We start from the raw sequence: 70,544 nt of genomic DNA, 5'->3' as shown, positions 1-70,544 counted from the left end.
CTTCAATAAATTCATGACAGTTGGCTATAGAACCTTTGTTGACTCCAAGCAATTAAAGATTTAAAGTTACCAACTTTATTGGTTTCAATAATCAATCTTGGTCGTGGGATGAAGATGGATTGGACGGTTGGGATTGATGATTGACATCAGATAAGAATATACTGGCCTCCAGATCCAAAACTATATTGGCCACACTAACATGTAAATATTTGCCACTCTCCAGGTTTTTACAAGCACCCATTCATTTGTTGACGCGTGGCATTTTGATCCAAAATAGAAGGCTTTGGTCAGATTATTTGACGGTCCAGATTGAGTGTCATCAAAGAAGCCTGTACCTACAGCATATGATTTACTTTCTGGTTACCATGTTTGGATAAGAATAAGATTCTCTTTCAGTTGACGGTAGCATAAACGTCAACGCAATGTAGCTATTGGTGTCTATCAAAGTGGGCCCACCAACTAAAGAACAACAGCTGTCAGGGTAGACTCTATGGCCGACATCAGGGACTATAATTTGTACAGTATAAGTTAAACTTTTTATGAAATAGGGTCTATCACTCTAGCCCACCTCTTGTGAGCAAAACACATCATCAACTTAATCTGATTGACGATTTTTAACCGTTGATTAGATCATCTTCATCATGGGCTTGCAACATACTTTAAGCCCATGTTGGACAATAATTGGGCTTACTTAAAAGCATGCAAGTCTTCTACTAGGTTGCTTAGTATCACTATCTCAATTTCTCAGTTTTGTTCCCTTGTGCATATATATATATATATATATATATATATATATATATATATATATATATATATATATATAATTTAAGCAGGCAAATTGAAAGTACAACCTATAATGTCAAAATATTTTTAAGATTTTAAATTGAGAAAAAAAAATAAAAATAGAAGAGATTCTCTTTTGTATATTTCAAATGAAGAAGAAAGATTAAGATGGAAACTCAAAATTTTTAAAAGAAATATATATATATATTATATCTTCACTATTTGATTTTCTAATCCGACAACAAAATTCAATGAATTAAAATGGCCAGATTCACAAATTTGATCTGATTATTTTCTAAAACATAAGATATCGGACTGATTACAATATAGGGTTCCTTCCCTTTTCATAACATTAGTTAATTAAGATCTTGATTATGAACTTATTTCTTAAAAAGAAAAATTATATATATTCCTTACAAAATAGTAATGGGAGAATGAATCTCTTAAAAAAAAAAAAAAAATGGATCCCAATGATTGATTGCATCTGGGGATGCTAATAATAAAGTTGGTTTTTAGATTTGAGGTTGCGGGCAATCATAAGGGAATAACTTTAGGCGGGGAGCAACATTTTCTCACCCAATGAAAAGAAAATTATTTTTCAAAAATGCTCCTTTGACAAGAAAATGCACAATTACATATACTAAATTCACATTTTTTCAAGAAAATGTTTTTTATTTTAATTTTTTTTACCATTCATAGACATTCTTGGGGGTTTTATGATTGCACACGAATAATGAATGGAAAAATGATTTAAAAAAAAAAAAAAAACAATTTGATTTGAAAGAGAATGATCATGCATTCTTCTTACCTTGCACGGGAAAAAAAATTTCCCACTCCAACTCTAGAAAAATGATTTTTTTAAAGATCCTAATCCTTTCCTATTCTCAAACTATAAATCAATTCTCGTTTTTGGTATTTTTATCCTACAAAATTCAATTCTTTGATGAAATTCATTTCCTGATATATTCATATTTTTCTTATTAACTGTTTGAAAAGTAGTGTCCAACAATTGTTGGACACTTAACTGCTAAACTTTATTTCCAGAAAGTATAAAAAGACAAAACAAACATAGAAAACATGACACATGGTATGAATTAAGTGAGTCCTACTTTGCTCATATGGGGGAGATAGTTGTCTTAGGACCTATTTGGTCCACCCATCTGTCAATCTTTTCTTTGGTTCTCTGTGGTGTTCAGTGTGACCAAGTCACGCACAGCTACCAAAAATTCATGTCATCAAACTATTAATTCCCCAGCTTCCAACTCCAAATCCTATACTTCAGGAAGTTGGATAAGTAACTAACTCCCTTACCTTCACTTCGAATTTCATTTGGCAAATTCTTTCCAACCTTTTGACTCTTTAATGGACTACATTACAAGACAAAGATAACACTGCCTATGAGTCAATTTCTTAGTCATGTTGAAATGTATGATCGAAAAATAAAATACATATTTCTGTGATCACCAATGCTCCAATGTTACTCTTGTAAAATAACCATAGATGTGTTTTCTCACGATATGAGTAAAAATCATCTATGATTATGTACGCATCTCCACGTTAGATTTGTGAAAATCGCAGTAAATACTGTGTCACCCAACCAAGACTCTACATATAATTGATTAGTTCTTGACCCCACAGTGATGAAAGATTCTAACCAATCAGGTGAAGTGCCATGTGTCGTACCAAGAATAGATGACGTTGGTTAGCTACCCAACTCCTTAAACTTTAATATCCTTCTACAAGTTCATCCGTCTCTCTCAATTTTTCTTCACTTTCGCCAACCACCAGCTTCCAACCATCGACTCACTCGCCACGTTCTTTGAATGCTCTCTCTCTCTCTCTCTCGCTCTCTGTTTTCCCCTTTTAAATACAAACACTCTCTTCGATTCTCTTGCAACCCCTAAACCACTTCTCTCTCTCTCTCTCGCTCTCTCTTATGGCTCCAGCATCTCTCCATCAGACCTCAAAGAGGGTCTGTGTGATGGACGCGTCAGGACGTCTAGGCTCGAGCCTGGTCGTGCGGCTCATGCAGAAGGGCTACACCGTCCACGCTGCAATCCACAACCATGGTTAGCCAGCCCACATAAGCACTTTTTTTTAACAGTCTTTTCTGTCATTAATTTTTCTCACACTTTTATGGGTTTATGTCCTTTCTAGCTGATTTGCAGACATTCAAGGGACTTAGTTGTGATAACAAGAATTTGAGGGTTTTTCGTTCAGATCCCTTCGACTATCAAAGTATCATAGACGCCTTAAGGGGATGTTCGGCCTTGTTCTACTCTTTTGAGCCTTCTCAAGAACAAGACACCTTCGATGTACGTTACCTCCCACCTACCATTATTGTCTACACGACCACTCCAGGTTTTAAATTTTAAAATAGGTTGATCATGACTAATGTTAATAATAATAATAATAATAATAATATATATATATATATATATATATATATATTATTATTATTATTAACCCTTGATTTTTTTTCTCCCAAAATCATGCATCTTCAACCACAGGGGCGGAGACAGGATTTTGTATTCGTGGGGGCAAATTACAAATAGAAAAATTTTCTGATTTTCTATGGGGGCAAAGTAGTAGAATGTTAAAATTTTGTGGGGGCAAATTACAAATAAAAAAATTTTCAAAACTTTTGTGGGGGCAAAGCAGTAGAATGTTAAAAAAAAATTTAAATTTATTAATACTTCCCTATGGATTGTAGAAATTCTTGTGGGGGCAATTGCCCCCACTGCCCCCACTGTAAATCCGCCCCTGTTCAACCATTTGAGTAAATTTGTTAACTGTACAACTTAACCCTGAAGTGAGGTTGAAAATGATGTATTGAAGATGATGTTCAATTGATAATTCAAAATTTGAGAAAGAAAAAAAAAAATCAAAGTTTTTTTTTACTTACAGCTTAAAGATGAGGATGACTAAGTCATTTTTATTAGTCTATCATTAAAGACTGAGGTCAAAGGACAAGTAAAGTCAAATAATTGGCGAGAAAGCACATGAACCACTTGATGGTTAGGAGGGGAGCGTAGTGCGCGTACTCTAGTCCTTGCTAATTATTAATGTTGTTTGGGTTTGGTTGCAGGAATTTATGACGGAGGTTGAAGTGAGAGCAGCACACAACGTATTGGAAGCGTGCGCACAGACGGATACGATAGAGAAAGTGGTGTACACGTCATCAGCGACGGCCGTTATCTGGAGAGAGGACCGTAAGTTAACGGAAGACTTCCAAGAGAAAAATTGGAGCGACGTTAATTTCTGTCGAAAATTTAAGGTATCAATTACTTTAAATAGTTATTAATTGGAATTAACTACCCTTAGAAATAACCAAAATTCCAGCTCCCAACGTGTTATAAGTAAAATTGGTGTGCTAATAGTAGAAGCTCAAAAAAATAAAGGCCAAATATTTTAGAATTATCCACTCAACCCGAGTTGGATTTCGGATATGTTACACTTTATTAGTAGGATCCGGGTTCCAGATAAGTATAAAAAAAATATTAGAGAGATTCTATTGTCTCACCAATTTTTACCAAGAACACCCTCAATACCTGTGCTAATTCTTCCTTAATATTGTATGACTTGGAGTGTTCTTAGTAAAAGTTGGTGTCACAATAGACTCGCTCTGTTTTAGTTTTATGCCCCACTCGTACCTCAATCGTGGACTTACAACCTCGTTGGACTCTAGAAAATGTCGACTTTTAATTTTTAAAGTACGCATAATTACAAAAACACCCATGATAGAACCTAAATTTACCAAATAACCTTCGTGGGCAGTTATGGCACGCGCTATCGAAGACACTGGCGGAGAAGACAGCGTGGGCCCTAGCAATGGACAGAGACTTAAACATGGTTTCCATCAACGCTGGACTCTTGTTGGGCCCAGATCTTTCTATCAAGAATCCCTATTTGAAAGGTGCGGCTGAGATGTACGAAGATGGTGTGTTGGTGACGGTGGACCTTAAATTTTTGGTTGACGCTCACATCCACGTCTTCGAAGATATGTCGACATACGGACGTTATCTTTGCTTCAACCACGTTATAAACCGTCCCGAAGACGCCGTTAAGCTCGCTCAATTGTTAACGCCTTCAACCGCTACGTCACTTACTTTAAGGTTAGTTCGAATGTTTGATAAGGGTGTTTCTGTCTTTTCCTCTCTGCATTACTAAATAGTTTGATAGCTGTCGTTTTCTGAGGCAATACTTCCAGTAGAAATTGATTTTAAGGGATAAGTACAATCATCTTCAATTGATGTTATTGCATCTCTTTCGTCCACGTGGCGAATTTTCCCTCATTAATGATTTTCTCTCTATTTTCAGCTGTGAAGATACGAGAATATTTCAACAAAGGATCAGTAACAAGAAGTTGACCAAGTTGATGGTGGATATTAAAAGTTAAAAATACACGTGGAGTGAATCTTCACCATAGAAATCTACGGTATTGGAAGTGCACACGTCAATACTTTTACTCACTTTAAAGAATTGTCGAGAAAAAGTTATAGTGTACTACACGTCAGCCCACATGTTTGTAATAATATTCTGTAAATTTCATAAGGTTAAAGATGCCTTTGGAAGTAATATTTATTGAGATCTCACGTGTAACCATAAGAGTTAAACACGTGGCTATATGATGAAATCGACTTGTTTGTCGAGATGGAGTTTTAATGTTGTTGGTTATATCACAGCTGGTGAGGAGTTTTGAAGTGTGAAACCATTAAAACTCTAAAAGGAGGAGGAAATATTCTTTATTCTTAGTCTAAATAAAGAAAAAGATAACTTCTGTTTGCCACACCAACTTTTAGTTACAAACACCAATTTTCCAATTGAAGCATTTGTTTGTTTGCTTAAGAGAGGTTTTCTCACTAATAGAATTGGGTGAATTACCATTTCGTGTTCTGAAAATGAGTTATTTACTATTTTGACTAATTGTTCATTTTAATTATAAAAACGTGAATGATCTTTGTTTTCATTAACTTTTTTTTAGAACAGTACACAAATTCCATGGTTTTAAAGTGACTTTTTTTTAAAGGTTTAAAGGGATTGTTTCTTATTAGTCACTTTAAATCTACACAATAGTCACTTTAAAACCTTCGAATTTGTGATCAATTAAAATGAACAGTGAGCCATGAGCCAAAATCACAAATTCTTCAGAAGTTGAGCATTTATTTGTAAATATTTCATATTTAAAGATTTTTTAAAAATTACCCTAATCCTAGAAGGAAGATTATGGAATATAAAAGAGGTACTTGGTGGCTATTTTTACTTATGACATGATGATTAACTTGATGCATTATAAGTTAAATAAATTGGTGTAATTATAAAAAGAGGTGGTTTAATAATTGTGATAACATCACAATAATTTTTGTCTTATATGAGTTAGAAGTTTTAGAATGAGTTGATTTCTAACCCCATCAAAAGTGATTCACAAAAAGAATTGATGATCCACAATTCTTCCAACTTATAAATTAGAGTTAAAAATTTTGTAATGGACTGATTTTTAGTGAGGATGATCTCCTCATCATAGAAATCGTTCTCACAAAAAATCAGTCCATTTTAAAACTTTAACCCCATCAAAAGTGATTTACAAAAAATCGTTGTCATGAATGTTGTCACAATTGTTATCCCTTGAATCGTCTCTTAATAAAAATTCTCATCAAACAAACACAATGCGAGGTAAGCACATATGTTTGCACAGTTAATTAATTTTTTTTGTGGGGTGTGTTTGGTGTGGGGCAGAAAATAATAGTCAAAACCCAAAATTATATATATATATATATGGGGCGGTTCAAGGGCCATATGTAAAAACATATGAAAAAACTTTCGTTTTTCAAAAATAAGGGTTAGAGGTTTTGGATTGAGCTGATTTTTTGCAAGGATGGTCACTATGATGAGAAGATCATCCTCACAAAAAATCAGCTCAATCAGACACTTCTAAATCCATCAAAAGTGATTTACAAATTAGTGATAAAAATTGATAAAAAATCAACGATCCACATTCTAAATCACTTTTAATGGGGTTAGAAGTTTCAGATTGGGCTGATTTTTTTTTTTTTTGGATGATCTTCCCGTCATAGAGATCATCCTCACAAAAAATCATCTCAATCCAAAATTTCTAACCCATATTTTAAAATTTTATTAAAAACGAAAGTTTTCTCATATGTTTTCTCATATGGCCCTTAACCTGACCCATATCCCTAGAAAATTATATTAAAGGAAAATGCCTTAATGAGACCTGTGGAAGCAACTTCTTTTTAAATGTACCCTGACTTTTGAGTGATAGTTTAATAACTCAGTAATATATTTCTAACTTAATACCCACTCAACCCTATCAAACATATTGTTTGAATAGTCAATCTTAATAATTTATGTACTCAACTGTCAAAATAGTATAATTTATAATCTGAACTCAATGGCAATAAAAGGTTGACCTCAAAGATTAGATCAAAAGTCGATCTCAATGATTTGAATCATTGTTCATTGAATCTTAACAAATGAGGTCAGAAAAGTGCATTTTGGAAGATTTGTGGTACCGGCTGAGATAATCATTCATCCATTTATTTGAAATTTCAAAAATATCTTATTAATTTAATTATAAAGACAATTCAAACTTCATATAAATACTAACTTTTGTAAATCATATGTAATCATTCATATAAAAAATAAATTTGATTGGTGATATACAATCAGGATCAACTAGTAACATACCACACCACTATTGCCTGTTGCATCTCAACATTAAAAAAAAACCTCTTTTTTTTTATACACTTCATTATGGTAATGGGTGATCTGCAACTAACTGCTCCATATATAATAAATATATTGAAATTAATATTGTGATTAGTAAGGTAAGACAATATATATAAGGTCTCGCTCTATAAAACTTTCAGAATAGGCTGATTTTTTGTGAGGATGATCTCTGTGGTGAAGAGATCATCCTCACAAAAAGTCAGTCCAATTTGAAATTTTTAATCCCATCAAAAATGATTTACAAGACAAATTTTATTTCTCAATGTTGTCTGTCAAACACTAGGGTCGGGCTCAAGAACCAATAAGATAGTCAAATTGTGTTGTCTTATATGAGTTACAAGTTTTGAAATGAGCTAATTTTTTGTAAGGATGATATCTATGGTGAGGAGATCATCCTCACAAAACATCAGCCCATTCTGAAATTTCTTACCCCAATTTACAAGTTGAAGAATCATGAACCATCAATTTTTAGAATTAACTTATAAATCACTTTTGATGGGTTGGAAATTTTAGAATATGCTGATTTTTTGTGTGACGATAATTTTCTCACCACAGAAATCATCCTCACAAAAAAATAATTTATTCTGAAACTTCTAGTCATATAGGACACATATTAGATTTTTCAATAGTGATTTCGATCATTTTCAATGATTTTTAATTGTGATTACAACGAATTAAAATTGTACACATCACTCACCTGTATCCGATAGTGTTTAGTAAATGACATATAAATGTCCTAACTGTCAAGGCCAATATGTGGAGATATGCTACTTGACACGTGATGGCTTTTAAGAAGCTAATTGAGATAGATGGCATTTGGACCTCCAACCACCTTCTAGACAATGCTGCCGTTCATTAATATGGATAGATGGCATTTTCTATCCTGAAAAGGCGTTTTGAGGCTCTTATTTCATAACTAGTTGATATAATCTGAAAACAACATATTTTCTTTCGAGGATGGATAGAGAGTTGTAAGAAAATAAAAAATAATAAAATCTAGAGAATAATCCCAATAAACAAGAATTCTTCCATCCACAATTTTCAATAGATCGAATCAAACCCTAAATTTGATCTGATAACTTTAGGTCTGATTGAGAATATCGATTCTAATAAGGTTTAAATCTAATATCTTATTTGATTAGTTATGAATCATCCATGTTCCATTAACATAAGGATACAATTAAATGAAGTGGAGAAAGCTTATGAGTATGTTATATATTTTACTTAATAAATGAAGATTGTTTAGATTTTATATATCAAATTGGGTTTGATCCTATCCAACGGTTATTGGATCCTACTATTGTGATTTTTATAAAACTTGTTCTGATAAGAGTCCGATCCGAATCTTACCCATAACTTATGTAATTGGCAACCAAACTTTTTAACAAAACTATAGTGATCTCCAATGAGCACAATTGATATTTTTGGATACTTATCAACAAATGAGTCATGTTTTCAAGAGCATCAAAATTATATAATCACTTGTGTATTCCTTCTTCAAAAGAACATATGATTATGAGAGAATATTGTAACATTAGATTAGGTTGTATTGTATTATGTTGCACATTAATTACCTAATCATCTTCTTGATATAATAAATACCTTACATTGATTTGGGATATATAGGAGAAAAAGCTATCAGATATTGAAGTTCATAGCATGATACAATGAGGTAGATATTATGTCAAATTCAAGTTGACAAAATTTAAAAATGGAGACATGGATTATAGTTTATACATTTAAATAAAATATATAATGTAAATTATATACTTTCTAGCATATTTTTGGTTGACATTTTTTAGTGATTGGGACATGATTCATCAATTTCAAATCCTCAAAGGATGGCTGCCAAACTTTCCACATAACTCGCCCAAACTTAAAATTGAAATTCAGCTGTGAAAAATATTTATTTTTTTTTTAATTTTGATTTTCAAAGTTCATAAAATTTTTTCCTCTATACCTTAAAGCATCAGATCATGTTTTTTAGATGCAACAAGTTAAGGGTGAAATCCTTACTAATTTAGTAAGGCTAGTCAGGCTCTATCCCGAAATACCCTCGGTTCCCTGCTACAGCTGGACTCTCCTTCAACATCAAGGTTCCAACAAGTTAGAATTGTACACGTTACCCACCTGTATCCAACAGTGTTACATAAATGACATATAAATGTTCAACTGTCAGAAGGTTAAGATGTGAAATAATCTTTACTTGACACGTGGCAGTGTTTAAGAAGTCAATGGAGATATCTTATAGAATATATTATCCATGAAATATCAATTTTATTCTTCTTTAATAATGAAAGAGGTATTTGAATTTGAACTTTCGGCCACCTTCTAGAAACACTTCTTTATCATTCATTGAAGAATAATAGATAGATGGCATCTACTATCCTCGAAAGGCGTTTTAAGGCCTTCAATAGACGGTTGACATATACTATGAAAAACACATTTTTCCTAAAAGTAATATTAATTGGGTAAAAGTAATATTAGTTTGGCATAATTTCATTTTGACCACCTAAAATTTTGATAATTGCAAATACCTCCCTTATAGACTTATAGTTATCTAAGGGGTTCACTTATTCACATTAGTCAAATTGTCCTCAACTTTAACAGTTAAATTTCTTTTATAAAGATTATTTTATCCTTTTTAAAATGTTAATCTTTTTATAAACAAAAATATATCTTTATAAAAACGACTTCAATGGGCTACAGAGGATCTGTTCCCCTATAACAATACCAAACTACGTGTAAACTAACTTTCTAGATGGGCCAGGGCCCAAGTATATGGATTTATGAACTCTATTGTCTAAGAGACTAAAATAGGTCGATTGGTTCATATTTTGACATATTGATGTGTTGATTGTCACATGATTCACTATCATCATTCGGGACTGATGATGAACAACGAATGTCCTGATAAGTGGTTAGTATTTTTGGAAAAAATAAAATGAAGATAAAAGTGACAAACTTGTCAACAATAAGTAAGATTTAGGAGAAAGCAAGTTTTAAACCGAGGTCAAGTTATCAACATTGGTAGACATTGACCAACTTAAGAACTTAGGACCTTGGATTTTGGTTTACTTGGCATGTGTTGAGGTGTGGGAGGAGGGTTTCAATCCTTCACCCTGAGTGCATGGCATCCCGAGTCTTTCTAATTTATGTTGGATACTTGAATTATTCGTTAGAGTTCATTAGTATGATAATTTCGCCAAGAGTCGTGATAATCTGACACTCTTTTTTCAGATGTCTCATGTATGACAATAGATTCTTTCCTTCGAGATGCACAAGAAAAAGATTTATGATTATGTAATTGCCAGGTCAGGGAGCATATGGAGGGGTGTCCCAAAAAGAGTCTCAGATTCAAGATAAATGGATGAATGTAACACTTGTACGTGCAAATTCTCTGGGTAAGTGAATTATTCAGTAATTACTCACCATGATCCGGATTCCAAACCCAAAATTATCGGATTGAATTGGATATCGGGTCCGATCCGATCCATTGACTATCTTATCTTTTTAAAAAAATAAAAATAAAAACAACCAAACAAATGTATGCGTTACAGAGAAGGAACGTTGGATGCTCTCTACGTACCTTGTTAATGGGTACGAATTCGGAGTTCTCTGTCTCCCCCTGTTTAGGGTTTCATCGTTTCTTCTTCTAAATATCAAATCGAAACAATTACAGCTCTATCTCTATATACATACTTCTGTAAGTGACGAGGAATCTCTTTTGCTTCGATTTGATCATGAAATTCGTCTTCTTTCCTTGTTTTTATTTTATTTTGAGTTCTCTGAAATTGCCAAGTTTTTTCATTTATGGTGCAATTATGACGTTATAGGTTGAATTCGAGCATAAATTTGCAGTCATTTTGTGGAATCTGTTGAGGGTGATCTAGGGTTCTTAATTTATTGGATATGCTGTTGTTGTTTTAATGGGGATCGATTATTGTTCCTTTGTTGGGAAATTTCATGGTTTAGGTTCGTTACTGATACTCGTGATCGATTGATAAAGGACCCATTTGGGATTTTAATAGTATGAGACTTTAAGCTGGGGTGCTTGTTGGGTTGACAAGTACACATTAGAATTTTCTCGAATCGATTAGATTCTAGGGTTTATAGTTACTAAATTCTTGGTTTTATCTTTCGATTTACCATATTTCAGTGTTTTGGGTTTGTGGCTTTGTTGTATAATCCACTTATTCAGTATAATCCACTTATTCAGGCCCAAACGCCTGAATTCTAGGGTTTATGAGATTCTAGAGTTTCAAATTCAGGTTTATTTTAATGGATTATGGTGGAGAATCCAGGTATTCTGGTGGAAATGTTGGGCAGATAATCCCAGAAATCGTTGGTGGTGGTAATGTTGACAATTGGATTCCAGGATTAAGTGATCAAGCCATTTGGGCAACGGAGGATGATTACAACATTTGGAATGGAGAAGCCTCTATGGACACTCCGTCCAATTCAAATTACGATGGAAGACAATCCCAAACTCGATCCGGGAGTGAACCTCCCAACAAGAAATTGCGGAACACCCAAGGTGGAGATTCACAAGTGAGCGGGTTCAGTAGAGACCGTGATTCGAATTCCTCCAGTAATCGATCTAGATTGATTGGTAAGATGTTTTTCAAAACCAAATTGTGCTGCAAATTCCGCAATGGGACTTGCCCTTACATCACTAATTGTAACTTTGCACATGGAATCGAAGAGCTCCGCAGACCGCCTCCCAATTGGCAAGACATTGTGGCAGCCCAAGATGAGGATGGAGGCGTGTCGTTTGAGCCAAGGGAGGAGCACCAAATACCATCTCTTAGTTCTTCCAGTGTGGTTGGGGAGACTCAAAGGTCTTATAAAGGGCGACACTGCAAGAAATTTTATACAGATGAGGGATGCCCTTATGGAGATAATTGTACTTTTCTTCATGATGAGCAGTCAAAAGCTCGGGAAAGTGTGGCAATAAGTTTGGGTCCCACTATTGGTAGTGGGTATGGAAACAATGGGAATGGATCAAATTCAAATCAGAATCAAAAGCCTTCAAATTGGAAGACTAGGATTTGTAACAAGTGGGAGATGACAGGGTATTGCCCATTTGGGAACAAGTGTCATTTTGCTCATGGATTAGGAGGTAAACTTATCCCCTTTGTTCTTTCTAATTTGGAATTTTGTATTCTTTTTTAATAAGAAAACTGTTAAGTTTGAGTCTTCTACTAAAAATCATGTTGTGTTGAGACTTACATTTATCAAGGGAAGTTATATTGCATGCATGGTTTATATAACTAGACCAATTAAATGCATTATAAGCTAATTCAGTGATTGTTACTAAATGAAATGTTTTGAAATATGAAAATTTAGTGTGCATTATGCTACTGGAAACAATTGCAATTTTCAGTTTAAAACTTGTTACATGATGCAATTGAAGTGAAGATCATTGGGTTGCCTTAATCTTGGTGTATAATTCATCCAAAAAGGGCTCACCCACTGAATGGGAAAAAACTTTGAAGTGGGCAGCCCGTTTCAAAATTTCAGAAGAACCCTCTTCTTTGGATTACATGTGGCATATCCAACGAGGTATCCTAAATATTGCTGAAAAAGTAGAGGGGTGAAATAAATTCAAAATGCCATGTGTCATTTTGCGAAGAGGGTCCTACCAAAATTTTGAAGCGAGCTGTCTGCTTCAAAGTTGGCTCTACTGAACGCCCCTGGTTGATTAGTTGTGGGCAATCTATGGTGTATAGTGTTGGCACCACTTGGATATGTGGTACAAATGCCATCGGTATATGCCAACTTGTTCAAAATGCTTTCGAGTCTTTCAACTATTAGAGTATGTTTAGGTTTGACCTTTTGTTAGATGGGTCCATACTAGAGTCCAGCTTTTTTGTTGGGGTGTCAAGTTTTAATGCACTTAAAAGTCGTTTTAACATCGGAATATCTCTGGCAACAGAGCTACATAGATATGGTGGAGGGCTCGTGGACATGGCAGATGCTTCTACAGCTCCTCCTGACCCAAAGCAGGTCGGAGTTTCCTCAAAGACGCCCATGGATGCTCTTGTTTCGTCTACCACCTCAGCTCCTCATATGGATGTTTATCACATGGGAGTGCCCTCACAGAGGCCTTCAGGTATAACCCAGAGGCCAGGACAGAGGCCACTTCAGAAATGGAAAGGCCCTGACAAGATCAGTAGGATATATGGTGATTGGATTGATGAAGACGAATGGGAGCCACCTCGATAATTGGGTTGGGGGCTTTACAAGGAGACTTAGAGAATACTGGGGAATTACGCAGTAGTTCAACTTTGGAGCTTTGGTTTTGGTGTTAAGGGAATTTCCTTTTTGTTGTAGCATATTGTATCTGTAGACATCTTGCTCATTCAAGTTGGAGCTTTTATCAATGCTTCAGTTTCAGAACTTTCAGAGCTTGAGTTGCTTTTGTAATCTTTTTATCTTTGTTTCTCGAACCTAAATACAGGATGTACCTTCTACACCACACGAATATCACTATCCTTGTACTATTGTCTATGGTTCAAGAAGATCTCCTACTCTTTTTCCAACGTTTGTTGTGGTTATGGGAGTAAGGTTTGTATTGTTTTGACATGGATGCATTTAGAGTTTGCACCTGAATCCAACTGCCTTTCATTTTGTAGTTGATCCACAGTTTTCACAATAAGAATGAAACAAATGTGCTAATTAAAGGTGGGAAACATCAGGTGGTTTCTAGGAAGCTGGAACCTCTCCCAACTTGGCATGTTGGAAGGTATGTTGGGTTTCTGTTCTCTCCCTTGACTTAGGCCTACCTTCGATATGGAATCATACAAATTAAGTGCATTCTTATATCCAAATTTATCAATAGTTGTTATGAATTTCAGTGGATACTATCCTCTGTACCTATGTTAACCAATTCGTTGGTACCCACAAATCTGTACAAACTGAACCAGTTTGTGGTATGGTTCGTAAAACTAAAGCAAACCACGAACCCACCAAATGTTGATTGGCGCCCCCCCCCCCCCCCCCCCCCCCCCCCCCGCGCTCCTATGCCCCCATCACAGAACCGTAGATCAATTGCCTCAGGATACATAAGGAAAGGATTTATGATTAGGCGTATCCCAAGGCAACTGATCTATGGTTCTGTGATGGGGGCGTGTCAGAAAATCATTATACTTTTTTCATTGTTTACATTAGAATTTGGATTAGTATATTAATTTGTTTCTATTTAACTTGGAATTTTTTAACATTATAATTGAACTTGAATTATATATATGCACAAGCGAACCAAGCTAGTGAACCAATCTAGGGAACCAAAGCGAACAAAGAAACGAACGATCTCTACCTATCCTTAAGAACAGGGTTCATTCTAGAGTGGCAAACCATGAACCCGAATTCGAACCGATGAACCAGGTAACTTAGCTCTGAACTCTGCATGTGGTCAAAGTAACCCACTCTTCACTGTGATGGTTTGGTTAACCTTCTTCTCATTATCATCAAAGATTTTATTCCAAAGATTTGAGGTTGACCGAACAAATTTTATCTCTCCATTCCACACTATCTAGGGGAATGAAGGTCATAGATTCGAATTTTATTCCAAAGATTTGGCTCTGTTACGCAGGTTTTAGTTGTGATGAAGAAACGCGATCGGGTTATAGATTTAATGTGGGGGTAGTGATCCGATTTTTTTGCTCTTAATGTATCATGATTGTTCAATATTGTCAAGAGTGATCAAATTGGGTAGATGTATGTTATTTATTGAGAGTTGCTATTGACACTCTTAACTTTTACTCATTACACACCAATTAAAGATTAAAATTGTGATTAGGCACAAATCATAAGCTCAACATTACAAAATATTATATCACTCAATTCAAACAATGTCAGTAGTTTACAATTATGATTAGGCTTGTAAGAAATCCTAAACCCAAGAAATAGAAACCTAGGGTTTCTATTGGCACCCCAACCTTTACTTATTGTCAATCATTCATTTATTTCTTTTGGGTCAAACGTATTGGAGAGTTTTAAAACCATTATCATCAAGCAATTAAGCACATACACATATAAGACTTCTAAATGACCAAAGAAACGACCCATTTTGCCCTTTTTCTAACTTTTAATAGAGTAGAGTTTTCCAGTAAAGAATTCACGTGATGACTCAAGTTTTAAAGTATTGACTTGTAAAATTCACGAGGTGAGTCTTGGCAAGTCTTAGTCTCGTTGGGGGGCCGAGACGAAAAATTAGATTTGTAAACCATGATCATGAAGTTGTTAAAACTGCCCGAATATAACACTTCAAAATGATAAAAAAGATGAGTTCGACTTTGAAGCAACCCTCCTCGTTCCAAGACACATGGTGTTTTGAATTTATTTTACGCCCCCACATTTTCTCCAAACTTTGAAATGCTTCTTTGAAAATGCCACATGTAATTCAATTGAGAAGGGTCCTTCAAAATTTTGAAGTGTGCTGACCAACCCATTTCTCCCCTTTTCTGACTTCTTTATTAGATTTTTCTAATAAAAAATTAAAAAATTCACGAGATGACTCAAGTGTTAAATTACTGATTCGTCAAATTCACGAGGTGACTCGGGCGAGTCTCGATCTTATTGGGCATCAAGAGTTGAGACGAGGAATTGGTTTGAAGCACGGGCAAATGTAAGACTCAACCCATTTCCCCCCCTTTTTCTGTCTTCTCTATTAGATTTTTCTAACCTCAACCCACGGTTGTAACTCTACATCAAACAAACAAGTGAGATTAGAGGAAAAAAAACAAAGAGTATTCTTCGAGATCTGTAAAATTTAACCGATTAATATTTGTTTGTCTCAAGATACTAGTCCCTTGAAAATCCCTAGCATCTCAACCACCCGTTTCATTAGGAGCCTCAACCATGTTTTGAGTCTAATATTTTCTTTCTTTCTTAGGACTCGCTCAATGACTTTGCTCCCACCGTATACAAGAAACAGACACTGCCACGTCATCATCTCACTAGACCTTACTAAGAGAAAAGAGAGAGAGAGAGAGAAAGAAATTATTCCTCCAAACCCTCTCTCTCTGTCTCTTTTTCTCTCTACCTCTCTGTCTCTGAATTTCCGGCGATGTCAAATGATACAGTCATCTCTCATCGGCCGGAATCTGACACATTTGTCAAACTAAACAACAATGCTTTACCTGTAATACTAACTTTAATACTCATAATTTTCTTCTTTCTTGGCTTCTTCTCCTTATATTTCTGCCGTTACTTAACGGGTCCAACAGGTTTATTTCGTCCTAGTCCCACCTCCAACACAGTCGAACCCAATGCGTCGAGGGCACATGGTCTCGACCCTTCAATCGTCAAATCTTTTCCCACATTCGCTTACTCACTTGTTAAATCTGTTAGACAAGACAAATCTCGGTTAGAATGCGCTGTTTGTTTATCTGAATACGAAGACGATGATATTGTACGTCTAATCACCTTATGCAACCACGTGTTTCATCCTGATTGCATTGATCTTTGGCTTGAATCACACACCACGTGTCCTGTATGTCGCCGGAATCTTGACACATCTGAAAAGTCACCGGATGTAAGTATAACGATACCTGATTCCGTTGAAGAAGAAGAAGAAGAAGGAGAACCACTCCGGAGTCAGGTGCAACTGCAAGTGGAGGAGATGGAGAGAGGGGAAAGAAGGGGAGAGGAGAATGATGATTTGGAAGAAAAAGGAGGTGGACACGTGGCAGCAGATAGGTTCTCGAGGTCCCACTCGACTGGGCACTCGATTGTAAGAGGAGACGATAGATTTACGTTAATATTGCCGGAGCATTTGAAGGAGAGGATCACAAAAGGGCATAATTTGACCGGAAGTTGTACTACATTTGGGGAATTTTCAGGTGATGTCACTATCGGAAAAAGTGGGTTACGTGAACTTTCTGGGTTTTCCGGTGGAGATGTCACAAGAGTTTAAAAAATTTCTTTATTTTTTTATAATTTGTTTTACTAATTATTTCCTTTGCTTTTAGTCTTTCAATTTTTTATTTTTCATCCAATTTTTTATTTTTATTTTTATTTTTTTAAAGTTGGAAATAGGAAAAACTCAATCGAATTTTTTGAACGAGTTGAGTCAACCCTGTGATTCGTGAAATGACCCAATTGAATCAGAAAAATATATTCCAAGACCATTTGTTCTTGGTAAATACTTTAATTAGTAATTTATTTTATTTTATTTTAGTGAAAAACTAGAGTTTTCTTGACATTGTGTAATGATATTTTCCTAAAAATATTATAAAGTCTAAAGGAAAAAAAAAATTAAAATTAGAATATTTTTTAAAGTGTTTAATAAATATAAGATTTTGGAGCTTCCTTACATTTGTTCTGGTCATAACTTTGATGTTAGTATTTGGTATTTTCAATATTAAAATATATAATTTTAATTAATACTTAATTTTTTATGATGGGTTCTGGATCTGAGGATTTGACTAGTGCAGGAGAGAGGCAAGTCTTCTTCGAGCACTATATCTAGCCCAAATCCCCTATGTACATGTAATACTCCCACAAACCACATATACCAGGTAAGCAAGGACAAAACCATGTTGGGGGGGGGGGGGGGGGTTTAACAAGGTGTTTGAAGTGAAGACTTATTAATATTTAATATTTTTAGTGATATCTATTGATTATTCTCAAATTGTGAACTATGCACATTGGATCATATATCAGGATAAAAAGATACCAAAGTAGATGTAACTCAATTGAGCTTCTTGACCAACTATTTTTGAGTTTGTATCTTGAGTCACTTGGAACTTGATTCTAATGAATTTAAAGAAAAGGGGAATGGTGTATTTATGAGTTGTATAATCCGAGTTGTGTAAAGTTGATTCAAATGAATTCTAGTGTTAAGTCACGTTGAAATACAATCAAGTCAAGTGGACGAGTTTTCAAAAATTGTGAGCATGCCTTTCGCAAATAAAAAAGATAGAAAGAACATGAGAGGAGAGCAACCCATTAAACCTAAACCAACATTCAATATATTAAGAAAAATAAATAGCAGTTTATTTAGATTCGAGTATATAGTAAATGGATATTTATTAATAAATTAATTATTGCAAACAAGACAAGAAAACATCTTCTCAGAAAAGGACTTGTTTGCGTCCGATGGTTTCGGTGAGGTCCCTAAAACAACGATCTCAGATTCATCAGCACCGTTCATCTTGGCATTCTCACATCCTTCCCTGAAACCCTTGAAGGATTCCTCACAGTACTTGACAGCTTCAGAAACTTTCATGTCCTGCACTAACTTGTGTGGATAAATGTCCTTTCTATGATCCCCATTTAATGTTGCAGCTAATTGCACCAACTCCTCTTGAAAATCACTCAGCTTTTCATCTTCGTTGGCATCGTTTTCTCTCATCTTCTGTGGCTCCGGCAATGTAACTGCAAGTAAGGATTTTGTTGTCATTATTCAATAATGTTTTTGTAAATATCACGTAAGTCTTACAAAATTATTTAAAAATAAAAAAAAATCTAATAATTTTTGAAAAATGTTTATAAAAGAAACATGGTTTGTTCTCAAGAAATCTTGGATGTTAGAATATATACATAGGAAGGGTGGTGTCCACTAAATCAACAACTTGAAATTTCTTCTTTTGTTTTTTTTTTCACAGATAAATTTTAAAAAATAATTCTTTTTTATCTTTTAATTATTAAAAACAAGGGTCTTATTGTCATTGTGGAAAGAAAATGTTAAGAGAATGATTGATTAATCCCACACATTTTCAATGACATGTAAAAATGCTGTGTCTCACTTTTACTGATGATTTCCACAGTTGCATTTGATCATTCCAAATTATGGGCGTAGTCCATTAGAAATACCACACACCAAGCCCATGGTGAAAATGGTAAAATTCAATAGCTAAAAAATACCAATTGGAATTAATTTTGGCATGCAGACTCTTCACCATGTCTAACATTAAGGGTATGTTTGATTGCATAGAAAGTGACTTTCCATGGAAAAATTGTGATGGAAAATAGGTAGGGTTGGAAAATCAAATTCTATTGTTTGATTTTACTTGGATAAAATCATGAGAAAATTAAATGAGAAAAAAGAAAAAGAAGGAGAGGAGGAGGAGAAAGAAAGATGAGAGAAGGGGGAGAGGAAGAAGATAAGTGGCGGTAGCAGTGGTGGCGACGGTGGTGGTGGCGACAGTGGTGGTGGCGGTGGTGATGATAGTGACGGTGGTGGTGATAGCGGTGGTGGCGACGGTGGTGGTGGCGGTGACGATGGCGACGGAGGTAAGTGAGGAAGAAGATGAGGGGAGAACATGGTGGTGGAGGTGGTGACGGAGGTGAGGGATGGAGAAGGAGAAGAAGAAGAGAGAGAGAGGAAATGTGGTCGGAGATGGTGATGACGGTGACGACGACGGTGAAAGCAACGACGATAGTGATAGTGACGATGGCGAGATTAGTGTAATGGTGGTGGTGGGGGTTAAGAAGAAGATATGAGTGTGAAAAAATTGGAGATGGAAAATATGGGTGGATTTCACTTTCCCACCCATATGGGACAATCAAACATACCCTAAGTTCATTCTTATCTGTGTCTGGGCTTGGGCAAGGATTTTGAGGTCCTACTAGCACCAGTCCATTTACGGCCCAAACCTGGCCCTATTGAAAGACGTGTAGGGCTGGCAATGATCTGGAATATACCTAGTGTCCGAATTGATCCGAAAAACATGAAAAATCGGATTCGAATTGGAATCTTAGATCCTAAACAATTTTGAATCGGATTCAGATATACCCTAATCCGATCTGAACATATTTTAATAATTATTTAATTATTCTTAATTTCGTAAAAATACAAATAGATAAAAGTCATAAAACGTTTTAGTTTTTTTGATTTCCCTCTATATTTGTAGTAGGAAAGAAGTTTTTTTAAAATTTTATATGATTTAAATTTTTTTCAATCTTTTGACCATTGATCATTTGAAAATAAGGCATGTGTTTGGATCGGATCAGTTTCGGATTAAGGATGAAATGAAATGAATCAAATTTGGTTCACATATTCTTTAATCCGTTCGGATCGATATTGGAGTGGTATTGATCCAGTACCGAACATCGATATTGGAGTGGTATTGATCCAGTACCGAACCGATCCATTTACAGTCTTGCGTGCGTGTGTGTAATGGCCACAACAATCATATAAAACTATATATGCTAGTAGTTCACCTGGGCAATCTGTTCTTGGAGTTGTCCTAGTCAAGACAGTCTCAAATGTGCCAGCCCATGCATCACGCTTTGTCAGAAAATCTTTTAGATTAAAAATCTTCTTCACTGTTGCTGGAATCGAGGAATGCTCATACTCTGATGTAGGATATGGTCCTGAAGGCCCATGCACCACTGTAATACAAAACACCAATCAATAACAACTTAATTAGATTTTTACCTTATAAGTAGAACTAATTACGATTAATACCCTAAACAATGTTTGCTTACCCGTTCCTCGTTCAATCCAAGGGGAAATCATGATGTTTGGAACCCGAACACCAAGTCGATCAAACTGAAAATTATAAGGTTCGGGCCCAACGATGTCGTCTGGACTAGGGACTCCGGTTGTTGGAGTCGGGACATGATCGTAGAACCCACCGTGCTCATCATATGTGACTATGAATAATATCTCATTCCATTGGGGACTTGATCTCAATGCCTCGTACACTTGTTTTACGAATTTCTGGCCCTCAGAGACATCATGTGAAGGGTGATCATCGTTCCCAGGAAGCAATTTCATATCAAAATATCGTTGCTCGATTACCACATAATTCGGCAACTTTCCTTCCTTGCAGTGATGCTTGAAGTGCAAATCAAACTGATGGAAATTTCCTATGTATTTTAATTTTCTGAGGTTCCTGTCAATCATGGAAAATAAATGTTAGATCCAATAAAGAAGGTAACCTTTGAACGATTTTAGATATTTTTGGAAGGGTATGTTAAATTCTATTAGGGTATACATGGAACATGAATCTGCCAAGAAATTGGAGTATTGAGAGTTAACAACAACACTTGGAATGAACTCTAGGCTTTGATTCCTCATAAGAGTTCTGTGTTTTGAGACATTGTAAGGCACTTGTGTAGACATGGGGTCCTGGCATGTCATGGGCAGCCTAGGTAGAGTCGGACAGTACATGTCGGGAACAAATGAATGTGGGGTGGTTTGTGGCATGGGACACGTAGAGATGGAGTGATGGAGTTGTAACTCCGAGCATTATTGTTGGAAATTGAAACTCTGCCAAAATTTAGAAGTATTTCCAGTAACAAATCCAAATTTGTATTTCAATTAAGGAAGTGGAGTTGAGTCATGGGATTTGAATTCCAACTTGGTATACCAAATAGATCATAGACTTTGTTCAAGTATTTAAAATAATGAGAAGATGGATACATTACCAAACACACATGACGAACATGAAGTAACAATTTTATAAATATGTAACAATAATAAGAATTTTTTAGTCTCCAACAATGTTTGTTTCAATGTGCAATTGATATGAGAAGATATATAATTCTAAAGTTTCACTAGAAAATGGATCCCTAGAATAACAACAATACTAATTCTAATATAAAATATTTTATTTAAATATAAATTACTGTAAATTTTAAAATTATAACTTAAAATTTAAATATTTGGAACTTAGAGAGGTAAGGGGATGTTTCCTTGTTTTTAAAATCATCTCTTTCATATGTGTTATGTGAGGGAGGCGCTCTACTCTTCCAAGGTTTACCCAGCTAGAGATCAACAGTCAACACCAAAAACAAACACTAATCTATTATTTATGCATCTAGTAATAAAAAAAAAATTAATCCTGTCCCTCTCAAACATTTGAGGAGCAAATTTAATTTGTTTCTTTAATGTTTTAGGGTTTATGTTATAAGCAATATCTCACCAGCAGCAACAACAAAGCATTAATAAAAAATTTGGGGTTGACTAATTGGATTGTGCTCTATTTTACTTTATCGAATGCCAGGTTTTCTGTTTTTTTTTTTTTTTCGACAGGGGTTCTGAAGCTATAGGCCTGACTAGCATGAGCGAGGCAATTGGCCTCTTAGCTAGAGTAACATATCTCACCCAAATCCCCCGGGTACATGCAATACCTGAACCCATAGGCTCAACTAGAGCATCATATCTTGCCCAAGTCCCCCGGGTACCTGCGATACCCCCACAAATCACACATACCAACCAAGCAGGGATAAATCCCTATGGATGGCTGACAAGAGGACTTGAATTCAAGACGTCTCCATTTTTGGAGGGATGCCTTGGCCACTGCGTCCAACCCTTGTTGATTCAAGTTTTTTGTTATTAATAGCAAGTTTATGTCTGCTTTTGCTATATCAATTCAAGTTCTTTTTGATCTTCATCTCATCACTCTTTTAATAGAAACAATCTCAACTAATTCTATTAATTTTCCGATTACTCTTGGTATTGTCTTGAATTTGTTCATTTAGAATTTTATCCTTTTCTTTCTTTCTATTTTTATTTTATTTTATTTATCTTTCCATGTTTCCATCTCAAAATTATTATTCGATATTGATGAAATAGATCAAGAGAAGTGCCCACTGATAAGATCCATTATCAAGATTTCTATAATTTGTAATTTTGCAACATTGTTTATCCATACTCTTGATCTTATGGTATAGCGTTAGGTACGTATGGGTCATGGGTTCATATCTTTCCACTCTTATATGGGTGAGAGGAAGTGTTGAGTGTTTATTGGATAAAAGTTTTATCATCAAAGATTATAATAGTTTTAAAATATTAGCATCACATGTGTGGTTGACTTTTAATGATATCTCATGGCATCTTCAATCAACATGTTATCAAGCAACCCCAATCCTAATTAGAATTATAATAATTATATAATGGTAGGGCTCAACCACTTTTGAAGCTGCCGAGCAAATCCCTCCATAACTTATTTGACATTTTTTTATATTTAACTATTATATTTATTTCAAATTTTAGAAACCACATTTTTTTAAGATAGATAAAAAAACACATATATCAAATCGGTCAAGTTCACCAAAATTGACCACAATTTTCAAAAGTTGGCCCATTCCGAATGGATCTCAGACAAGTCGAGAGGGGGGGTTCAATTTTATATGAGGAATTCAACGTACCTATCCCACCATAACAATGAGATAGAGAGTCAAATCACTTAAAATTAGAATTAAATTATTTAAAGAAATAAATATAATAAAATTATTCTGTTATATTTATTTTTATTTAATGAGACAAATTTTGCTCTTATGCCAGGTTTTCAAATTATTTCAATCAATCAGCCTGTTTTTATAGTGTCTTGGCCCACTAGGGGGGCCTAAGTGTATGCCACGTGGCATAACTTCGTTGTTTGGAAGGCAAAGATGGAGGGAAACAACTTCACCTGTAGAAAAGCGTGGACGGAAAATACTGATAATATACGCCGAAAGTGAACCCAGCCTCATCCAGCGAGTTGAATATGGTCTTCTGTGGATACCCTTCAGCGAGCTTCTTCGTGTCGTTAGTTATCGCACCATGTGACGTGGCAGAGTGTATGAATAACCGGTTTGGTTGGGTTTCGGCTGGAAGCGAAGCGAACCATCGATCACATACTGCGAACTCCGAAACCAACTCTTTGTAAACGGGTACGGATTCAGGTTTAAACCCATTCATAACCGTATCCGACATCCCCTTCTCTATGCTCTCAGCCTGCTGAGCGAACCCACTCATCGATGGAACCTTATTTACAGGAGAAGTTGCACTCCATTGCGCACCGAATACCTGCTCGTAAATTGCTGGGAACGAATGACCTGGGTTCGGGTCAACGTACTCGGAACGGTTCCCGAAATAAATCCGGTCAGATTTCGGATCGGTTGTGGAAATCGGGTTAGATTCGTTTCCGGTTACACCGTTGATTTCAGGGTTTAGAGATTTCATCCAACCCAACATGTGATCGAATGAGCGGTTTTCTTGGACCAAAACCACTACGGTTTTGATGGGAGATGGATTGGTGGTTTTGTACGACATTTTAAGGTATTTCGGTGGTTTTGGGCTGGTGGTGGTGGTGGGTTATAAAGGCGGTTTTAGAGAGAGATTGAGAGATGAGCTTCGTCAATGCTTTGCTCCGATGTGGAGAAAGAACGAAATCTCTCATTTTATAGGAATTTTATTTTCTAAGAGAAGATCTTGTAATCCCGGGAGTTAGATAGCTATGGAACTCCATTTAATTTTACATTAATTATAGATCAATTATTTTCTGTGTGATCTCCAAGGCCGGCGTTGATTGAGTAAACACGTGACACAATAGTAAGTAAACTATTCTTTTTACACCTAATAATCCGAAAAATTAAATCTTTATTTTTCTTTCACATATGAGGAATCTATCAAATTTATCGTCAATAGAAAAATAAAGTATATTATTTTATTGAATATAATTGCCCAAAAACCTAAGAAAATAATGCAAATATACTCATTGATTATATAATCCAGTATGTATAGCTTATAATAATAGTTTACTTATGATTATGATAGTTAATAGATATAGATCAAACAGTTCAAGAGGGGCCCATTCATTGATGCTAGAGATCCATGGTGCATTATCAATGTTTGGTGTACACTTCATAGATGTTGGAGCCGGGATTTTGTAAACGTGAGGGCAAATAAAAATTATTGTGGGGACAATAACGGTAAATCTTTTTATTTATTATTTTTTATTATTATGCGATTGTTATAAGTCGCAGTAGTCTAAAATTCTTGTGGGGGCAAGTGCCCCCATTTTTACCCAACTATAAATATGATCCTGTATATAACAATTATAGGTAGGAGTGCAACTTGGTTTGGCCCCGAATTAACATAAGTCGATTCCACTACATAAAAACAAAAACTAAACCAAAATGCCAATAGAAGCAATGATTTGGTACTGAACCGATCCATTGCCAACTCTAAAAAAGAAGAAGTATAAAAAGAAGAAAATAGAGGGCGGAGGCGGTGATGCCCAATAAGAAAGAATTGGTAGGGATGAGAATGGGCCGGATCTAGCTAAACATGTCCCCGGCCCCGATGACATTTGCTCACCCCAAACTTGCCCCGACCTTGACCCCGACCCCGACCCGTCCTAGGTCTTCTTTTTTTGCCTTCCCTCACCCAACCCATCCCATTTTAATTTTTGAATGGTGTGTAAAAATTGGAGTGCAAGTAGAAATTATATATATACAAATTTATGTATGAGTTCAAAAGAGTTTGAACATGGGAAAAACTTCATGCGTGTTACCACTTACTTAAATGGTTCTTATTGTTTAAACAAGATAATAAAAATATATATTATTGGGGTGGGGTATATCAAAATCGTCCCTACTTTGAAATTGTATCGTTTTTTTATTTTTAATACCAAAATCGCTCTGAAATCATATAAAATAGTAAAAAAACCTTAGCTAAAAGTGTGGGCAAAGTTGCCATCCCTAAGAATTGGTGAGAGAGAGAGAGATGGATGGATTTGGTGGGTGGGAAATTGACATTCTACCAAGAGTGGATTTTTAGGTGAGGGATGAAAATCATTTTTCATGGAAACTGAGCAATCAAAAAATGAAAAATGCATAACCCATATTATGATGGGGGTGTATATGACACACTTTTGGGAAAAATCTCTGGAGACTGCAATATTGAAGTTTTTTATTTTAATTGCATTTTAAAGATATTGGACCTATACTATAAAATTTAGTTGGAACATTTTATGGGTGGTTTCATCTTCCATTGTTTGTGTGAATAAAGAGTATTTCATTGCGTACCAAGCCTCACTTAAGTTCCATTTTAGATTTGTTTTAGTTTGTTCGAACTCCATTGATTCTCATGTTTATTGGGCAAAAATAGCTCACATCATTTTAGATTACCTTTAAAATTTAGACACAGTCATGTAAGGTCAATCTATCATACATTCCAATTCAATGTCGAACAAATTGACTTCATCGTTTTGAAGTAGTATGCGTTAGGTTATCCCTCCCCATTACAAGTTGAGAAGGCAAAGAACCTTTCCATTTCCGAATGTCTCTCCCTCTTTTATTTTAATGAGGTTAGTTGTGAGACATTAATGCACAACGTGACAAAGCCTATATTCAACTGATCAAGATGTCAAAAAAAATTTCGATGGATAAAACCATCAAATTAATGGAGGATGGGAGAAATTCAACGGCTCTGAGTCATCCAATCTGGGTAACATAAAAAATTTCAACAACCCTAGGCCGTCAAAATTTGATTTCTAAAATTCATAGGCCTTGACCAGTTGAATTTTCCAATTTTCATGTAGTGATGCTCCACTCCATCCATCCTATCCAAAGTTCAAGAAAAATCGGGGCTTCTCTTTTGGGTCCTTTTATCTTCTTCATAGAACATAACGTACATACAAGAAATAGTGAGAGCAAACCAGACCCATTTTTGGAGTTATATCAAACTTGTTTATTACCCATTTTGATTGCATCTTTCATGGAGTATTACTGGGTTTGTAAAGATTTAATCCACATGTTCAAGGCATCCATTGGCATTCCAAATAAAGATAATTTGGCGGTATTTGCAATCCATATCTAGGTAAGAGATTTCTTATTTTTCTTGTTGATTGGAATCTGCCTTTTGGTCAAGACTTAAACATTGTAATTCAAAAGTACTATTCTTTTAACGTTGAAACCCTCTAGGTTTGTCTAGAGAAAATATCTTCGTAATCCTGTTATTAAACTAGTGAAAGATTTTACTGAACTACGTCCCATTGTTTTCTACTTCTCGTCGAAGGGTTTTCAACGTTATGAATCATGGTATACTTCTGTTAATTTAAGGCTCTAATTTAATTTATTTAACGTTTTACATTCTTCGTGGGTGAAATTCAATTGGTTTGCACATAGAGAAAAATGTGAGTAGAGTTTCCCAACAGTATGTTGTTGGGGTTTGTGTTACAATAATGAGTAGCATTGTATGGGTTGTGTTTGTTGAGATAATTGATGTATTTAACTTGGGAGGTGAATGTGATCAAATTAATGCCTTGAGGATTTTTAACATTGATTTTTGTTCACACCAGCTGTGACTGATTGATGATATTTGGCCATTGAAAATGCTTAACGCACTTTCGATTTCAATATTAGTCTTGAGTTTTTTTTGTTTTTTGTTTTTTTGTTTTTGTAAGACTATCACTGATGAGTAGTGATGGCAATTCTTAACATGACCCACAAAGACGTGACTTCAAAAATAATTTTAAGTTAGGGGTTGGGTTGATCTGCTGGGTCGGGTTGGGTTCGGGTAAAATTTTCATAATACACTTACTCGACACGAATACGACACAATCCAAGTTCATAAGAGGAACAATTTAAGAGATCATAATATTTAGGATCGGGGTCTAGAAGACTACAAATTTTATTGCATAGTTTCAAATTCAGTTTTGTTATGTTCGTCACTGTCGCTAAACATTTGATTCATATTCTTTTGGACAAGATTTCTGTTGGATTGAGCAGATTCAGTTTCGAGATCTTACTGGAGCTGAAAGATCCAATTTTATATTAGAAATTTGTTCAGAGCTGATTCCATAACAATGAGATGCGAATGAAATAATATAGTTTAAATTAATATCAAAATCAGTTATGGAGTTGTTATTGTTGGAAATACCCTGGAAAAATCAGTTTTTTAAAGATACATTAAATGGACTGACATTTTGTGATCATTTTAGACTTCTTTTATTTGATAGAAAAACTATTATGTTACTCTTTTAAAAGTCATACAAATATTTTCTTGAACCAAAACCACTACGGTTTTGATTGGAATTGGATTGGTGGTTTTGGATGACATTTTCTGGTAATATAGTGGTTTTAGGAAGGTGGAGAGAGAGAGAGAGCGCTTCTTAGATGCTGTTCTTCAGAGAAGGAAGTGAGGAGAAAGAAGGTGGAGTTCTATAAGGACACTATTAATAGTAAAGATGTATTTTAAGAGTGCATGTCATGTACTTCAGTAGCTACCCAACTCCATCTCACCACTTTTTTCAGTCTAGACACCAATAGTCTTCAACGAGAAACCTTCAGAAAATGACTTAAACACCCCCATCCAAGGGTAGAGCTAGGATTTTCTTGAAGTGAGGACAAACTGTAGTTAATGGTACAATTGAACAGCTAGGAAATGAATGGTATTAGAGAGAAATTCAAATACTTTTTTTGTTGTTGTTGTTAGAAATTGAAGAAAATGATACTTAGGTCATTTCCAATTAATTTATGACAGAAGACCCAAGTCATGAAGCAAAGTCATCTTCAAAAAAATTTTGCTAGGAGGGGATTTAGAGGGAGGTGAGGGAGTGGTGGGAAGGGGGCAAACGGGGGAATGTAATTAATTGAAAATATATGGGTTATCTCAAATTGAAGGACGGATATATTAAACCATTCAAAAATGTTGTTACTTTGCGCCGGGGGGGGGGGGGGGGTTTGAAAATTTTGGAGACATGCAATGGGTGTTTTTGGAGGAAAATCAAGGGTTTTTAACAAGAGGATGAAGTTAGGGACATTTAGGTCAGTTTCTATTATTTTTAGGAATTACTTTGGTCAAGGGGTATGCCATATTGTTTGAGAACACAAGGATGTATCTCAAATATTGACCAGTTAGGAGTAGGACTTTTGAGACGTAAGATTGGTTAGCGGTCGCGATTTTTTAACGGACTATATGACATTATAAGTGTACCACTTCTATCATAGGCGGAGATGACAAATAAAAATTGGATCGAAAGTTAAAGATCATCTTATCAGGATTCGGCTTATGTCTATAACTCTGACCAACTATCACAACAAATTGATAGTGTCATGCTTTGTAACAAGTGATGACAATGTACTTCTAGAAGTTGGGAAACAATCCCACTACCAGTCTCCCTGCATGAAACGTTGGATTGCAAATTTTGTAAAAACTTACCCTATTGCATGTGGAAGTGGATCCTCTTTAGCACACGTTTGTGAAGCACACTTTAAACGGTTGAGAGAGCGCTATATCAACAATAAAAATTAGATCTCACACTTAAAATTTAGGGAGTTTTGTAGCTGTTCATTTTAAAGACATGGATCTACATTAAAAAACTTATTTTTTTTTTAATTTTTAAATTAGATCTTAGTCATAATCACAAGAGACCGAGATCTTAATTTTTTTTTTTTTTAAATACCTCTCTCAACTATGTAAAATGTACTACAGGATAATCCTATAGGAATTGTGTGCTATAGAGGATCTGCTTCCATTGCCACGTCAGTGAATGTATTTTTCATTTTTTGAGTCAGTTTAGCACATGTTTTAAAGATTTTCATACTTTTGGGTTGAATCACATTCCATTCTAACCACATCACAACTCCTATTTATATACTTGCTTTGATGTCACCTCTAGGGTTTGCTCCTTTACATGCTATGATATATAATGGACTTTGTTTGTTTGATGGGTGATGACATCAAATCTCGAGATTACCTTTTTAACATGTTGCGAGACATGTTGGACTATTAGTCAATACGTTCTCCATTGATGATTACTTTTTCATGCCCATGTGGATTGACATCACCCGTCGGGGAATTGATTCTCAAATGTGCACTAACACAAGTCAGATATTATTTGAGCAATTGACCATTTAATACACGAGCTTTAGGCTCTCCTCGCTTTTTTAATATAAATTGCAAGTGTGTAAATACATTTTTATCGATTCTGATATCTTTGACCTGGATGGTGATGTCGAGACCTAATATCCTCGGCTTGGGGATGGTGAAGGGAACACATTATGGGTGTATTGTTCTGGACTCGAACCCTAGAATCGTGAATCTTTATCTTCCACAAATTCTACTAAGTTGAATTTGTTCACATTACCTAATAACAAAGATTATAATCCAACGTTTATAAATTAGAAATCAAACTGATAAGCCTAGAGTTGGGCAGCTATCAACTCCAGGAGTACATTATCCCAACTCTTCTCCGAACTTTCTGTTGTGGATAGGTCTGTTAGATTATATTAGTTTTATTTATTTTGCTTATTTCCTATTATTAGTAGGTATCCTATTGTTGGTAGGTTTCCTATTTTCTATGTTTCTTATATATAGTTCAGTTTTTATGTAATACATGATTAAGTGATTATTGAAACAAGAAACCCTAGCTTCTCTTGATTTTCACATGGTATCAAAGCCACCATCTTATGGATTTTATTCATATTGTTGAAGAATTTTTTTTTTTTGCGCGTTCGTGCAATCGTTTTCGCTACCGTTCGTGCAATCGTTTTCGCTACCGTTCGCTCGCTTCCGCACGTCTTGATTGGATTCTGGTTTGATTTCGCATCTCAGTTTGATTTCGTTATTGTTTGGTGATTATTTGTTAGTCTTCTTTATTTTTTTTCTCATCATGGCTGGTCGTAAAGATGATTCTCTCCAGTCGATTAGTGTGCAATTAGATGGGAAAAATTATTTGTATTGGAGTTATGTTATGAAGAATTTTTTGCGGGGCAAATCTATGTGGGGTTATGTTACGGGTACAAGAATTCAACCTACAGACAAAGCTACTGATTATATAGAATTGTTGGATGTTTGGGAGGCTGATAATTCGAGGATCATCACTTGGATCAATAATTCTGTTACGCACTCTATAGGTACTTAGTTGGCAAAGTATGAGACTGCCAAAGAGGTTTGGGATCATCTAGCAAGATTATACACGCAGTCTAACTTTGCAAGACAGTATCAGTTGGAGACAGATATTCGTGCTCTTCAACAGAAGGATATGAGTATTCAGGATTTTTATTCTGCCATGTCAGAATTATGGGACCAGTTAGCACTTATAGAATCCGTTGAATTGCGAGCATTCTCACCTTACATTGCTCGTAGAGATGAGCAACGACTGGTACAATTTCTGATGGCCCTCCGTGATGATTTTGAGGCATTATGTGGGACAATCTTGCATCGTAAGCCACTCCCTTCTGTTGATTCAGTGGTCAATGAACTTTTAGCAGAGGAGATATGTCTTAAGTCTCAAGCAGACAAAGGGACTGTCCCAATGTCTACTCCATCTGTTTTTGCAACACCTCAAAGACCTCCAAATCAAAATAGGTCGAATTCAAAGGTTTCTCATGATGAATGTGCTTTCTGTAAGAAAAAAGGCCACTGGAAGGCTCAGTGCCCATTACTGTTGAATAGAGTCAAATCATCGCAATCCCAACAACAACAACAACAGCAACAGCAATATCAACAACAACAACGACGACCTCAGCAGCTACCACTGCCATCTCAGAGTCCTCCATGGAAATTTGGTAATCAGGTACCCCAGCGTAATAATGCAGTGGCTGCACCATCATTAGATCCATATATGCTTGAGCAATTTCAACAGTTTCTTGCCTCACAACCACATGCCATGTCTGCTTCTTCTCATGTAGGTTTGTCGTCTTCGAGTACTTCAGGTATATCTTCCTCCTTGTGGATCTTAGACTCTGGCGCCTCTCATCATATGTCATCTAATCTATCATCATTTGTTTCTTTATCTCTCAATTCGTCTGTGTCTGTTGTGACTATTGATGGCACTCATATGCCATTAGTAGGCGTTGGTTCAATTATTACATCTTGTTTGTCTCTTCCGGATGTTTATTACATTCCTAATCTTACTTTGAATCTTGTTTCTGTTAGTCAATTATGTGAGTCGGGATACTTAGCTTCTTTTTCTTCTTCCACTTGTTATGTGCAGGACCCGCGATCTCAAAAGCTGATTGGGACAGGCCATAAGCAAGGGGGACTCTATGTTTTGGATCAGATCAAAGTACCGGAAGTTGCAGCTTCAAGTATGGATTTGTCATCTTTTCGTTTGAGTCGTTCGTCTTCTGATTTTTATTTATGGCATTCTCGGTTAAGTCATGTTTCAGCGTCTCGTTTACAATTTTTAGCTTCTACTGGAGCATTAGGAAATTTAAAAACTTATGATATTTCTAATTGTAGTGGTTGCAAACTGGCAAAATTTTCTGCTTTACCATTTTATAGAAGTCTTTCTTTTTCTCTTGCTCCATTTGATCTTATTCATTCTGATGTGTGGGGACCTTCCCCTATAACCATAAAAGAGGGGTCACAATATTATGTTTCGTTTATTGATGACTGTACTCGTTATTCTTGGGTTTATCTTATGAAACGTCGTTCTGATTATCTTTCTATTTTTAATAACTTCAGAGCTCTTGTAAAAACTCAACATTTGGCTATCATAAAGTGTTTTCGTTGTGATTTCGAAGGAAAATACACTTCTAATGATTTTTCTAATTTGCTTGCTTCCGATGGTACCCTTCATCAAACTTCTTGCACAAATACCCCCGAACAGAATGGTGTTGCAGAAAGAAAACATAGGCATCTTGTTGAAACAGCCTATTCCCTTTTATTGTCTGCCGATGTTCCTAGTATTTTTTGGGGAGAAGCAACTCTTACTGCTACTCATTTGATTAACAGGATTCCAACTTCACACAATTCAGGTCTGTCACCCTTTGAGAAGTTGTATGGATATACTCCTGATTACTCTTCTTTGCGTGTTTTTGGTTCTACTTGTTTGTCCTTCGACCTCAAGTCGAGCGTAATAAATTGTCCTCACGGTCTGCTTTGTGTGTCTTTCTGGGCTATGGCGAAGGGCAAAAAGGATATCGTTGCTTTGATCCAGTTAGTCAAAAGTTATATGTCTCTCGTCACGTTGTGTTTCTTGAGCATATTCCATTCTTTTCTATTCCTGCTAGTCCTCATAATATGACCAAGCTTGATCTTATTCGCATTGATCCCTTCACTGTTGACACTGAGGAAGCACCACCCGCTACTCAAGTTTTAGATAATGTATCTTGCAGGTTTTCCACTGACAGCTCAATAGATTCTGGTACTTTGGTTCCTGATACATTTGTTCCTCCTCTTGCGGTTGCCCAATCATCTCCTGAGACTGCGGTTCCTCCTCCTACTCGTCAGTCTACACGTGTTCGTAAGTCTACTAAGCTACCAGATTTTTCTTACTCTTGTTATTCTAGTTCTTTTGCTTCATTTTTAGTTTCTATTCATCGTCTTTCTGAGCCCTTGTCCTATAGAAAGGCTGTTCGTGACCCACTTTGGCAGGATGCTATGGCTGAGGAACTTACTGCTCTGCATCAGACTCATACTTGGGATTTAGTATCTTTACCACCAGGAAAACGTGCCATTGGTTCTCGTTGGGTCTACAAAATTAAAACTAAATTTGATGGATCTATTGAAAGATACAAAGCCCGACTTATTGCTAAAGGTTATTCTCAAGAGTATGGCATGGATTATGAGGAAACTTTTGCCCCTGTTGCAAAAATGACTATTGTTCGTACGCTCATCGCAGTTGCTTCTATTCGTAGATGGCACATATCTCAGATGGATGTTAAAAATGTTTTTTTGAATGGTAATTTTCATGAAGAAGTTTACATGGAGCCTCCTCCTGGTGTTTCTCACCAACCTGGTACAGTTTGTAGGCTCCGAAAAGCCCTTTATGGTCTCAAACAAGCACCGCGAGCTTGATTTGAGAAATTCTCTACTGTGATTACTTCGCTTGGTTTTCATCCTAGTCATCATGATTCGACATTGTTTGTCAAATGTACTGCTGCAGGTCGTATTCTGCTCTCTTTATATGTTGATGATATGATTATTACTGGTGATGATGTTGACGGCATTGCATCTTTGAAGTCTGAGTTAGCTCGTTGCTTTGCAATGAAAGATTTGGGCATGCTACGATATTTTCTGGGCATTGAGGTCGCTTCTTCTCCGAAAGATTATATTTTATCCCAGTCCAAGTACATTGCTGATATATTTGAACGTGCACGTCTTACTGATAATAAGGTTGTTGATACCCCTCTTGAGACTAATGCTCGGTACTCTCCGTCTGATGGCTCTCCCTTACCGGATCCTAGTTTATATCGTACTATTGTTGGCAGCTTGGTTTATCTCACAATAACTCGTCCAGATATTGCACATGTTGTTCATGTAGTTAGTCAGTTTGTTACTGCACCTACTACAGTTCATTGGGCTGCTGTTCTTCGTATTCTAAGGTATCTTCGGGGTTCTCAGTTTCAGAGTCTTTTAATTCCATCTACTTCATCTTTAGAGCTGCGTGCGTACTTTGATGCTGATTGGGCTGGTGATCCTACGGATCGTAAGTCTACCACTAGCTTTTGTATTTTTCTTGGTGATTCTCTTATTTCTTGGAAGAGTAAGAAGCAAGATGTTGTTTCTAGATCTTCCACAGAAGCAGAATATCGTACCATGGCTTTTACTACTTGTGAGATAGTTTGGTTACGTTGGTTGCTTGCAGATATGGGTATTTTTCTTCATCACCCGACTCCCTTATATTGTGATAATAAGAGTGCTATTAAAATTGCTCGTAATTCGGTATTTCATGAGCGGACCAAACATATTGAGATTGATTGTCATGTCGCTCGACATCATTTTCAACTTGGCACCATCACATTGTCTTTCGTTCCTTCTTCCGTGCAAATTGCTGACATATTTACCAAGGCGCACTCCACTTCACGTTTTCGTTTCTTATTTGGCAAACTCTCCATGCTTCTAGCAGTAGCATCATGAGTTTGAGGGGGGATGTTAGATTATATTAGTTTTATTTATTTTGCTTATTTCCTATTATTAGTAGGTATCCTATTGTCGGTAGGTTTCCGATTTTCTATGTTTCTTATATATAGTTCAATTTTTATGTAATACATGATTAAGTGATTATTGAAACAAGAAACCCTAGCTTCTCTTGATTTTCACAAGGTCAATATCGTTCCAATGCATTAATTTGTGTGACCTACACGTGATATGATCATGAAAGGTTTCCTCTTTTGGAAACTTGTGGATTACAATATTAATGGATAAGAGCCATTTTCGTCCATATTTGTACGCCATTGATTAATTCCGTCTACTTTGATGTCTCATTGCTTTACAATCGAAGCTTTTACAATTCATTTTGATGTCTTGGAGAATTCTAATGATTTTTGTGAAATCTAGGAAAGAAGAAGAAGAAAAGGAAATGTGCAAGATTTTCAAAAACAACTCCAACCTTCTTGTTCTTTAACAAAGATTTTATTTTAGGTCTTTACGTCCAATATTTCACCTTCAAGACTTCTTGAGAGAGAATTGTATTTAAAAAATAAAGGTGTACACGTGGGACCAACATGGTCCTTCCGTTCATGCCCTTGAATTTGTAGATGATATAGACTTCATGTCAAATTATGGCATACTTCTCCGGCTTAAGATAGTCACTCACTTCTTTTTCAAATCGTATTTTGAAAATGAAGGTGTAAGCGTGGGACCAACGTGGTCTTTTTGTTCATGCCGTCGAATTTGTAGACAATAAAGACCTCACATCATAGTATAGTGTATTTCTTCAATTTAGCGGGGAGTGGATCTTTTGTGGTAGTTCAATCTTGATTGATCACTTTCGAAAATCAGTAACCACCCAAATCCTCTTCTTTTGTGAGGATAGATCATATTTGAAAAAAAAAAAAAAAACCTTTTCAAACCCATGATCGAAAGTTTTGAAAACCAACAATCGTTGAACTCTTAAATCTACACAACATAGATTTATTGTTGTGTTGATGTGTCCCATATCTTAATCACCTAAAACAACTACACAAAACTCCAGGAAAGAATACTATAAAAGATCCGCTCTCGACTTAGGGTAGTCACTAACTTGGTGTTTAGATTTTTTTATCAAGCGTATCGCTCTTGCTTCCAAACACTACATAATGAGATACTTTAAGAGTTGACGATTCTCCAAAACTAGTCCCAAAATATTAATAATGGAAAAAAACTAAAATATATATTGTTGAAATTATAAATCTATTCCCGAACCTTTAAAAGTAATAGAAATTTTGATTGTTAAAATCCCTCAGACATTTATTCCTAAAAATTAATATTAATCATAAACTATTTGCTATGATATTAGGAAGACCCAATGACCACTGATTAATCCGAATCAAAGTGTGATGGTTAAGATGATTGGTAAGATGATTGGTAAGTACTGTCGTACATGTTGTAACATGTAGGGCCCAACACAAGTAGAGTAGCGACTCGGCTCATGCTCGGAAAGTACAATTTTGTTGGGCCTACTGACCTCATTAATATTTGGCCCACCACTGTGGGCCCAAATCTATGGAGATTCTTCTTTATTATTGGAAAATTGAAGATTGTTCATCAAATTCAAAGATCTAAAATTGGAAGGTAACAATATGGGTAAGGATGATCCACTAAAGATCAAAATTATTGATTCAATTTTTGTTTCGTTCGGATACCAAACCACATGGAATCGGAAATAATTGCTTATTATAACCAATATAATTGGCCGGGTTCTATTGGAGTAATTAGATATGATGCATTATAATGATATGTTCAGTTACACCTGAAATCGTCTTTAAATGAAGATTAGTATAAAAATTGTGTTAAATTAGTTTTTTTTTTCTTTTTCCTACTGATGCATCCAATGACCACCTAGTTTGTTTCTTTCATCTTCAAAAATCTGCCCCAAGAGGATGATCATACTCTTGTAATCAATTGGAAATGTTATGGATGGATGATCAGAAAATATACTCGAAACATATAGGAAAAGATCGAAGGCTTACAGTTAAAAGACATATAAATCTGTAATCCAATTTGAATTGCATGGTTTGCAAACTGCCACATTATTTCATGAAATTAAGAGAAAATATTGCTAACTTTGCCAATTTATATATTTAAATTTAATCCTTAGTTGAAGGCTTTATAAGTAAACAATGAGAATCACCATACAAATAACATCTAAGTGTGTTGTAAATCTGCTTATCGTTGTCATCGTTTCCATCAAAATCTACCCAAATTTACACCAATTGGTAAAAGCTTGAAAAGAAAAAAAAAAAAAAAAAAAAGTCATGCAACATGTAAACAAATAGCATCCAAACTCAATAACTCACAAACCCACAAAAGTACTAAAATTAGAATCAAAACCCATGTTTCAGAGACATATCATATGGGGATAATTCCCATTGGATTGATATAAAAGATTTTCACACAAATGTATTTTCCTCTTTAATTAGGATTTCTCAAGACCTTTCCCTTTTTTTTTTCCCCTTGTGAACTCTGATTCTATTAGCCGAAGGAACTTGTAGGAGTCTATTATAAGTTTCTTCCTCTTCTTCCATGCCTATTGAGCAAAAATCTCCCACTTGAGAAGGATCTCTTCATTGAAGTTGGACTCATAACACAATGCAATCCCCTGCTTCTATTGTTAGACTTGCCATGTTCTCCGAATGGTCGTTTAGATGACGATCCGACACACATCTGGAACTCGTGACCCACTGTTTGAGATCCATCGTCCTCGCTCATACACAATATATCGGCAATTGAAACACGAGCCTGACATGAACCCATCGAAAAAGATCGTCTAATTTGTTGAACTCCCTCATCTCTAATCTCAATTATTGTGTCGCTCTCCTCTAAATCACTCTGACCTCGTGAGGGTGTCTTAGGAACAATGGCACTCGATGTGCCAACCTCTTCATCATTCCTTTCCAAGTCTTCTACTACAATCACCGTATGAATCTCACTGCCATTTGGGGGATTTTCTTGCACGGGAGGCAGTAATTGAAGTTCCGAAGGACTATTAGATACAATATTTGCTCGGCACAAAGGGCAATTTGAATGAGACTTAAGCCACGTATCGATGCAAGTAAGGTGGAAAGCGTGGCTACACTTGGGTAAAAGTCTTAGACTCTCGTCTTCTTGGAATTCACTTAAGCAAACCGAACAATCCGTCCCTTCAACCAAACCATCCCCCTTCTTGTACTTACATGCCGTAATGGACTTAATCAAAGCCTCATCTAATCCGTTGGTCGAAACTTGCCAAGGTTCTTGTTGGGATGAGTTTTGATTCTCGTTGAATTCTTCATTTTGATCACGATTTCCTCTTCTTCTTAACGAATCCAAGTTCCCACAATACTTGGATATTACGGTATAATAGCTTACAAGAAGTAAAGCGCTTGCCAATATACCGATGATCGCTATAACTAGAGGCGAGAAATTTGTACCTGAATCTTCGTCAGGGAATCCAAATGGAGGAGGAGGAGGGAAGATGATGTAGCACCATTGTGGGCAATATAGGCTACAAAATCCTTGAGAACAGTCCTTAATATTATCATAAGGTACCCAACTTTGAGGACTGCCCGTAGAATCCATGGCACGATTAAAAGAATTATAGAAATGAGTTCAAATGGAAGGAAAAAAAAAAAAAAAAAAAGTCGATATATCGAATTTGGTATTAAAACTATAGGAAAAGAAATCGTTATCCTTGATTATGAATGTGATTTATAAAACAAACCCAAATTAGAACGAAGTGGGAGAGATCTAATTCACCAATTTCACTTACTTGAACTAACAAATTCATACACTAAAACATGGGTACTAAAACACAATAGTTGAAATGAAGAAATATAAAAGAGTACCTGAAATATGTACTTGTATTGATTTTTTGATGGGATTTCTTTTTAGAAGATGATTAAAGACATAAAAACAAGAAAACTCTTCATGGATTTGGGGAGGGATGAGAGAGAGTTTGGGAAAGAGAAGTAGAGTGAGTATTTTTGAAGAGGGAAGAAGAGGTGTAAAAGCAGGAACACAAAGAGGGGGGTCTTAGATGGAAAGCAAAGCAAAGTAAGAGTAAGAGATGTGGTGATGTTGGATGATTTATCTCTCTATTTTTCTTTTGGTATCTCTTTTGCTTTCTCTATTGGAGATGATGGTTTGTTGACTAAGGAGGGTGATGTGCTGCTGGTTTTTTCATCAAAGTAATCAATGTTAAATTATTGTGGAAGACAGTGCAAGTGAGGGGTACATTACATTATACATAGGCTCTTCTTTTAATGGGAGTCAAAAAGACCTAAATAACCTCAGAAATTGTCATTCATTTTAACCACTTTAGACAAAATTATCAAAACTTAAGGAGTAATATATCCTTATGGGATTACAATTATATCCTTTAGGACAAGTTAATAGGATTTTTTAGGGGGTAAAGTAGTCTTTAAAAATTGATAAAGAAAAATTATCCTCCTCCCCCTTCACTACACCTTATCTCAATTACTTTGTTAATCCACGAAAGACTAGATTGAAAGAAAAATACATGAATCTTAGTGTCCATATGTATTTCATTGGGATTAATTTCACTTGAGAATATTTTTCCATATCAAATTAATGTTTGTTAGACCCTAGAATTTTTCCTTGATTATTGTTGAGATTCTACATCATTGTGCTTAAAATCACATTATGACCCAGTCATCAATCTTGGCAACCACATATCTTGGCGAAAGAACATTGGTAGATTAAATAACTTATTAGTTAAAAAGATCATAAATTGAAGAGTCTTGACCAATCGGATCAAATAATCTGTCAAATGTTGGTATCTAATTCTCTTAATTATCACAAAGGCAAAAGGGGGTTTATGATTAAATTGTAAAAGAGAGAATGTTAATTTTATAATGGTCAAAATTTTGGCTTTGCTGAGTCACTTGAGTGTAGGAATTTATTCTCTCTAGTCCAACCAACTAACAACAACTTCTCGTAATTTATCACCTATTAAAGCTACCTCTACATTATATTGAATGCCTTAATTTCTAAAGAAAATTCTTAATCTTTTCACTTGTCCATCTTAATATCTTCATCTTTTTTATGCTTAATTTATTAATATATATATTTTTATTGTTTAACTTTCAAATCCATAAAGCATTACTAATCTTATTATTTTTCTAAATTTTTTCTTTTATTTTAATTGATATACATTTGTCTCACATATGTTTATAAAAAAAGTAAAATTAGGATTTGTTTTGGATACATTTGAGATGTTTAGCACTAAATATATATCACTTGCATGTCTTATCGAATCAATTCCTCTTTTGTTTTGATACCAAATTATCCAAAACTAAAATTATTATATTAAAATGATACATTTTGGGGGACTAAAATAGAGTGTAATTGCTCAAGGGTCAAAGGATTCTCTAGAGCATTTTTATAAATTATACATATATACGAATGCAGAGGTATGGGCCATGGGTATGAGGTTCTTTTCCAAATATTTATGTTCCTTTCTTTCACCTATAACATTGAAGCTGACCCCCCAGCTTTTTAGTGAGTGTTGAAAGCAAAAGCAAACCCAATCTCTGCTTTATCTTACCTTCATTATTATATTAATTTAGAAGATAATATTCAAATAGAGCAAAATAGACAAATTACTACTCATCATTAATATGTCTGTGTTTATTTAATGTTTTGAACAAGTGATGCTAATACACATTGGTATTGGTCAAAAGAATAAGACAAAATCTGATCCAGCGGTTGCAATTAATGTATACTCTAGATACTGACTTTTAGAGAGTTGCTATTACCACACCAACTATGTGCAATTCTCAAGGGATTTACATAGGAATTGATGTGACATTAACAAAAGTTGGTGTGATAATAGTAGCTCTCTACTTTTCAGGAGTTCACAATTAAAATTTTTTTTTAATACACCAAATAATGAAATTTTATATAATGTTAGAAGTGTTAATAACCATTTTACTATTTTAGTAATTGCACACTTCTTCCCATTTCATCTTCTTTGTGAAAAAAGTTATTTGATTTAGATTTCAGGTGAGAAAAACTCATCAAGCACCAATATGAATGATAATGGTGGTGACACTATTAAAGGAGAAAATCGAAGATTTTTTGCTATCAAATTACCATCATAACTACTACTTTCTTTCTCTTCTTTTATCTTTTTTTTTTTTTTCAAAATCCTTTTCTTTTTCTTTTTCTTTTTTTTTTTCTTTTTTTGCTACGATTATATCCTTAGTTGGTGTTCTATATATAATTTCATCAACTAGTGTTATAAAATTGCTAGTGTGGGAATAGAAACTCTATTTTTATAGAGCGATTTTATTGGTACACCAATTTTTATTAATTTTTATTAATAGAACACCAATCCTTTTGAAATTAAAAGGTTGTCAAGATTTAGATTGGTGTATTAGAAGCATGATTTTAAATATTGTCCAAGATTGAGATGACTTGTCCAAATTATCTTGATATTATCCACCAACAAGATGAGTTGACAAATCGTCTCAAAGACATGGTTTATTTTAATTCTAAGGTAATTTTTTTTTAAATAGCGTGAAAGACCACTCTTCATGACAAAAAGAGATGCCAAAACCAATTTTAAAATTGAAACCATGATTATAAGTAAATGTTGGTGTGTTAGTTTTAAAATTGAAATCGTGATTACAAGTAAATGTTGATGTGTTCGTTTTAAAATTGAAATCGTGATTATAAGGTGTTGTTTGTTAAACTGAAAAAAATAAGTGTTGAATAGCATTAAGCACTGAAACTTTTAAGTGCTGAAAAAGTTGTTTGTTTAGATGATGAATCATGTTTGTTACTAATTTATATGGTTTAAAAATCATCCTCATAAAAAATCAATCAATTTTGAAACTTCTAATTCGTCAAAAATAATTTTTTTTTTTTTAAATGGACAATTTACGAATCTTGAACTTGTTTTGATAGGGTTAGAAGTTTCAGGATGTGTTGATTTTTGGTGATGATGATCTTCTCATTGAAGAGATCATCCTCATCAAAAATCAATTTATTCTAAAACTTTTAACCCATATAAGACAAAATAATTTAACCATGGTGTGGGTTTATTAATTTGTGGGGTGCTTATATACTAATGAGGAGATCATCCTCACTAAAAATCAACTCATTCCAAAACTTTTAACTCATATAAGACAAAATAATTTAGTTATGGTGTGGGTTTATTAATTTGTAGGGTGCTTATATACTTATCCATGAGATATAAGAGGTAATATCCTTTTAAGAATAAGGGCATACTTGTCCATGCTCAAAAAATTGAAGGGCATATTTGTTCGTGTTAAAAAAGGCGAAGTGCTTACCGTTTTAGCACTTTTTTTCAGTATCAAAATAGTGCTGAATTTTTTTTACTTATTTTCAGTAATAAGTACTGAAAATATAGAGTAAACAAACGCACTATTTTGATAAAAAGTGTTGAATTTATTTTTTTTTAATAATAAATACTAAAAATTAATGCAAATAAACACTACCTTAAGTAAATGTTGGTGCGCTTAGTAGAAGTTCTTTTTTTTATAAGCAGGACCATGAGATCTAAAATATAATATAAGGGTATAAGCGTAAATATGATGAGGTGAGGGGGTTTAATCCCAAAGAAGTGATAGCTAACCTACCTCTAGTTGGAAAGAAGTTTGAAATTCTGAGGGGAAAGCTTCTTAGGGATTTTTGTTGGTTGATGGTTGATGGAGGCAGAGGAACTACCCACATATCTAAGCTAACGTACGCTACTTGGCAACTTCGCCCGACAACGACAGATTCCATTAATGAGAGAATAAAGGTTAACGGGCACTACTCGAAAAAAAGAAAAAGAGAGGGTTGAAAGTGAAAAATGTGTTTGGGTGCGTGAACAAGTCCGAGCTTATTTTAGAAATGCTTTCTACTTCCCATCCTGACCGTTCAAAGCCAAACAGTGGCTTTTCACTTCAAATGTGGGCCCACGGACAAGAGATCCAAGTGATGATAATGTATAAGGGGCACTCGATTATCAAAATATTGTGAATATCGAGGAGGTGGGACCTAATCTCTATAAACATATTTTTAAGAAGAATTCAAATCATATGTAGGTTGGAGTGTTGAGATCATCATTTCATCCGTCAAAACGAGCCATATAATCAAGAATTCTACAATCTAACTTTATTTTATATTATAATTGGAAATAAAAAGTTATGATCTAATTATCAAAATTTTAAAATCTTAATTTCGTTCTTTATTTTTTTAATGAAACATCAAAATAAATAAATAATGCGTCTAAGTGTTTAGAATTAAAAGATTGTCATTTTCCATTCATCATTCTTGATTAAAGATCATTGAAAATGATCGAAATCTCCATTGGATAACCTAAGTGAATAAGATGAGAAAATGGTAATTTGGATTTTTTAACTATTGCATTTTTGTTGCAAAAACTCCCTTGGAGTTTTGACAATTCTAACAGAACCTTATTTTATCAAATTAGTTACTGAGTAAATCTTGGAGTGGAGATCCACGTCATAAAATTTAAATTTATGAGGTTAATTTGTTACTCCACACACTTTGGATTGGATTCTAACTTCATCATTGTGTGGCATCTAAAAACATGATCTGATGTCACAAGTTTATAAAAAATAAAAATATAATAACTTTAACAAAAAAAATTAATAAATAAAAGTTAATTTTGATCGTTAAATTTTAGTTTTAAATTTGGGAGTTCAATGGCCATCCATTTCAACACCTATGATCAACTTGAAAAATGTTTTTATTTTTTATTTTTTCTTTTGAATCTGAATTTTTCCATTAAACCTAGATGGTTTGGTTGTTGGATTTCTAATTTAATAAATCATATGGACCCAACTAGCTTTGGTAAGATTTGAAAATCTTACCAAGTTAATCATAATAGCATGATTCATAAAGTAAGGTGTCTTCAAGTAACGGAATTGATACAGTAAGCGAGGTTTTGTAATAAAATTGTGCTACATAGGTCTGCCAAGTAAATCTCTCGAATTTTTCTTTTTTACTAAATGGATTATCAAGAGACCACCCTAAATTTAGGGATTATTGAGAAAAAAAAAAAACTCTCTATCAGGTCCTTTAAGTAATCAGATTCTTCGTCGTATGGCATGTGTTGTGGTGTGGGAGGAGGCTTTTAAACCTTAACCTAGGGTGTAACAAAGTTGGTGGATTCTAAGACTGTCAATGTGTCAAATCATGTTCGAAAATATCTATTTTGATTTGATAACTTAAGAGTTTCGATCAAGGATTTAGATTCCAATAGGGACAAGATGTTACATATTTTCTTTAGAAACAAGGTTCATGTATCTTTTATATGTAATTATAATTAATCCAACACCCTTTTTACCAAAACTTTAGAAAAGTTTATCTAAATCAACTAATTAATATCATTAATCAATTTTAGTGAAGTTTTTGACTTTTCACCCTCAAATTTTATCTTCTTCTCCCTTAAAAAAGTAAAATTCAAAAATAATAATTTTCATAGTTGAGTTTTAATTTTAAATTTGGGAGTTCGATAGTCATCCATTTTCAAAATCTTGAATCACACCTAAAATGTTTTTTTTTTTAAATTGTTTTCTTCTTATCTGACTTCAATTGCCTTCCATTTTCAAAACCTTGGATTATAACCAATTAATTTATATATTAAAAAAAAAAAAATGTTGTAATCCATTTTAGCTCAACATCCCTTAGTAAGACTTGCAATCTTACTAAGGAAAATGTTTTTCTTTTTCCAAAACTTTCTTGGATATTAATCCAAATTAACTAAATTGACTTGTCGTCGAATAATTGCTGAATCTAAATTTGGTTACTATGCATTTAGATCCAAATATTGAGATTAAGAATTTGATATTCAAAAGACACTTAAGAATTGGATTAGAGTGGCCCACTATTTGATCCAATTCTTAAGAGAGAGAGAGAGAGAGAGAGAGAAAGAAGGGGGGGGGGGGGGGGTTAGGCCTCTCAGTGGATAGTCAATTATCCAAATCTAGGTGGAATAATATATCATAGTCTAGTAAATTTTATGAACATTGCACTTCTTGATGCAAAAGTGTATGGTTAGGCCTCTCAGTGGATAGTCAATTATCCAAATCTAGGTGGAATAATATATCATAGTCTAGTAAATTTTATGAACATTGCACTTCTTGATGCAAAAGTGTATGGAAACCATAGATGCTTTTCAATGAGATACAAGTGAAAAAACATTTAGTTGCTATCTACTTTCAAGTCAAGAAGTGCGATATAAGGTTCCAACTTGAGGTCACTCAAGCACAACTCAAATTTTATATTCGAATCCTTATCAGATATAGATTTGGATATGTGTGTGTATGTGTGGATGGTCCTTGAGAACCATTCTCGAAATATCACAAAAACACGAGGGAATCATGAGGTGTCTCATTGTCATCCTCTCGGAGGATTTCTTGAGAAATGGACAATAATGAAATGAGCGGTATGTATTGATCCGAGAGCAACTATCAAGGAATCGTATTTGTAACATGGAGGAAAAATGCCAAAAAACACAGAAGAGAGGAAGGTTTGTCGGTACAAAAAAAAAAAAGGGATCTTTGGTGGGTTCTACAATATTTAACTTATTATAATTCATGTCTAGTGATCATTATATGTAATTTGCAAGTTCTTTCCACGCGAAATTTATAATTTTTGTTATTTTTAAAGTTTATCAAATTTTTAAGAAATAATATGTTGGTCGAATTTTACTATTTATCATTGTATTTCCACCTAAAGTTTACATTTTTTGTATTTAAAATTAGATTATTTCTATCAAAGTTCACTACTCACTGAAATATTTTGCAAAATGAATGGTGATTTCTACTTAAATATATAAAAATTACCAGGTAAATTTCATGTAAAGCCTCATGGAAACAGAAATCTTTATAATAAAACATAACTGTAGGACTCACTTTTGTTGGGAACAAACTTCCATAGAGTTAGAATAAAAATTCTATCCAACTAGAAGCAGATCCTCTGTAGCACACGGTTCTTACAACACCTTGTAACATTGATCCAATGGATGAGAGAGCATCACATCAGCCATAGACTTAGGTCCCACACATAAAATATTGGGTACGAGTTGCCGTTCATTTTCAGAGACATGGATTTGGAGGAAAAAATTTGTTTTTTTTTTTTTTTTTTTAAATCAAATCTAAATCTTGATTACAAGAGGCTGAGATGTTAAATTTTTTTTTTTTTCAAGATGATTCTCTCATCCGTTGGATCAGTGCTACATGGTGCTACACACGCTACAATTTTATGAGGACCCACTTTATTGCCTTTCATCTTTACCCCTCTTATTTTGTTATATTTTCTCTTTTACTCTTTTAACTCTTTTTATTATTTTTTCTCTTTGACCCCCTTAAACTCTTTTTTATATATTATAATACCCTTTAACTTTAAATTTTTTTACTTTTACCCCCCTTAATCCCAAAGAGGATGCCTGTGCAGGGCAAACTCCATTCTATTCTCCTATCAACTCTCAGTGATGGACAGGGTACCTTCATTGCTTCTCTGTTTGTGGTTTACAGGATAGTTTGCACAAAAAAGAGCTCCATGTTTCAAATAAGTGTCTCCTACATTGTTTCTTCATCCAGTAAACATGGATTATTAAAGAGAGTTGATATTGGCACCCCAAATTTCTTAAATTATTTATTACACCCCAATTAAAAATTAAAACACACTCTTCAAACAGCATGCATTACAAGGGCTCAAATTATAATTTCAACATTATAATACTCATTCAAACAATTTCAGTAGTTGTCTACAAGTATGATTGGGCTCATACAAAATCATACACCCAAAATATAGAAATTTAGCACAAAAAAGAAAAATAAGAAAAAGAGATAATTTCTATTGACACCCCAACTTTTACTTATTCTCAACCATTCACTTATTTTCTTTTATTTTTAATTGAGGTGTAATAAGAAAAAGTTGGAGTGCCAATAGCAAATCTCTTTTTCAATACTTCTCAAAAAATCACACAACTCATCATTAAATGAGACAAGGATGCCAGACATGCAGAAATGCCAAAACAATCACACTACAAAGAAGCATGTATTCATGTTAGCAAGGGATGATAAGAAGTTGTCCTGATGATATATAGTCATACCTGAAGTACATGTCAGGATTGTCTTAACCAACCATTGAAGGAGCTTTCTGAAGAATCTTGGGTCAAATACCGATCATGTTAGATAGGACTGCTTCCAAGGATCTACTCTATCATCTTTTGAAGTTGTAACAAAATTGTTGACATTGCAGACATAAGTTTATAAGACAAAAACATCTGAAAGGGTCAGTTTTCGATGCCCGGATGTTTACCGCATACTCTGCATAAGCAAGGAGGACTCTTCCATCATTTCCTACCAACATATGAAAAGGAGTGAGTCAAGAAAATATCAGGCATATATGGTAGCGATATGTGTTGCAATGACTATCAAGACAGGATAGATTATTTCCCTACCAAAAACAGAAGAAACCAGTTCGGGACCGTTCGTACAAGCCAAAAGCATTGCAACATCCATGAGCCCGGCTTCGCAGACACCCCTGACTCTCCTGAAGTCAAGATGGCAGTTATGTATTTATTATCTTATAAAAAGGGTCACCATTGAAGGCAGCTTTGTGCTTTCTATTTGAATTCATTTGTTCCTCTGTCAGATTATGAATTGACTTAATCGTCAGAGAGGAATCATTGGTAAATACCAGAGATTAGATAGAAAGATTTGATATCATTGATTGTCACCACGTATCTCGATGAATGGGGAAAAGGATTTTGGACCCACCATGAAGTATCATGCTTTCTCCTTCATTTGGCCAACATAAGGAAAAAAATTTGGTGGTCAGGGCGTTCAGCTGTGAATAGGGTTAATGGATTGGATGACAAGAATCTTCAAAAGTGATACATGCATGGATGAGGTATGGTGGGGGAAAGCATGCATTTCTACACTGTGCCTCATTATTAATATGATTAAAAAGATTTAAATAAAATCTATGTTTCATTACAAATGAAAAACAGCAAAGCATCGGAATTTCTTGTGTTAGGCGACACAAAAGAAGAATCACAAAACTAATGATTACAAAATATAATTTTAAACTAGTAATCTAAAATTTCAAAATAATTTGTATAAGAGATAAACAAGTGTACAACTAATGGCAAATAAGATTGATCTTTAAGATACAGAGTCATTGTTAATATACAACAATTTTAAAAAGTATTGCAGCAAAAATAATGGAAATAATGTACAAAACCTGGAGAACATCTTCTTTGCCAATTTCTATGTCCGTGGGAAGTAAAAGAAAAACAATCTATGTACATCCTCCCCCTTCCCAGTGATCAATAGATCAAGATGACAAGGGCAGTTTATTTCACCTATGACTCTTCAAGTTTCTCGACGGCGCTGCTTGACTCTTTTGGTTGCCTGTGGGCATTTTCTTCCTCCGGTTCGTTTCCAGATTCATCAACATTCTGTTGATTCAATTTTAGACGAATAGGTCGGCCCAACAATTCCTACAGCAAGAAAATTAACAGAATCAAAGTATTTTTGTAGTGTGACACAATATTGATTGAAAAATGGAAAGTTCATAACTATAGAGATATCTGAAGCATATAAATAAAGACAAGATGAGATACACAACACAACCTTTTATGAAGTGTATATACACAGTTTAACATATCTAATTAAGACACCAATGAGAACAAGCCCTTCGATGTATGTGAAAGGTTCTAAATTTGCAAGAGGAAGGCTAGAAATGGCATGGATTGATGTAGTAAGAAAATATCCAAATCACACGACCTAACATGAAAATATAGATCTAGATAGAGCTGAATGAAAAAAAAAAAAGTGGCATGTTGTCGACCAAGACCTGAGTCAATACAAGACAAAGTCCAAATGAGGCCATAAAATGCCCTAGGGAAGTCAATCGTGAATCGGGTTGAGTCTAAGAACCATGTATTTTGCCCAAGCATTAGGCCTGAACAATCTTGAGTTGCCTTGGGATCCAACTCAAGATCTTCAAAACATGCCGAGAGGTCAATAGGCAAGCAAAGGAAATGGATAAGATCTTGAACAGGTGTCGTGCCAAGTCAGCTCGGGGTAGTTCTGATTTCCACCTAAACCATGAAAATGGTTGTCCGGTCATAACTTTACTAGAGAAAAGGAATGAATACATATCTAGTGCCAAGAAGTTCCCTTTAATGCTGACGGAAATCCATTTGCTCCAAATGTTTGCTTCCAGAGTAGAATGGTCAAAGATACACCAAAGGGGTATGAGAAGACCTAGAGCTTTTGCAAAGAACATCAAACTAGAACAAAGATCAAACATTTCAAATAGGTTTCAAAAATCATCCCTTGACTCATCTCCACGTGAACCCAACATAATCGTTATTAAAAACCATGACAAATAATCTGCCCAATATAAAGGTAATAAAAAAGTGAAATTATATACACACCCATCTAGAATTTAGTTTTTCAGACATAAGGAAGACATGAAAATCAACTTTAGTCAAAATGAAAAAAGAAAGAAAGGAAGCAACAAAGAGAATTGAAATTTGAATACCTTTCCATGCAAGGCAGAAATTGCAGCTTCGGCTTCCTCTTTTGTAGCTAATGAGACGAAACCATACCCATTAGAGTTTCCTGAATGGCGGTCGAAAACTACCTTGGCTGAAACAAGATTAAAACTTGGAGAGAAGAATTCTCTGAGATGGCTAGCCCTTGTTTTCCATGCAAGATTAGTTACATAAAGCTTATGACGTGTCTCTACAGCAGTGCTTTCTTCAGGAGGAGGAGGAGGAGGAGAACGCTTTTTCAACTTGTTTGCAAACTCCACCCTTATAATCCTTCCTGCTAATTCCTGCACCACCCAAATCCTAATTCAAGATAATCATTTGAGAAAGAAATCAAATGTACCGTCAGCCAAGAAAAAAAAATTTAAAGAAAGAGCCAAAAATTAGCTAAAGAAAGTGAAACAGACTCCAAACAATAAGATTCTAGATTGTAGTATAAGAATGATCAGTTAAACACGTTTGCAATCTCCTAGTTCAACCACCTCGAGGGGCCTGACAACTTTGATAATTTTTACCTTGATTTCAAGCCATGTGACATTTACATTATATAAACAATTATAATGATTAGCTAATTTCTCCCTTCTTGTTACAATAACCACCTAAATCTCTCCCGTAGTATTAAATTTTGACATACTTCTGCAACATATACTGAAATATTTCCATTTTCGAAAGGTCTGAAAAAAATTTAACCTAATAATTTCATTTTTGTATATATTTTATTGGAAATACTATTCGTTTCACAAAATATTTCAGTGAGTAGTGAATTTTGACAAGAATAATCAATGTTGGAATAAAAAATACAATATTTCAGTGAAAATATTTTGGTTAATGCTTCGATCAAAATATTCTTTCAAAAAAATATATTAATAAAGTTAATAACATAACAAAAATTAAAAATTGTTTGGAGAAAGAACTTGTAAATTACACATAGTAATAATAATAATAATATAAAATTGCAGATAATATTCATTCATTAATATAAAAGAATTATGATCAATTAGGTATCTATATCATTTTATCATAATGTATTCCAAGCAGTTATATAAGCATTACGCTCAATCATCCATATTTTAATTAGTTGAATAGAATATGATAGTAATCTATTCGTATATATTTATAAAATAAAAAATAAACCAATGCATGAATGAGATACTTAATTTTATCTTCATTTAAACAAGTATTTTGCTTATTACGGTGTATGTAGTCAACGTATCATTATTATTCTCATTTCTAAGTAGATTACCATAGTATCTCACCGTCAAACTCTCAAATACTAGCACGTTTGTGTGGTAGAATGCATCTCAGTATCCACTCCAATAATAAGTGTGTTTTTAAAGCCCTATTTTATCATTTCCTATAGATCCAATAAAAATTTCAGTAGTATATCCATCATTTCCACAACATTTCTATCATTTCAACGAAAATTGTATTAATTTCCACACTGACTAAATATTTCCATTTCCAATCTGACCAAAACAAAAACCAAAATTGAAATTTAATATTTTGATCTCTCCTCTATTTGAATACAAAAAAATAGCTACCAAGTTACTAAAATAATCTAATCTTATTAAAAAGAACCAACAATATGCCACATAAGACATTACCACAATGCAATGCTATCAAGAGTTCTCTTCACAAACCCTTTTCAAAGAACACATCAAGAAAAATAAATCCAATCCTAACCACTATTCTAGGATATGGAACACCAAATCTAACCCCACTCCCCAACAGAGAACGAATATAAGAAGAACGCAAACCCAATCGTAACCATCATTCATTCAAAGTCCACACATCCAAATCAGCCATTCAACAGAAGCCCATTTAAAATAACACATTAAAAAAGCAGTGTTACAACCCAAAATAAATAAGGACTTAACTTTCAGCACTGTTAACGCCTTGGAGCTTTTGGTTTACTAGTTAAATATCATGTTTGAACAACAGTAGGGATGACCTTGGGACTCAATAAAGGTATGAAAGTGAAAGCTGTCACAAAGTCACGGGAAAAGGGCTATGTGAGGGCCAAGACAAAAGGGCACCGGAGTGAAAGCCACGACAAACATTGGCGGGCGGAGCACAGTGATGTGCAATGACCCCAAGTAGATAAGAGCTTAACTTTCTGCACCATTAACATGTAGGTGCTTTTAGTGTAATTCTTAGGTTTCTTATCACAAAGTATCTCATTCCTAACTACCCATCATTCTAATTCTCTCACCCCCAAACTTTCTACTTTACCAAAACCCATTTCAACAAAGAAATTAAGGTTCGTGTTAAGGACGCTCATATATTAGTTGGGGCACCCACGTTTTATTTCCAGACTTAATGAGTTTGGCAGGGGCACCCACAATCACACGGGCACCATTAATCCGAAAGTGTTTTTAGGTAGTATTGACACGATCCTGTCGACACCATTAAGGCCATGTCGAGGCTAGCAATTTCTTTTTTTATTTTTTCAAAAAAAGCCTCCTATGTTGACTGGGTCCTTTCGATATGAGTTCAGAAAGTTTTTTGAGCCAATGTCGACAGGATCCTGTCACACTAGCCAAAATTTATAAAAAAAAACGGTGTGAGAGCCCAAATAACAAAGACATACAACAATAAACCCGGTTTTCAACAAATACCAATTGTGGTGAATACATGAAAAAAAAAAGAAATCTAATACAAAGTCCAAACATGCCAATTAACAGAAAACCATTTCAAAATTACATAAAAAAAAGGAAAAAATTAAAGCTCAAATTACTCACTTTCGAATCAAATTTATCTATAACAGCAAGAGCTTCTTCCCTAGAAGCCATTTTGATGAAAGCGTATCCCCTTTTCTTCCCATCCTTCTGCTTTACAATCTAAAACACCCAAAAGAACAACAATCAATCTAACTCAAATAATCAAAAAGAGAGGCGAGAAGTAGTAGAAGAAGAAGAACCTCGACATCTTTCACAGTGCCGCATTCACCAAAGAGAGTCTTAATGTCAGTGATAGAGAAACTCCATGGAAGATTAACCACATAGAGTTTCTTCCTCTTATCTTCTACTCTTTCCTCTTGAGTTTCCTCTGCTACAATTTCCTGAACCGCACAACACAGTTTTAATCCTAAGTTCTTGTTTGAAAGAGGAGAAAGGGGGCAATTGAGAGAAAGTGTAGGGGTAGAAAAGGAAATTTGTAGCTTTATAGATTGAGAAGGTCTAGATAAGCAGATAAGCTTCAAAGAAGAAGAGAATAACGAAGGAAGGGCTGCTGCCATTGGGTGAGCAACGAAGAGAGAGAGAGACAGAGAGAGTCCTACAAACTGTGGGAACGGTTTTGTGATTCAGTCTTAAGACCAATTATACCCCTGAGATTTGAGGATAAGAACGATTTCACCAAATGATTTGGTGGGTACCACTCTTACAGTGTGTTTGGATTGAGGGAAGGGAAGGGAAGGGAAGGGAAAATATGTTGTTTTCTCTTCTTTTCCCTTGTTTGGATTGCTAAGTGAGCAGGGAAAAGAAAAAAAGTGGAGGGAAGAGAAGGGAAAAAATGTAAAATTTTGTTCCCCCCAAAAATGGAGAGACGAGGAGGGAAGGGAGGAGACGAAAATTTTCATTCCAAATTTGTCCTCGTCATTTTGAAAATTTCCAAAGAAACATGATATTGGCAGACCAATTATTACTAGCTACACCCCAAGTAATAAAATTCACACAAACACTAGAGATGTTTACGAAGGAGACGAAGAAGAAACCGTAGAGAGAAGGAACTTCAGCGACAAGTTTGAAAGAAAAAGTTGAAAGAAAAAATGGAAAACAAAATGTCCAAATCCAATAACGAAGAGACCCTCGATGATGAAAATTCAATTCGAAACGTGAAGCAAAGTTTCAGAGACCAATCCAAGGTAAAGCAGAATCAATGGCATTTGATTTCCAGCGTGATATTTTATTTTATTGTTTTTCTTTTTAAAGTCGCTCAAACTAAGGAGATTTTGTCGAAACAAGCGGTTACAATCGCAAAATGAGCAGAAGAACACGAGCAATTTATCAACAAGGTATGTATTTGTTTTGAATTTTTTTTTCCGGAACCTAATGGGTGTTTGGGTAGTCTTCATCTTATATTTTAGTTTTTTTAATCATTTGGGTTGGTAGATTGTTGGGTTTTTATTGAAATTTTGTTTTGTTTTGTTTATTTTGGTTCTTTTGAATTGTCTGGGTGTTTGGATTATTGGGTTTTCTACATTTTGGTTGCCTTCATCTTATACTTCAGGTATTTTATCATTTAGTTTAGTAAATTTGTTGAGTTTTTATTGAAATTTCGAATTTTTTGTTTGGGTCTTTCGACTTTTCTGGATGTTTGGATTAATAGATTTTCTTCAATTGGGTAGCCTTCATCTTATATTTCAGTTATTTACCATTTGGGTTAGTAAATTTGTTGGATTTTTATTGAAAGTTTGATTTTTTTTGTTTTTGTTTTGTCTTTCGACCTTTCTGGGTGTTTGGATTAATGGGTTTTCTCCATTTGGGTTGCCTTCATCTTATATTTCAGGTATTTTGTCATTTGGGTTGGTAAATTTGTTGGGATTTTATTGAAATTTAAAATTTTTTGTTTGGGTTTTTCAACTTTTATGGCTGTTTGGATTAATGGGTTTTCTTCATTTGGATTGCCTTCATCTTATATTTCAGATATTTTGTCATTTGGGTTAGTAAATTTGTTGGGTTTTTATTGAAAATTTCAGTTGTTTGTTTAGATTAATGGGTTTTCTTCATCTGGATTGCCCTTATCTTATATTTCAGGTATTTTGTTATTCAAGTTAATAGATTTGGTGTTTTTAATGAAATTTTGATTATTTTGTCACATGGTTTCGAATTCTGGTGTTGAGAATATGAGTTTAATTTCGAAAATATATCTCCATTATGCAGGGAGATTGTTGCCATTCATGAGCAAGGGTTGGTCTCTAGTTGTTGGTAGGTTTATTGCTCATTGACATCTTGTTAAGCGATTGGATTAGAAGCGAAGTAGAAAAGAAAGGGAATGGTAATTTATAAAGGAATCACAATAAAGTTTGGCTATTCTACAATTTTTTTACTACTCCATGGTTATATTTCCGCATTGGTCATAGTAGATTGCAAATCTTGTGGAAGTTTCCTTGTCTAGACCACGAGGAACGATATGAAATGTTGATAGTTCACGTAACCCATTTCAACCTATCCACCGATCAAGAACAACTGAGAGCATTCAAAATATGCTTCACAGGATGGCAAAATATGTTTTGTTTTAGATTAAACATCAACTATAATACTAGCAATGGAATATGGTGGAGGTTTAATTGGAGATCTAAATGTAAAAGCTTGTTCCACGCTCGTCAAGTCTGGCATTTTTCAAATGAAACTATGAGAGCCAAAGCTGGGGCTCTTCTTTAATGATTGAGGATGTTAGATTCAAACAATATTGTCTTTATAAAATTTAGATTAGAAGTGTGTATGGTAAAATAATAGGCCGGAACACTAGTGGATACTCATACAATTGCTATCAAACTTATAATAAGGCCTATATCAAAGCAAAGGGAAGAGTTTCTTTCAAGAATTAAATAATCATGAAAATAAACTCCCCTATATTGTAGGGTGTGATATAATTTTGATTTTGTTAAGTTTATGCAAGTCTCATACACCTTTGATCTATCAGGATTTCTGCTACTACACCAATACAATTTTCTTGGTCATGCTCCTCCTGTATCCTAGAAACGAAAAGCTTTTCATGGTTTGCTTCTCCTTTGCAGAGGTAAGTGCACTGTCCTGCTTTATTTTTGGCACCGTTTAGATAAAATTCTAATTCATATGCCATGAAATATATACTGTTGTAGTAGCAACCACCAACTAGTAACTATTGGTTAGAAAAGGAATCTTGAATGAGAACAAGAGCTTCCGCATACTCATGACTAGTAACTCCTGTAAAGTTTATTAGAATGGAAGTATTGAGCACAGTTCTTCCAATTATTTCTATTTTTTGTTTCCTACATAGTAATTAAGTTTCAACCTAGATTTTTAAGCCATCTTTGAAAGTCTAGTCAAATTGACTCTTTCCTGAGATGTTGCATTTTTAATATTACATGTCATTGAATTAAGTTATTGCTTAACTTATTGTGTTGAATCAGCCACTAGAGCTTCTTTGTGAATTTGTGTTTTACCATACTTTGCTTCAATTATCTTTTTCTTACTGTCACTTTGGCTAGCACAAAGATTTCCCAACAAAGGTTCATGTTTCTGTTAAACCGTGTTTCTTCTTACATGGAGATATGAGTCATCTTTCCATCTTTTCCTTTTATCCATTCTCTCTCGACTGTGGTGTCTCACTCATAATATTCATTGAATGTAATCACCTATCAGACGGGATTAATGTTGGCAATTGTGATCCCCACCTTCCCCTTCTCTAGTATTTAGTTATGGTATTGTTCTTGTTGAAGCTTTCATAGACCATGCTTTATACATCATCTTTTTATATTGTTATACAGGAGTAGCAGAATTTCATTTTTGTTGTCAATTTAGGACTTAGGTTTCCTAAATTGCTCTCCACTGGTTTAATTTGCACATCATTTTGTTCTTGTTTCAAAAGGAGGAGTTTTCATCTTTTATTTATTTGCTAGATCAGTGATTTGGAATCTAATTTGTAATTGATTTACAAATTAGACGTCTGAAACATAGTTCAGTGCAAAATGACGTGTGGCAAAAGAGAAATAAAAGAATTTTTTTTCTAGAAATATAACAAAATATTAAGGATTCGAACAGCCTTTTTAATTTCTAGGGGATCAAACTTACAAAAGTATTGTTCGAACAATAATCAAGAAGTCTTTGATCACCCTCACGAGGCCATCTTTCAATGTGTCCTACAAAGTTTGAAAATTTCCATTGAAAGCATCCCAACTTCATACCTCCACAACATCTTCACCAAGGGAACTAAATCAAAGAACACTTTGCACCATCCATCTGATATTCCATAAAAAATGGACCCAATCAGCCTATGGGTACTCTTGCATGCGCGTGTGTTATTATTGGTTTTCTTTGCATATGGCCAAACGAGCTCAAAAATTTTTTCTCTTACTAGAGTTATTTTAAAATTTCTTGATAAAATAGTAGTTTCTGATTTTGTGAATCCTAATAGTAGTTTCTGATAAAATAGTAGTTTCTGATTTTTTTTCTCCTACTTTAGTTATTTTAAAATTTCTTGATGGTCATTTTCTCAAACTCCTTTTACTTGCATATGATTTGTGCCTAATCTAGATTGGAAAAGTACCCAAATGTGGAAGAAATAGAGGCATTGAAAAGCAGTAAAAGAAAATGAAAATAAAATGAGACATGAAAGTTGCTTTGTTGCCTGGGAATGATTTGCTCCAATAGCAGTGTTCAATTCAGTCAAACAAATTTTATGATATAAATTTCTTACCATTTTGCATAATCTACTGCTGCTTGTATTAAATTAGTTTTACTAATAGGTCTTTCTTTTCTAGAACTATTAAGATTTTGTCAACCACACAATATTCTGCTTGATTATTCTTAAACTTGGAGCTTTCTCATCAATTAGTACCTCTATTATGTGTTCAGACAACATATGAGAATTTCCGGTACAGAGCTGATGGTAGGCATAATGTCTACAACCGGGGTTGTGTGAATAATTTTTTTGAAGTATTCTACACGAAGATAATGCCCTCAAGAAACAAATTCCATGCTTATGTACAAGAGGAGGTTCAAAGGCCTCACATGGCTAATACCCGGGAACCAGTACTAGATGATTCAGGTGGAGACCCACGTGCCAAGGTAGAAGATGATCTAGAGATAGGTGGAGATCTACTGAAGATCTCCTAGCGTCGTAACTTTGTTGAAGTCAACGAAGATGTAGATGTACGTAGTAGAGGAAGCAACGGAACACATCATGATTCTTCTGAGGCTTAATTTGGTTTGAGTTCAGGTCAGCAACCACCGGGACAAGAGGCACGCCACTTGAGTTGGGGTAGGAGAAGTGGGAGCTGGGAGATAGCACCAGATATTCTCTCCATGAATACTGCAACCACTCAAAACAGAGGCAATAACCATTAAGATGTTTATTCCAGTTAATTTCGTGCAACTTTCACGTGACGCGAACACACGAAATACTTGAATGTTCTTTTGTGGGTTTGGAAGGTTTAATTCTGGCCATGGTGGAGCATAATGGGCACTTGGAAAAATACAAATGTACCCATGGGAATCAATTTGATTTATAGTTGAACCTTGTACTATCTTTTTTTTTTTTTGCCGGGGGGGGGTGTAAATTGTTGAATTTATTTAGAAGGCATCGGGACTATGTTGTAATTGTTGAAGGTAGGTGATAAAAGTTTCTTCTGCCTTAACTTTTCTTGTATTTTTTTGTGGTAGGGAGGGACTTAGTGTTGAGTTAACAGTTGATGTTTGAGAATCTTTAGTGTTGGCTTTGATTCTTTTGTGTAAATCAATGATTTAAGATGTATAATGTTTATGTTTCCTGCATTGAAACTCTCTTCAGGTTAAGTACAGTTGGTTCAATATGGGGGGGAGTGGAAGTCCTCCCTATGTTTGCACTGGGTTTCACCATCGGATCGATCCTCACCAAATATTAATTTGGTTGGTTGTTCTCTCTGTTTCTTCTCAACTGTTTTGCTCCCAATATCTATAAACAAAAGTATCTCAAACAAACCCACCTTCCAAATCCTTCAAAGGGATATAAAAACCTTTCCAATCTCAGTAAAATAAAAATAAAAACAATAGCTAGCAATTGTCGATAACTTAAAACCCAAAGCCAAAAGTATTTGAAAAAAAGTAGTTATAAAAATATAACCAAGAGGAAGCCAAAACAACAAAGCAGGTTAAATAGGTGCTCTTTTACAGTGTTGGGTACTTTCAGAACATTGTCTTCATCATACACAATTATGCTTATTGATCCTTAATTTTCCAATTGTTCCTAGTTGAGGTGAGAAAGTCACCCAACGGAATTTAAATGAGACCTATTATAAATAACATGAACAATATGTACCAAGATATACTAAAATTATTTCTTCTAATTTTATATGAACATACTTTTAATTGTCTTACAAATCTTCGATCCATTCTTAACATCACTCGCAATAAGTAGACGATCATCATCATCATCAAAATCTCCGTCATTTTCAATTTCTACATCGATTTTTTTGCCAATTGGTAGTAATTTTACAGAAGATTTATGGATTTTGGATCCAAGATGATCATTTTCATCATCTAATTGGAATTCTAGGAATGAATTTTTTGGAAGAGCATAATAATTATTATCCATTTTTCAATTAAAAGAAAACAATCATATAAAGAGGAATATTTACATTTATAAAGATTAAAAGTAGAAAGATTTGAAGTTGTTTTTGCAGATATGAGAAAAGATGATAGAGAAAGAGACGGAGATCTATGTGATCTTGAACGTTTGATTGTTTATATTTTATATCATTGTACAAGTAGAATTTTATTTTTTAGACTATGAAGGGTATAATAGTCATTTGACAATAATAATTTCTCTTCTCTTCTCTTATGAATCCTAACCAAACAGGAGAAACTTGCACTGTGTTTGGATAGAGCTTCTTGACGACTTCTGCTCTTGCGGGGAGCTAGCAAACGTTTGGATAGATTTTTGCTTTGACGTGGAGAGGTTTTTGCTCTTGCGGGGAGAGGTTTTTTGCTCTTTGTGGAGAAGCTTCAAAGACCTGCTCTTCCGCGGAGAGGTTTTTTGCTCTTGCGGGGAGTGATTGAGTTTTTGCTCTTGCACGGAGAGGTGTATCCACACAGGCCCTTGACTTTTTCTCTTCTCTTCTTTTTCAATCCAAACAGGGTGAAGGGAAACTCCCCTTCCCTTCCCTTCCCTTCCCTTCTCTTAATGAGTTTCTCTTCCCTCCCCTTCCCTCAATCCAAACACAGCCTTAAGGTTATGTTTGGATTGAGAGAAGTGGATAGAAGAGAAATTCAATAGAAAAGAAGATGAAGGAAATTTAATTTCTCCCCCTGAATGTTTGAATTGTCAAGAGAGGACTTGGGACAACTTTGAAATTTTAAAATATTTTTAAAACAAATCTAGGGGCAGAATTGGAATTATAAAATATTTTTAAAAGATTTCTCTCTATTTCTCTCTACTTTTGAAGAAAAAGAAAACTCATCTTTTTTTTTCTCTCATCTTCTTTTCTCTCTTTATTTAACAATTCAAACAAGAGAAATGAAGAGAAATTCATTTATTTTCTCTTCTCTTTTCTCCATTTCTTTCGATCCAAACACAGCCTTAGTGACCAGCGCAGAGTGGGAACGTGAGGGAGTATACGAGAGCATCTAATTGCAAAATGCCCTTACGTTGGGACTACCACATAAGTTCGCTTTTGGTTCGGTGATGAATCTAGGGGATGGCAATTTTGCCCCGCCTTTATGGGTTTTGGTTTTTATACTTTTTAATGGATTTGGGGGTAATTTTGGCTTTAAAAATGAAAATCGAGTCTTATTTGAAATGGGATGATTTTGATATATCAGCCCCACTTGCCAATCCATCTTGTCCTGATAAATTTAAAATTAAAGCACATGTTTATCAATGTGAATGTGGATGTGCATGTTATAAATTCTTATTAGGATTTACTTTGATTAAAAAAATTGAGGCTTTTTCAATTTAATTAAGAAAAAGAAAAGAAAATGTGTTAAAGGGCCGGGCAGGGTGGATTTTAGAAATACTATTAGAAGCATGGATGAATTAAAATATTCAGACCCGAGTCAAAGTTGGGGCCGAGATGGGTTCGAGGTGAGTCACTCAAAGAAGCAGGGTCAAGACCTTGATCTTGAACCCGCAAAGGTAGAGTTGAGTTCAAAAACATTCAACCCTTTAAATTTGGGCAGATAGGATCTAACAATGCCCAATCAGACCTGACCTGGCTAGCTAATAAATTTCATATGCATATATAATATATAATGTATGGATAGATATGTGATCTTTTAAATGATAAATTTACTTTCTGTTTCTAACCTTTTTTTTTTCAATTAGGAACGAGAATGAATTCTTATTTTGATGAAAAACAATATCAAACTTCAAATGATTTCCAAAAATTCATGAATTTAGTATTTTTATTTTTTTATTAGAACTCAAAAATCAACTTGACCTGTCCAGACCCATTAGAATGGATCCGAATATAACTAGTTTAGGCCCGATAGGAACTTAGGATTGGTCTAAGTATAGCATGTCTCTCTAGGGCCAAGTTAGGATTCGACCAAGCCCCATTGACAGTCTTGGTTTTAATTTTTGTTGCCCAAACACTACTTGTCTATAATTTTTTTTTATGAATAATGATTTTTTGACGCCCTTCTCTGACATACACCCCAATCACTGAACCATAAATATTTTTTATGTATCTCGAGGCAAATGATCTTTGGTTCTGTGATGGGGGCATAGGGGGTCGTCAGATTATCACGACTCTTTTATACACACATAACTAAGCCCAAATCCAGCCAACCTATTTTGGTCCTAAATTTCAAGTCCAAGTTTGGTTCAATTGTAATCTAAAGAAGCCAGGTCAAAGAATCAGATATTACTTTGAGAAAATTACTTAAAGGATCCCGGTGGAGGGATTTATTTTTAAATAGTCCCTAAGTTTTACATGGTAGCTTGCGAACTCATCGCTTTTTTATTTACTGTCGAGTTCTCCATTTTTTATTGATCGTCGAACTCAGTATTTTTTTATTTATTATTGAGTGCACCACTTTTTAAATAAAAAGTGGTGAACTCAACACTGGTAAAACTCATTTATTTTTAATTTTTGAGTTTTTTTTCAACTAAAATACATGGAAAGATCGATTAAAAACTTGAGATAACAACTTGTTTAGATGATTTCAACCCAAAAGAATCATTCTTGATCAATTTTCATCTAAAAACTAAGGAAAAATGTGAAAAGAACCCTAATTTTTTTACATACATGAAAATCCCCTCGAAAATGGCTTCTTCTTCATTCTTAAATTCTTTATGACGGAATGAAGTCTCTAAAACTCAATTGAAATGCCAAAAATCTTTTTTTATTATATTATTATTATTTATTTATGAAAATGATAAGTTCGAACAGTTAGGGCGTTCAATCGTGAGAAATGTGGGAGACAAGGTCTAGGGACTGTTACGAAAAGAAACGTTTACTAAAGTGATTATTAAGAGGCCACCCAAAACTTAGGTACTATTTAGAAAAAAAATCCCTCCTCAGGGTCCTTTAAGTAATTTTCCCTATTACTTTTGGTTCAGATCATGAAGGGATTCTTTAATTTGGCTAAAATCAGATATTGAAGCAGATCTATTCCTTGCAATATAGAATATGTTAATTGCTTTTTTATTTTATTTTATTAAAGTGATATTGCATTTCGATCCTAAAATCATTTTCTAAAAATAGTGTAGGCAAACAAGATTTTGGATTCTAGCAATCAGTTTTTCACAAACCAATTCTCAAAATTCAAGTTAAGAATATGGTATCAGCATCTAACAGCTCAAACCAAACACTGCTTGTTATGATAATCACTTCAATTGTAGAGTGGTGGGAAAAGATACTTTCCAGGAAAATATGATTTTAATTACTAGGTGTTGATTGTATATTTTGAGAGGACATTAAGTGATTTGTCCATCTTGGTTAAAAAAATTCTCCAACCCAAATCCCTGGAAAAATGATTTTCTCATGAGGATGAGAAAATCATAAATTTAGAGAGCTACTATTGCCTCACCAACTTTTACTAATGCCAGACCAATTCTTATGTAAATCACCAAAGCCTTGCGCACAGTTGGTGTAGAAATAGTAACTCTCCAATTTATGTTTTTTTTTTTTTTTGGAAGGTCTCTCTAAACCCAACATCAAAACTAAAAGCCATTTTCCCTAGATGTTTTTTTTTTTAAAAGAAAATGTTTTCTCTTCAATCATAAAACACTCTAAAGGCATCTAAAACATAGCCCATTTTGGATGTCATTTCACTTTGAAAAAGTGGTCTCTAAAGAGATCACTTTGAAAAATTATGGAACATTTGCTTTAAGTATCTTTTTTAAGGAACCCAAAGCATCCTTCCCTCCCCAAACTGTACGCCACCATACCTCATTTTCCATATCTTCATCCTCATTAGCACAAAACAACACCCTTTGTGACCACTTTCTATCCTCAACACATCATGGCATTGAGCAACAATGTTATCGGCGCGATCAACTTCGTAGCCATGCTCCTCTCGATCCCAATCATCGGTACGGGAATTTGGCTCGCAAACGAACCCGATAACTCTTGTGTTAAAATCCTACAATGGCCCGTCATCATTTTGGGCATCTTGATCTTGGTTGTAGCACTCGCTGGCTTCATAGGTGGGTTTTGGCGTATTCCATGGCTTCTTCTCTTCTACTTGGTTGTCATGCTCATTCTTATAGTATTACTTGCAACTCTCGTCGTATTCGTCTATATGGTCACCATGAAGGGCTCGGGTCACCTTGCTCCTAGCAGATCTTACTTAGAATATCATCTTGATGACTATTCGGGGTGGCTGCGTCGAAGGGTTAAAAGTTCTTATAAGTGGGATCGGATTAGGAATTGTCTTAGCTCTACGAGTATGTGTTCGGAGATGAACCAAACTTATCGAATGGCTCAAGATTTCTTCAACGCTCATATTAACCCCATACAGGTGAATAATTTTTTTTCTTCGAAACTATAATTTTATGAGAATTAAAGTTATTTATTACAGCATATTTTTGTAGGGTACCAAAATATGTTTCAACCCTTATCATTAATAAAGCATAGGTGCAATTATTTTCAATCCTCATCTTTAGCCTTATAATCCCAAATTTAAGGAAAAGAGGGTGAACAAATCTTGTTCCTCCATTCAATTCTGTTTAAAATCATGTCTTTTGTTAATTCAAATTTGTTCATGAATGAAATGAAGGATCGAGATTCATGTTAGGAGATAGTAAAATTTTTATACCAACTACCAACCTGATGTAATCCTACTTCTTTATTTTAGGTTTGGGGCTGGCAATACTTTTTTTTTTTTTTTTTAATGTTGGATTATTTCTTGAGTGACTACTATTTCAAATTACAAAACCTAAAAGTGTTCCAATTATATTCTTCATCAAATAGTATGGTGTGGCCTTAATTTCTTTTTTCCTCACAATATCTTTTTTTTTTTTCTTTTAGTCGGGATGTTGCAAGCCACCGACACAATGCGGGTTCACATTCGTTAATCCGACATATTGGATTAGCCCCATAAACATGGCAGCGGACATGGATTGCCTACAATGGAGCAACGAGCAAACACAACTTTGCTTTGGTTGCGATTCGTGCAAAGCGGGATTACTTGCTAATATAGAGAAGGAATGGAGGAAAGCAGACATAATCTTGCTTGTTACTCTTGTTGGCCTAATAGCAGTTTACTTGATGGGTTGTTGTGCCTTTAGAAATGCTAAAACAGAAGATTTGTTTCGTAAATACAAGCAAGGTTATGTGTAAGAGAGTCTAGGAAGTTAATGATGGTGTGAGCTGTGAAGAGAAAATTTGGTTGGTTTTGTCAAAATATGAAAGGGATTGCTTTCTTGTTTCTATTCTAGTTAATTTATTATAAGTTGTGGGGTTTGATTAGTGCTAATTTCGAGGTAAAAGTGAAGAGAAACTTAAAGCATGGAGACATGAACGTGATTTGCGGTGAGCACCGAAAGTTGTTTGCTTTCAATTGCTGAGCAAGGAATCTCGAGGTGGGTATTAAAAGCAATTCCATAAGAATACCTTTTTTTTTTTTAATGCTAACCTCAAAGCACATCATGATTTCCTCGAGATCAGTATTGGTTTCATAGGGATTAGTACAGTTTTCTAAGGATACAATTTTATTGGAAATCTTTAGCATTTATATGTCAAATGTCATTTTAGGTTAGAAAAGGTCTTTTTTATGTGAAAAAAACACTAGTCTCAAATCTCAACCCAAGGTTGAGTCTCAACATAAATCGGACAATTGAGATGTTAGGGATTTCTAAGAAAAATGTATCTCTAAAATAATTAAAAAACTAGTCATCCATCTCTAAGAAATGTTGGTTTTTCCTCAAATCTGAACCATTTACTTGATAGAAAAGTCTTTTTTACATTCTTATGGTAAATTAAATTTATTTTATTGGTAAATTTATTTTTAATTAGATCAAATTATAATTTGGTAAGAATGAAAAAAATTGAACCCAGGCCTATGGCATCTAATAGATAGATTATACTATTTTAGCCACTATGGTTATTTTTCTCTTATAGGGTAGCTAAAGGATTTGACTCACCCTTTATTGACTTATATGTGTACCCTTGTCCCAGGTTGGTCTCTCATGTCAGATATTGCGTGTGGCCTTTTTGACTTGTTTGATTACATTCACATGATCTTTAAAATTTGTCAGATAGATCATTTCTATGAGCAATTCCATCTGCATATCCATCTCCATATTTATTTATATATAGGTCATCATGGATTTATAGATAGTCATTCTGGATGTTCATGGGATATGCATTCTAATCATGCTATTCAAAAAAGACTATTCATAAATATTTTTTTAATTCAACCCAAATTCAAAAGGATATGAGATTTTAATATTTTTCAGCCAATTATTTGAAAAAAAAAATCCTCTTTGAAGAAACCATGTGGAACAACCAATTTTGGGTCATAAAAATTCCACGATCCAAAATGAAGGTTGAGAAGGGACGGAGAACGGGATAGGTCATGCGTTGGAGTTGCTCTAACTTTTTTTTTTTTTTTTGAATGGGTAAGCTAGATTTGAACCCACGACCTCAAAATTGCTTTGCAATATGTCAAACCAATTGAACTATGGGTCTAAACCCAAGTTGCTCTAACCATTGGATCATAGAATAAAATTCTAAGATCAAAATATTTTCATAATGAATAAATATTAGGATTTCAAGAGAAATCATCAATTATCGATGGTTTTTGTGTTAAGGTTCTCCAAGAAATGTAAACAATTTGTGTCATCCATTTATACCTAATGATTTTACCCAACAATTGGTAAAGGTTTTTTTTTTTTTTGGCTTTTATTTATTTATTTTTATGTGATGATCTCTATGATGAGAGATCCTCTAAGATTCACATTCTGAAAATCTGAATTGGAAGGAATAATGAGTGGTAGAGAAGGAAACTAACTTTCTACCAAAATCATGGTTGGCAAGGGACGTATACAAACCATTAAATGTTCATGATTTCTTCAAATTAAAACCCATATATAGTAGTTTTTCATAACTCACTTTATTATAAAAATTGATAAATTAGAAAGCTTTGATCCTAAAATTTGAAAATTCAAGGGAGCATCATCAAAATCTTTTGTTAATGTCTTTTGGAATCATAGAGAAAAAGAAGACTCAGAAAAAACAACTTGATTATATGTATGTATTTCCGGATCATGTGCAACATAGGAGGCCGATTATTACCTTAAAAGAAGAAATGTGTAAGTTGAAGGTTTTATAAAATAAGATAATAACTAATAAGAGTAGATATGAGTACCCACTTGTATTAATAGAAGATATCACTTTAATAAATTTATATATGGAAGAACAAAATTTTGGGATAAGAATTTGACTTCTCAAAAACCACATAACTTTGATCAAAAGAATCTAGCGCGGCCCAAGTTCTCTTGCCAGTTTTCAACAGGACTAAACAATTCAAGCCAAACCACCCATCCAACTTGGGATGAAAACCAAAGAATGTTTTTGTTAAAAAATTCAGCCCAAGTTCCCACCATACATTGCGGCTCAAAACATAAGCCCAGAAGGACGGAACCAATCTTTTTAGCCTATCCAAGCCAAGGTTCTATGCTGTGGACCAGGTGGGATAGCCCATCACCCAGTCCAATCCATTAAAATCTCTTATCATCATGGTTTCAAGGCTTAAGGTATGGTTTTCATCTACAAAACCAAACATCGTACCAAACATTTTTCAATATATGGGTTTGAAGTTTTAGAATGGACTAGTTTTTTTTTTTTTTTTTTTCACAATCCCTTAATGTGAAAAAAGCCCAATTTTTTTGGACCAAGAGGTCACATTTTACATTGTCAATTTTTCTTTCAACATGTCGAAACTGTCAAATTAATGAAGGATGGGAGAAATCTGACAGCTATAGGCCGTCGAATCTGGAACCTCAAGAATTGTGACAGATCTAGACTGCCAAAATTCAATTTCTAAAATTCGTGGGCCTTGGTCTGTTGAATTTTCCAGTTTTCAAGTTGTACCCTTCCACCCCCGTGTGTATATATATATATGAGAAGCGTTCAGAGGCCCTAAAGACAGCCAAACATTTTTCAAAATAGGTGTTAGAAGTTTTAAAATGGGCTGATTTTTTGTGAGGGTGATCTCCTCATCATAGAGATCATCCTCATAAAAAATCAGCCCATTCCGAAACTTTTAACTCATACATTGAAAAAATATTTGGTACAATGTTTGACTCTCTTTAGGGCCTTGGAACGCCACCCTATATATATTAACCTAAAAAGACGCTTTGTGAATCTTACAATTTTAAAAAATAACAAATTCACTACTTGTAAGAAATGGTAAAACTTTTGATATTGGCTTCTGTTGACTTTTATTATACATGTTTTGGGACCCTAAAAACATATATGATAATACCCAAATTAACCTAACACCATTTTTTATATAAGAAATATATCAAAAGACAAAACTGTGACTTCGGTCCTTGAGGTTATTAAGTAATGAAATTATCGATAATTTAGAGTCAAGTTAGCTTATTGTGTGGAGTGATATTTTTATGGAGAATGGGACATTTTTTATCTTAAAAAAAGAAGTTGATAATTAACTTATCTTTTTGGAGAACGGGGGTGTATATCTAAGATTGACCAAAAGTTGGAGAGGGATAGATACATTTAAATTACCTTATTTTTTTTAGTCGTGATAATCTGACTACCCCACGTGACATACTCAATCGACTACTTAACATGATAAGTTTGGGAACCGTAGATCTGGTGCTCCTTTGGACACACAATTTCCTCAAGGTACACTTTTTATGAGGAGCGCAGATCTAAGGTTCCCAAACTTGTTACGTCAAGGTAGTCGATTGAGTTTGCCACGTGGGCTAGTCAAATTATCAAGACTCTACCGACTAGCTGCACTCAGACCTATATTCTTTCTTTTCGTTTAATTTCCATCATGTCCTTACTTAAAACGGCAATTACATAATTACATATGATAAAGAACTTATTATTAGGAGCTCTTGCAAATTTTACACCAAACTCATCATTGGCTAGAACTCCTATAGATTTTTACTAAATTTTTAAATAAAGAAACTTTGAAAACTGAATCTAGAGTATAAGAACCTTTTATACCTTGGCTCTTCTCCGATCTTTAAGAAGAAGAAAAATAATGCCGCTTTTTATCTTTTGAGTGCAATCATAAAGGTTGAGTGCAAGTGTTTTTTAGTGACAGAGTGCAACCAGTACTAGGTGATGTGCAACTAGTCGGTCCCTTTTTTTAATCCATGAAGCTGAGTTGACTCACAGATTATCCATATCTTTACCTAATTAAGCTATGTATCTTTATTTATTTTAAAATTTAAAATTTAAAAGATAAAGCGGTTAGTAATCCATGAAATAGAGTTGACTCATAGTCCACACCTTCAAGTCATATTTATATTTAATGATATAAAAGTGTCTTGGATTTACATTAGTGAATTATATAGGATACGCATGTAAACACTAAAGCGTGACGGGTTATATATTATATTTGATAAAGATGATGGTGATTTTGGAAGAAAAAAAGAGATGTGTGGGACCGAAGTTAGTTGCATGGTTCATGATAAAGTTGAAGGACAAAATAGGATTCACGTCGTCGACCCCATTAATTAAGATAAGATATAGGAGATAGTGATCGATGAGACCACCCATTGTGAATGCAACCCTAATCAATAACATTAAATATGTAATACAATTCATGATGAGAATTAACTATCAACTTGAACATTAATGCCCCATTGTGGGGTACGATTGAGGGTGCTCTATGTGCTCGAGTGTCATTGCCGTGCTCGTTGAGATATTAAACACATGGTACTTTTCGATTGTGACAATTAAGGGCTTGCAACTTAGGTGTTGAAGGGTAGATCAGGCTCAGTTCAAGTAATAGAACCTTTAGCCTGAGCTCAATTTAACCTGAACATCGAGCCTGAGCTCATTAGCTCAAGTTAATTCTGAGCTCGAGCTTCTAAACTTTACTTGAGTTTCGATTAACCTGAAATATATATATTAATTCAAAAAGTATTTATATACTATTATATAGGCTCGTTGCCCAAGCCCCCAACCCGAATTAAGTTGGGATTGAGTTATTCTAAAGTGGAACTCATGTTTTACATAACTTGGCTCAAGCTCACTCATCAATGGGATTGAAGATGAGGGAATTTAGGTTGTTTATATTGGTTTCTCAAAGAAAACCTAGGTCTAGAGAGCCATCTCATCAATTTGAAAACATAGGCGTAATCTCTAATATTGATTTGACAAAATGTGGAGGGGCATGTCTAAATCATCAGGAAAAAATGATCATTTTTCCTACACAAATGTTATTCATTACCCATTTGCTCTTATGCCAATATATACTTCAAAAAAATCAATGATTAAGAAGAAATGGGAACATTTTACAAATGAGTTTCCTTGTGGGAAGGCCCCTCCCCTCCCCTCCCCTCTTACTTGTATTTTATTTTTTAAACTATTATAAATAATATTCATGAGAAAGAGAAAGTGTTGTCCCCACAAAATAGGAAAAGTATGTGACTATTTACTACCTGCCACTCCTAAATGCAAGATGTCATCACACCATGTCTTATCTCTACCTTTTTGGATATATTGCTTCTCATCAACTCCCACCCATCAATGTCTTGGGGAAAAGCTGCTTAGACATGACAAAACCTTTCTTCTTTTCCCACGAAACAAGTACATTAGTCAATGGTTGCTCTTTAAAACCAAATTAATTATCCAATTAAACATGTAATTATTATATAATTATAAGATTAACCATTAATCCCAAATGTTTGAGATGAGGTTAGACGTTGATGATGATTTGGGCGAGCTCAACTTATATATTACATTAGTTGAGCTTGGGTTAGAATAATTCAATCCAACCTTAATTTCAGTTGAGGGATCGAACAATCCAACTCAACCTGAATCTAAGATTACATAAGAATATATATAAATAATTTTATTATTAATATTTTAATTATTTTTAAATTATTTTTTGTTTTATATATTTGTTGTGAAGGAATTTTTTTTATTTTAATATTACTTTTTTTTTTGTGTGTGCCTATTGAGTCTATTTCTATACTCCATTACCATATCAACTCACTAGTGATTACAAGGGTGGCAATCTTAATGTGATTTAGGATTTAGGTTAAGTCTAATTGAATTTGGGTCATGACAAATATATTTTCTAACCCAAATATGTGGGTTTGGGTCGACTTAAAAATGGCATCAAATTAGTGGGTTTAGATGAAAGAGGAGGATTGTGTCAGATTGAAATTGCAGATGTATATGATTGTTGAAAAAAATAACTTCTCAAGAAAATCAATTTCTAAAGAAATGGATTTCTTAAAGACATCGTTGATGTCTGTTAGAATCTAGGTTTAATAGGTATGGTGGACCAGGATGGGAGATGGGGGAGGACTGAGGAGTATTATCAGGTCGGGTATGCACGTATATGGTGTCGGGCATAAGGGGCAAGTAAGAGGCCCTTACTAATTCAAATAAAGGTAAGCAATATAAAACAATTCAAGTTGGCCCATAAGGGTGGGACCAACATTAATAGAGGAACATATTGAGATGTTATACATACATACAAAAACCAACAAAATAGAAAGGAAATGAAAAGTGGGGAGGTGATC

At 34.5% G+C, this 70,544-nt stretch overlaps 8 protein-coding genes across 33 annotated transcripts; 5 read left to right on the top strand and 3 right to left on the bottom strand.

Annotated features, from left to right (window-relative positions):
• Positions 1-2,593: 2,593 nt before the first annotated feature.
• On the top strand, positions 2,594-5,494 carry LOC147408279 (cinnamoyl-CoA reductase-like SNL6). Its single transcript, XM_086437203.1, has 5 exons — positions 2,594-2,852; positions 2,941-3,098; positions 3,872-4,060; positions 4,561-4,898; positions 5,104-5,494. The coding sequence occupies exons 1-5, from the start codon at positions 2,720-2,722 to the stop codon at positions 5,180-5,182; spliced, it is 897 nt and encodes a 298-aa protein (XP_086293329.1). The 5' UTR covers positions 2,594-2,719; the 3' UTR covers positions 5,183-5,494.
• A 5,573-nt stretch (positions 5,495-11,067) lies between these two features.
• Positions 11,068-14,075, top strand: LOC147408278 (zinc finger CCCH domain-containing protein 56-like). 2 transcript variants are annotated; one of them, XM_086437202.1, is made up of 3 exons: positions 11,068-12,142; positions 12,236-12,652; positions 13,469-14,075. In XM_086437202.1, exons 1-3 carry the CDS (start codon positions 11,812-11,814, stop codon positions 13,756-13,758), a joined length of 1,038 nt encoding a protein of 345 aa, XP_086293328.1. In that variant the 5' UTR covers positions 11,068-11,811; the 3' UTR covers positions 13,759-14,075. The 2 variants fall into 2 exon arrangements, with proteins under 2 accessions (XP_086293328.1, XP_086293327.1); XM_086437201.1 differs by having other exon boundaries at positions 11,069-12,652.
• Positions 14,076-16,552: 2,477 nt separating this feature from the next.
• LOC147408277 (RING-H2 finger protein ATL29-like) lies at positions 16,553-17,478 on the top strand. The gene has a single exon (XM_086432901.1). It carries the CDS (start codon positions 16,604-16,606, stop codon positions 17,450-17,452), a length of 849 nt encoding a protein of 282 aa, XP_086289027.1. The 5' UTR covers positions 16,553-16,603; the 3' UTR covers positions 17,453-17,478.
• Positions 17,479-18,510: 1,032 nt separating this feature from the next.
• Positions 18,511-24,637, bottom strand: LOC147408276 (non-specific phospholipase C3-like). Its single transcript, XM_086437200.1, has 4 exons — positions 23,904-24,637; positions 20,971-21,380; positions 20,704-20,874; positions 18,511-18,915 (listed from the first exon to the last, which is right to left on the bottom strand). Exons 1-4 carry the CDS (start codon positions 24,524-24,526, stop codon positions 18,578-18,580), a joined length of 1,542 nt encoding a protein of 513 aa, XP_086293326.1. The 5' UTR covers positions 24,527-24,637; the 3' UTR covers positions 18,511-18,577.
• A 12,646-nt stretch (positions 24,638-37,283) lies between these two features.
• LOC147408275 (RING-H2 finger protein ATL52-like) lies at positions 37,284-39,338 on the bottom strand. The gene has a single exon (XM_086437199.1). It carries the CDS (start codon positions 38,687-38,689, stop codon positions 37,631-37,633), a length of 1,059 nt encoding a protein of 352 aa, XP_086293325.1. The 5' UTR covers positions 38,690-39,338; the 3' UTR covers positions 37,284-37,630.
• Positions 39,339-46,824: 7,486 nt separating this feature from the next.
• On the bottom strand, positions 46,825-52,985 carry LOC147408274 (33 kDa ribonucleoprotein, chloroplastic-like). Of its 3 annotated transcripts, XR_015177033.1 has the most exons (6): positions 52,600-52,985; positions 52,421-52,519; positions 49,670-49,966; positions 48,483-48,620; positions 47,577-47,668; positions 46,828-47,475 (listed from the first exon to the last, which is right to left on the bottom strand). XR_015177033.1 is itself a non-coding variant. In XM_086437198.1 (5 exons), the coding sequence occupies exons 1-4, from the start codon at positions 52,915-52,917 to the stop codon at positions 48,483-48,485; spliced, it is 852 nt and encodes a 283-aa protein (XP_086293324.1). In that variant the 5' UTR covers positions 52,918-52,985; the 3' UTR covers positions 46,825-47,668. The 3 variants fall into 3 exon arrangements, 2 of the variants coding, with proteins under 2 accessions (XP_086293324.1, XP_086293323.1); XM_086437198.1 differs by having other exon boundaries at positions 46,825-47,668; XM_086437197.1 differs by lacking the exons at positions 46,828-47,475; positions 47,577-47,668 and having other exon boundaries at positions 48,253-48,620.
• A 371-nt stretch (positions 52,986-53,356) lies between these two features.
• On the top strand, positions 53,357-58,156 carry LOC147408273 (uncharacterized). 23 transcript variants are annotated; one of them, XM_086437192.1, is made up of 5 exons: positions 53,357-53,544; positions 53,645-53,694; positions 54,563-54,607; positions 55,326-55,421; positions 57,603-58,156. In XM_086437192.1, the coding sequence occupies exons 1-5, from the start codon at positions 53,449-53,451 to the stop codon at positions 57,646-57,648; spliced, it is 333 nt and encodes a 110-aa protein (XP_086293318.1). In that variant the 5' UTR covers positions 53,357-53,448; the 3' UTR covers positions 57,649-58,156. The 23 variants fall into 23 exon arrangements, 6 of the variants coding, with proteins under 6 accessions (XP_086293318.1, XP_086293321.1, XP_086293317.1 ...); XR_015177027.1 differs by lacking the exon at positions 57,603-58,156 and adding exons at positions 54,391-54,436; positions 57,239-57,595 and having other exon boundaries at positions 53,358-53,544; positions 54,563-55,421; XR_015177024.1 differs by lacking the exon at positions 57,603-58,156 and adding exons at positions 54,379-54,436; positions 57,239-57,595 and having other exon boundaries at positions 53,358-53,544; positions 54,563-55,421.
• Positions 58,157-62,689: 4,533 nt separating this feature from the next.
• TRN2 (Tetraspanin family protein) lies at positions 62,690-64,238 on the top strand. The gene is made up of 2 exons (XM_086437189.1): positions 62,690-63,325; positions 63,835-64,238. The coding sequence occupies exons 1-2, from the start codon at positions 62,828-62,830 to the stop codon at positions 64,144-64,146; spliced, it is 810 nt and encodes a 269-aa protein (XP_086293315.1). The 5' UTR covers positions 62,690-62,827; the 3' UTR covers positions 64,147-64,238.
• Positions 64,239-70,544: the final 6,306 nt, after the last annotated feature.

Source organism: Akebia trifoliata, chromosome 3, assembly GCF_017979445.1.
Source record: "Akebia trifoliata isolate Shusen 1 chromosome 3, ASM1797944v1, whole genome shotgun sequence".
Taxonomy (NCBI): domain Eukaryota; kingdom Viridiplantae; phylum Streptophyta; class Magnoliopsida; order Ranunculales; family Lardizabalaceae; genus Akebia; species Akebia trifoliata.
The sequence above is the reverse complement of the archived record's forward strand: the minus strand, read 5'-3'. Positions and strand labels throughout refer to the sequence as shown.

Coding starts and splice junctions, on each gene's coding strand:
- LOC147408273 (XM_086437190.1), top strand. CDS start 53,449: ATGGAAAACAAAATGTCCAAATCCAATAACGAAGAGACCCTCGATGAT. Junction 53,695..54,562: donor ACGAGCAATTTATCAACAAG/GTATGTATTTGT, acceptor TCCATTATGCAG/GGAGATTGTTGCCATTCATG. Junction 55,422..57,238: donor TTTGCTTCTCCTTTGCAGAG/GTAAGTGCACTG, acceptor TTATGTGTTCAG/ACAACATATGAGAATTTCCG.
- TRN2 (XM_086437189.1), top strand. CDS start 62,828: ATGGCATTGAGCAACAATGTTATCGGCGCGATCAACTTCGTAGCCATG. Junction 63,326..63,834: donor CTCATATTAACCCCATACAG/GTGAATAATTTT, acceptor TTTTTCTTTTAG/TCGGGATGTTGCAAGCCACC.
- LOC147408275 (XM_086437199.1), bottom strand. CDS start 38,689: ATGGATTCTACGGGCAGTCCTCAAAGTTGGGTACCTTATGATAATATT.
- LOC147408278 (XM_086437201.1), top strand. CDS start 11,812: ATGGATTATGGTGGAGAATCCAGGTATTCTGGTGGAAATGTTGGGCAG. Junction 12,653..13,468: donor TTTTGCTCATGGATTAGGAG/GTAAACTTATCC, acceptor CTCTGGCAACAG/AGCTACATAGATATGGTGGA.
- LOC147408276 (XM_086437200.1), bottom strand. CDS start 24,526: ATGTCGTACAAAACCACCAATCCATCTCCCATCAAAACCGTAGTGGTT. Junction 21,381..23,903: donor CCGTCCACGCTTTTCTACAG/GTGAAGTTGTTT, acceptor CATGATTGACAG/GAACCTCAGAAAATTAAAAT. Junction 18,916..20,703: donor TCCAAGAACAGATTGCCCAG/GTGAACTACTAG, acceptor CCTTACTTGCAG/TTACATTGCCGGAGCCACAG.
- LOC147408279 (XM_086437203.1), top strand. CDS start 2,720: ATGGCTCCAGCATCTCTCCATCAGACCTCAAAGAGGGTCTGTGTGATG. Junction 3,099..3,871: donor AAGAACAAGACACCTTCGAT/GTACGTTACCTC, acceptor GTTTGGTTGCAG/GAATTTATGACGGAGGTTGA. Junction 4,899..5,103: donor GCTACGTCACTTACTTTAAG/GTTAGTTCGAAT, acceptor CTCTATTTTCAG/CTGTGAAGATACGAGAATAT.
- LOC147408277 (XM_086432901.1), top strand. CDS start 16,604: ATGTCAAATGATACAGTCATCTCTCATCGGCCGGAATCTGACACATTT.
- LOC147408274 (XM_086437198.1), bottom strand. CDS start 52,917: ATGGCAGCAGCCCTTCCTTCGTTATTCTCTTCTTCTTTGAAGCTTATC. Junction 49,967..52,420: donor TAGATAAATTTGATTCGAAA/GTGAGTAATTTG, acceptor TGGGTGGTGCAG/GAATTAGCAGGAAGGATTAT. Junction 48,621..49,669: donor TTTCTGCCTTGCATGGAAAG/GTATTCAAATTT, acceptor TTCTTGCTGTAG/GAATTGTTGGGCCGACCTAT.